The 72,089-nt window shown below is 44.6% G+C and overlaps 2 protein-coding genes across 2 annotated transcripts; one reads left to right on the top strand and one right to left on the bottom strand.

The window, feature by feature from the left end:
- Window positions 1–27,778: 27,778 nt before the first annotated feature.
- NEURL3 (neuralized E3 ubiquitin protein ligase 3) lies at window positions 27,779–38,773 on the top strand (the record flags this gene model as incomplete). Its single annotated transcript, XM_083368355.1, has 3 exons — window positions 27,779–27,827; window positions 37,214–37,711; window positions 38,502–38,773. 3 exons carry the CDS (start codon window positions 27,779–27,781, stop codon window positions 38,771–38,773), a joined length of 819 nt encoding a protein of 272 aa, XP_083224481.1.
- Window positions 38,774–44,238: 5,465 nt separating this feature from the next.
- NCAPH (non-SMC condensin I complex subunit H) lies at window positions 44,239–68,060 on the bottom strand (the record flags this gene model as incomplete). The annotated part of the gene is made up of 17 exons (XM_083368806.1): window positions 44,239–44,745; window positions 45,326–45,401; window positions 49,563–49,648; window positions 50,930–51,046; window positions 52,661–52,840; window positions 55,056–55,175; window positions 55,348–55,470; window positions 57,286–57,392; window positions 58,397–58,545; window positions 59,106–59,311; window positions 59,843–59,934; window positions 62,277–62,463; window positions 64,438–64,559; window positions 65,683–65,821; window positions 66,400–66,492; window positions 67,521–67,614; window positions 67,828–68,060. 17 exons carry the CDS (start codon window positions 68,058–68,060, stop codon window positions 44,686–44,688), a joined length of 2,184 nt encoding a protein of 727 aa, XP_083224932.1. The 3' UTR covers window positions 44,239–44,685.
- Window positions 68,061–72,089: the final 4,029 nt, after the last annotated feature.

Raw genomic sequence — 72,089 nt, 5'->3', positions numbered from 1 at the left:
ACCATAATTGGTTGTGCTGATGCAACATGCTTGGCTGTTGTTTATAAATCACAGGGGCTGGATTGCTCAACAGGCTTAAAGTACAAACTCTCAGAGCTGATGATGGTTTAGCGCCCGTGTTTTCCCTTAAATCACAGCCACTTCGCATCAAACTGCTGTTTGAAACACCAGCGGGAGAAGCTGTCAAAAAAGACGAAACACCGCAGCAACGGGCAGCTGTATAAAATCTGTTGTCTTGGGTGCCTGCCGTTGGCAAATCCTCTTCTGGATTGTTTTTCTGCCTTTTTGCCACTGTGTGATTTATAGAAATGAGCTGATGAAGCTTTCTCAAGTTTTGGAAGCATAATATCACCTGCTTTGATTCATTGCGGGAAATAATTCGCTAGTCTTGGGTTAGTCATGGGAGAATAAAGCTGACAGCATGTTTACATTTGTGTTCTGATCGATATTGGCAGCAGGGCGGGTGGGGGGGGAGAGAGATCCTCCTTTGCCTAATTTTTATGCCTGCTGGACAACCATGAGAAACCAAATAGCCCTACCAAAAAAGAAAAAAAAACATCTCAGCAGTCCTAGCACCCCTCCTGTCAATATTTTGCTTTCGCTTCTCAAATTTCAAATAGCGGTTGTAATCAATTAGTGAATATCTGCAAAGAAAATTTCTCTTTCACTTTGACTCGGCATCCGAATTTGACTCAAAAGTTCTGGTAGGTGAAGAAAGCACGTTTGTGGGTATGGCGGCGGGGGGGGGGAGAAGGGGGGGCGCTTGCAGAGAGATAGGGTAAGTTCCTCGTGAAAACCAGGGTGACTCATATGGGTCCCTTCAATTTCAGTAAGGGGCCCAGAACAAAAGAGAGAAAAAGCGGAGAGAAGGTACCTATTTGCTCAGCTCGAAGTTTGACTTTGCTTTACCAGTTTGCTAGCAACGCATCTGGGAAGAGGAATTGGGCAGATCATTTAATGGCATGAAAAAAGAAAGTTGGCACCTGCTGTTTCTCGGAGTAGCAGGAAGAGCTGAAAGCAGAAAGATAAGCGATTTAGATGGGAGGATGGGGTACAAGTTGGCAATTTTATTTTTCTTTTTTTTTAAAAAAAAAGGTTCTTGATACTGTTCCTTAAGCAGGAGTTCAAAGCTCCTGTCCCTTAATCCAGGGGTCTCCAACCTTTGCAACTTTACCACTGGTGGACTTCAACTCCCAGAATTCCTCAGCCAGCCCTGCTGGCTGAGGAATTCTGGGAATTGAAGTCCACCAGTGGTAAAGTTGCAAAGGTTGGAGACTCCTGCCTTAATCCACCTAATCGCACAGCACTGAAAAAAAAAGAGGCCAGTGTTGATTCTGCAAATCAACCTACTGATTAAAGATCAGGGGTAGCTCGTCTTTTGTTTTTCAGCTGAAAAATCCATTCGGCAATTTCCCAGCATTTTGAGACTAGAAATTCAAACTCAGTCAACTTGTCTTTTCAATCCAGGACAGGGGATAAACGTCTCTCAGAAGTTCTGATCCCATGCACCAAAGTCTTGGGTTTCTCCTGAAAGGTTAAACGCGGCCCTCTTTTAGTACTTTTAGCAACCCTCCTGAGATTTCGACAAAGAGAGAAATAATGAATGGACAGAGGTTTTTTGCATAGGCGAACATCCTGGAAAGTTGGTTATAGTTCAATCAGACAATGTGGTTAATAAATGTTGAGGTTGCCCACTAATGCTGCTTGTTAGATAGCTACCCCACTTGTGGTCTAGACTGGGGATGGCTGGCACGCAGGAGCTCTAATTACCAGCATTATTGGAAAAAATGCAAAGTTTCCAACACAAGAATTGCAGCAAGTGCTCAGAAGCATGGGGCTGGAAGGGACCTTGGAGGTCTTCTAGACCAACCCCTGCTCAAGGCAAAAGACCCTATACTATCCTTGTCAAACGGTTGTCCAGTCTATTTTTGAAAACCTCCAGTGATGGAGCACCCACGACTTGAGAAGGCAAGCTATTCCATCCATTAATTGCTCTCAGATGATTTGTGCACTTTCAAAGGAGACACTTGTATACAGACAAGGAGGTCAAAGCAGCAACACACTCCTTTGGCTACATGCCCCCCCATAGGGTGGGGTTTTGACCAGGATGCCTCACCCACCATTTTTTCAATTTTGGACTCCCCTCCAGCCCAGCCAATGTTCATAGACAAACTGTTGTTCATTTCCTCCAGTTTTTTCAATGTACAGGTGGCCCTTGTTTAATGACCAGTCATTCAGCGACTGTTCAGTCGTATGATGGGGCTGAGCAAGAGGTGCTTGCAGACATTTCATTACCAAACTATATAATATCATCAGTGCTAGAAGGGAGTGGGGTTAACAGAGAGGAGGAGGAGGAGGAGGAGGAGGAGGATTGGTGGAGTCCTTGGTCTCTCTGAGCTTGGTTGGTTTCTTGCAGATGTTTCATTACCCAACTATGTAACAGCATCAGTGCTAGAAGGGAGTGGGGGTTTCCTGTTTATATACTAGTGGCTTGCCCTGTCAGTGTTGGTGGGACTGTTCTTGATGGTTCCTTGGTTAAGCTGTTGTTTGCCTATAATGAAAAATATTTCTTCTAAATAGGTAGTTCTTGTTCTGTGTTCTCACATTTGTACATATAACATACCATGCTGCATCTTACAGCTTTTGTTAGTGATGGCCATCTTGCCACTAGAGCTTCACACAAAAGTCACCAAAAATGATTCTGGTCACTTCTTTTCCTGAGATATGCTGTATTCAAATTAATATCCGTGACTCCTAAATTGCTAAGACCTTCAACCCTATCTCTGCATGGAAAGTGACGGCCTACTGCACAAGAGAAATACAAAATGGCGTGTTAGCGTGAGATAACTTCCACCTGCTCTATCATCTCAATTGTAGAGCTTAATCTCATTTTTTTGTGTGTGCGTTATTCGCTCATTTCTTGCCCATTTTATGCTGCTTTTCATGTAACGGCTTTTTTTAAAATAAATCTTGTTTTGCGTTTTTGTAACTGGGGTTTTTTGAGTCATGAAGGGGATTTTTTCAACAGTGTCAAGGGAATCTTAGATGTTCTTAAAAACAATTTGATAGAACACACTTATCAAAAATAACTTTATTTTTAATAACTTAAGCCCAGACAAGTTTCCTTATTACAGTAATAAGGCAAGAATTTGTAGTCACCGCAGTGAAGTATAATGCTGTTTTCTCCACCTTGTTGAAGCAAAAGCAAACAAAAAAATGTGACTGGAATTTGGAGTATATTGGAGAGATAGACACCCTGGCCATTTTGCACAACCTCCTGTGGACAAGGGGCCATTGAAACTGCAACTCACATCCTGCTTTACCGTATCTTCTATAAGGGCTCACAGACTCATCACATAAGAAAATACCCAGGAAATACTGATCTCTTTTATCAGATTGGCATGACGTAGTTTCTTTGAATGTGGCCATATTTTATTATACTGTATGCAAAATTCGGCAGACTCTCACTGCCAACAGTGAGGACCATTAACCAGTGGCATGGCTTGCCTTCAGAAGTTGTGGGTGCTCCATCACTCTAGATTTTTAAGAAAAACCTGAACAGTCACTTCTGAATGGCATAGGCCACAGGAGTAGGCAACCTTGGCTCTTTTATGACTCGTGGACTTCAGCTCCCAGAATTCCTGAGCCAGCCATGCTGAGGGGAAAGGGAGAGGTTTCCAAGCTGACCCAGGCTGGCTCAGGAATTCTGGGAGTTGAAGTCCACCAGTCATAAAAGAGCCAAGGTTGCCTACCCTGGCCTAGGCCTAGGCCGCTTTATGACTCGTGGACTTCAATTCCCAGAATTCCTGAGCCAGCCATGCTGAGGGGAAAGGGAGAGGTTTCCAAGCTGAGCCAATGTGGCTCAGGAATTCTGGGAGTTGAAGTTCACGAGTCATAAAAGAGCCAAGATTGCCTACCCCTGGCATAGGGTCTCCTGCTTGAGCAAGGGGTTCGACTAGAAGGCCTCCAAGGTCCCTCCAACTCTGTTATTTTATCTTCTATCTTCAGATATTATCTTATCTGCTTTTTTAAAATCATTATCATTATGTAATGCTGGTCTGTGACTGTAGTAAAAATTGATTCATTGATAGATGTTGCACCATTACCCACAGTCTCTCACAAGGGCGGTGGCATTCTACAATGATCATTTGAGAGCCACGCAACGTCGCTGCTGGCAATTAAGCATTATGGTCATCAAATCTCAGCAAGAATGAATGGGAAACTAAAAGAAGTCCAGATGGCAGTCAGAACCACATGTTCGGTGTTGCCACTTCGACTTTTTGACATACACACCCCATGATGCCCCTGCTGAAAGAGGCAATGCTTCCCGATTAAGCATCTCTGGTTATTGCTTTGTGAACCTTTGCAATATTTATCTATGAATGTTGCATTTGTCATTTATGAAATCCTGGACAGCGTCATCGAAGAGCTCAACTTCTAAATAACCCAGATTTGCACAATGCCTTGAATATCTTCCTCAATTTTGGTCCACCAGGGAGAAATTCCTGCAAACCATATCTAAAGTAAAATGCAAAGTTTTGTTTTATTTAATGTTCGGGAAAGGACTAGGGAAATTCTTATTCCAGGGAAAGTGGCTTATTTATGTCAAATGTAGTGAAGTGGTTAAGACACTGGGTAGAGATAAGGAGACCATCACCACAGGTGTCTGATGGGGCCCTGTCACCATTGCACAAACAAGGTAAATTTTATAATTTGCACAGCATGATGTCCCTAAGTTTGCATTTCTTCAGGATGAATAATCTTATTAGGTGAATTTGAGGTTGACACATTTGTTTTCCATCCAACCTCTTCCTCAGGGGCAACCATGGAAGCCACCTTGGAGTATCAAACAGAATATAAATGTTAGATTATGAGAAGACTAAGCAATCAGTAATCCCCTCATCCTAGTGGACAATGTCTCTCAACATCTAATGGTGTTTCTCAACCTTGGTCATTCTGGGAGTTGAAGTCCACATTTCTTCAAGTGGCCAAGGTTGAGAAATACTAACCTAGCAAATACAGAGCTCTACTTCCTTCTGCATGGTTTGCTAGCTCTTGACTCGGACCGGGGGGGGAGGGTGTATATAAAAGGTAAAGGTAAAGTTTCCCCCACACATGCGTGCTAGTCGTTTCCGACTCTAGGGGTCGGTGCTCATCTCCGTTTCAAAGCCGAAGAGATGTCCGAGGACGTCTCCGTGGTCATGTGGCCGGCATGACTAGACGCCAGAGGCGCACAGAACGCTGTTACCTTCCCACCGCAGTGGTCCCTATTTTTCTACTTGCATTTTTACGTGCTTTCGGACTGCTAGGTTGGCAGAAGCTGGGACGAGTAACAGGCGCTCACTTTGTTACGCGGCACTCGGGATTCGACCTGCCAAACTGCCGACCTTCTGGTCGACAAGCTCAGCGTCCTAACCCAGAGAGCCACCGCGTCACACAGACACACATACATACATACACACAGAGAGAGGGAGAATAAACAAACTTGCATTTTACATGCTTTCTAACTGCTAGGTTGGCAGAAGCTGGGACGAGTAACAGGCGCTCACTCTGTTACGTGGCACTCAGGATTCGACCCGCCAAACTGCCGACCATCTGATCAACAAGCTCAGTGTCCTAACCCACTGAGCCACCGCATCCCTAGGGTGTATATATACCTGCTTAATTTCTGCACACTCCCTGGTATTGAAGTTTAGAAGATAGACCCTATTAAAGAAACAACAACTCTCATTATCCCAAGAAAATGCTGAAGTGTAAATGGCTTTTGGACATTTTTTTTGTTTTACAGTGTACAACAAGCTCACAAGATCTGGCCTGGCAATATCACAAGCCGGGGCTTCTCTCCTTGCAAAACTAGAGCTTTCATTTTGATATTGGAAAGTACCGCACACTCATCTGGTTAGACACTTAAAAACCACAATTAAAATAGCTCCGGAAAGCCTGAGCACTTCTGGAAATGAACAAGTAAAAAAAAAAAAAGCCAACAACGAATGACTCACATCCTGACCTCTTTGACCCTGGTAGAGAGGCAGCAGCTGAACCAACGTTTGTTCTGCTAAGTTTGGTAATTGGGTTTAACCGAGATATCTCGGTTCCAGTCTGGATCTCTTTCGTTTGCACTGATTCCGGCAACAGCAATGAAAAAAGAAAAAAAAGTCAAGATGGCAAACGCAACCTCGTGTTCAAAGGCCGGCCCCTTTTTCATTTGCACGTCTCAAATGAGCCCTCGTGGGAGGCATCAAAATCTGAGAAGGTGAGGGCACATGTTTTCTATGTGTGCAATGACAATGCTTATAGAAAAGGGTCGGAGCTTAGAACATAGAATCATAGGGCTGAAAGGGACCTTGGAGGTCTTCTAGACCGACCCTCCCGCTTGAGCAGGAGACCCTATACCAGGGATTTTATTTATTATTTATTTTAATTCCATTTATATCCCGCCCTTCTCCGAAGACTCAGGGCGGCTTTACAAACTTAGCAGTATGTCAAACTGCCAGCCCGCGGGCCGGATGCATCATCACGAAACTGCGCCTATCCCATTGCCAGCAATGGCAAAAAAGTTGTGATACGTTGCGACACGTCACATGACGTTGCGAGTTTGACACCCCTGTCCAATCGCTTCTTTAAAACTTCCAGTGTTGGAGCATTCACAACTTCTGGAGGCAGGTTGTTCCAACTGATTAATTGTTCTCACTGTCAGAAAGTTTTTCCTTAGTTCTAGGTTGCTTCACTCCTTGGTTAGTTTCCATCTGTTACTTCTTGTCCTGCCTTCAGGTGCTTTGGAGAACAGCTTGACTCTCTCTTCTTTGTGGCAGCCCCTCAGATATTGGAAGAATGCTATCATGTCACTCTTAGTCCTTCTTTTCTTCAAACTAGACATCCCCAATTCCAGCAGTCGTTCTTTATATGTTTTAGCCTCCAGTCCCCTGATCATCTTGGTTGCTGTTTTCTGTACTGCTTCTCAAGTCTCAACATATTTTTTGCATCATGGTGACCAGAACTCCATCAGGCTGGGTATTCAAAGACCTTGCTACCCACAACTGCTGGTTGTGCACCAATTGTGCCCTTATCTGGATTGTGAGCCACTGCACACAGTCAGTCACCCCCTTGTCATTTCTCAGTTGGATTACTGAAATTAACTCTACATGGAGCTACCCTTGAAGAGTATTTGGAAGCTACATCTGATGCAGAATGCAGTGGCACGCACGGTTCTGGGAGCCCCTAATATAACATTAGCATTTAGACTTATATACCACTTCATAATACTTTATGGCACTCTAAGCAGTTTACAAAGTCAGCATATTGCCCCAACAATCTGGGTTCTCATTTTACCAACCCCGGAAGCAGTGGTGGGATTCAGCTGGTTCACACCACTTTGGCAGAACCGATAGCTAATTTTTTGTTGCCCAGGCCCAGAATGGACTTCCAGAAGCGGCATCCAAACACAGAACCAGTTGTTCACATGTTTGAATCCCACCACTGCCCGGAAGGATGGATGAATCAACCTTGAGCCGGTTAGTATTGAACTCCTGGCAATGGGCAGAGTCCACATGCAATACTGCATTCTAACCACTGCACAACCACAGCTCTTAACACTACGTATGTCACCACTGTTGCACAAGCTGCTTTGGTTACTAGTTTTCTACCAGGTCTAATTCAAGGCGTTGGTCATTATTTTTAAAGACCTTCATGGCATGGGTCCAGAATAATATTGTTGGATACCAATCTCTTGAAATGATTTGATAGGTTTGGACAGGACACTTCCTGAAAAGTTTTTGGTGGAAAAAAGAAGGATATAGATTTAGGTCATAAAGAAAGGGTGACTCACCAGATCATCAGGTCATTGGATTGTGCAGCTGGAAAGCATCACAAGAGTCAACTTGTGTCATCCATTGATCCAGAGTTCACTGGGGCAAGCAGTGATGGGCACAATTTAGTATGTCCACATAACATGGCAAAAATGGGCAGCAAAAAATATAACAAATATAATAAATAAATAAATCACTGCTGCTTCGTGAATTGCAGTGTGGCCAGTTTGGTTTTTAAAGAAAGGTTCAAGGTGCCAGTCCCTAGCTATAATGCCCTATCTGACATAAGCCTGGTTTTCTTATGATCATCTGTTCCCATAGCACCTCCCCATCCAATTCAATTCAGCAAGGTTGCTATGCACCGGATTCCTTCAATTAAACATTGGGTCCCTGGAAACATGCCTTCTCTGTAGCAGTGCTTGCCCTCTGGAATGAGGTTCCCCCTGAGTTCTGGAATAGCCCCCATCCTCTTGGTATTTCAAAGGGGTTTGAAGACCTTGACTCAGCCCTTTGGTGAGGGAGACAGAGACCCCTTGTTTCATATTATTCACCATCATTTATCTTGTACTGATTTTATTATGATTTCTTTGTTTGCTGTGAGATGCCGAATTGTTGGAAAGTTGAGTGGCGTGCAAGTTTAATAAATTATCACCCTCATTGTTATCATCATTAGCATCTAACCAGTTCTGTGCAACAGGCATGAAAATCAATTAAACCATCCATAAGAAATGGCGGTCTACCTTTTTCAAAACCTTCAGAGATGGAGAACCAACATCTCCATAAAGGGAGGCTCTTCCATTGCTGGATGAATTTTACCATCTGGAATTTTTCCACGTAATTTCAAGGAAATCTAGCATTTGCAATTTATGCTCCTTCTTTCCGGTCTTCATTTCTGTAAACAGAGCGTCCAACGTTCTTGGACATCTTTCCTGCTACTTCCCTTTGAGCACGGTTGTCACTTTGCCCTTCCATCTTCCCTTTTCCAGACTGAACTTTGGGGAAAAAAATATCTGCCATGTTGCTTCCTCCTGTTTATGCAGAAGAAGACTTTGAGGCAAAGTTCCTGGGATGTGCGTAACGTGTCATCCTGAGTCAATCCATCGGTCGCTCTGGCTTAGTCCTATCTCCTTGCTTTTGGAGAGGGAGACTCCTTAGCCTTCTCAGTATGAGGATTATTTGGAAATCTTTGATTGTCAGAACTTGCTCTTAAACCTGCTAGACAGATGGATCTGCCTCAGAGAAGCGTAGCTTGCCTGTGGGACAGCTGATCACTGGTTCCAAAATTAAGTTTGGGAGATTATTTGGACTGATATAAGATTGTAATAAACATTTATCTATTTATGTATCAAAGCTTGGGAAATGGCCATCACTCCAGCAGTGGGGAAATTACACATAAGACAAAAATGTGCTTCTCAGGACAGATGGACAGTTTCTGCTGAGAGGGAAAACAGGATTAAAATAATCAAATTCTGAACACGTGCCAAGAGACAAACAAAGAAGAAGCTCTACATAAGCTTGATGTTTCATGATGACTAAGTAGGGCTGCTCGACTCATAATACAAGAGAATATTACGAGCAGCAAAACTTCATATTAAGGGAATGCAATTTACAAACTTTCTCAGTGTTGGAAACTGGCCATATAATGCAGTCTGAAGGCTGAAAGAGTGTAACCAGTGAATGTGTGGCTTAAGAATTCTTAGGGCAATCTGGAAAAAGCCACAGTGATGTCACTTGCCATTGGACAAATGATATTGTGATGCCAATGATATCAACTTGTCACTCTAAGGATGTAAAAACTGCCCTAGAGAAACACCTCCCTCCATATCACTTTAGTTGGGGAAATGAAGTAGAGAGCGATCATGTCAAGTGATGTGAAAGTTGGGGTGTCCGTAGGGTGGAATCAAGAAACTCAAATTGGCAGCCACAGAAATGCAGCACATTTTAAAATGGTCGGAGTTTCAATTGTTCCAATGTGGCTGCCATCTTGATTCATTTACCATACTCTTCTGGTGGGAAGTTAAAAGAAAGTCTTCTAGGAACTGGAATAGTTGGGCAGGATGTATGCCCCCAAAACTATCCTAACAGTAGTGACATAGAACAGGGCTTTTCAACCTTTTCACCCATTGTACCACTTTTAGGATATGGCAACATTCGAGTACCACCAATTGCCTATCAAGGTGTCAAAAACTTGTTGACACCCAACCCCCCAAAAAAGGAAAAAAAGTGATGAAGTGCAGGTAGTCCTCAACTTACATCAGTTTCCTTAATGACTGTTCGAAGTTACAATGGCACTGAAAAAAGTGCCCCCCAAGCCACAGCTGAGCAAGACACCTGCCTGCCCGCCTAGCGGTGCTCTTCCTCCTGTCCGAGGTTTTCATTGTTGTGAGCATTTCTGTTGAGGATTGGCAGCAGGGGTGGGGTGAGTGGGGTGCTTGGTTTTTATTTCCCCTGTCTGCTGGGTGGTTGCAGCAGGTTTTGGTCACTTCACATGACCCTGGGACACTGTGACCATCATAAATATGAATCAGTTGCCTGATTCATATTTATGATGACCATCATAAATATGAATCAGTTGCCAAGCATCTGAATGTAAATCATAAGACCCTGGAGATGCTGCAACATTCCAGCTGATCGGTGCTTCTTCTGTGCTCAGAAGTGCCAGGATCAGCGCCGAGCTCCAGCTGGAGCCTGGCGCTGATCCTGGGACTTCCACTGAGCCCCGACAGCCCCGAAGAAGCACTGATCCTGGCACTTCCGCTGAGCCCTGACAGCCCTGCAGCTCCAGCCATCCCTCACTCAGGCTTGTGCAGTGCTGCCACCGGTTCAGCTCATTCCCCTCCCCCACTACCACTTTTCTAGGATGGTTGTGTACCACCTTCCAGGTGCCAATATACCACAGGTGGTACCCATACCACTAGTTGAAAAGCCCTGACACAGAACATCTTTAATAGCATCCTCTGCCAGTAGAGGCCTGTTCTCATTTTGGCCTATCAATCGTCTAAAGCAGTGCTTTTCAACTTTCACAACTTGTGTGAACATCAACTACTAAAATACTCCAGCCAGCATGCTGTCTGGGGAATTCTGGGAGTTGAAGTCCACATGTCTTAAAGCATGGGGAATGTCAGTTCTGAAGTAAAGCAGGGCGGGGGTCTTCATTATGACCTTGCAACTGACATTTTCTCTCTCTTGAGTTTTTGGATGCTGATACACAATCTGAGTGTGCAGCAAAAAAACACTGCTTCCTATGGATTGGTCCAAACCTAGGGACCCCAGTAAAATATGCTCTTTTTATAAGATGAGGAAATGCACAGAGTTGCACCATGGTTTTCCTTCCATTTCTGTTAAGGCAGAGTGCAACTAAACAGATTTGAAGATACAGTTGTTCTGAGTCAGAGAAGACTTTGATGCCTTCTATTGTGTAGCAGGCTTTGAAGGCAATGACCAGACCGGCATTATACAAAAGTGTTTATTCAACCAAGATCAGAACTGTCAAACACTGGCAACATGCCTGCTATTTATACGTTTGGCCTCTAGGGTGTCAACCAAGCACAACGCTAGCTTGCTCCCGCTTAAACTTGAATCCTTTGAAGTTTCCCTCCAAAACTGTTGGAGGTACCCTAGTTTTACAGCACCATAATATCAGTATTAATACATAACACCTTCTAACCAATTTGGGAAAATAGAAATATTGACTTCATACCTCTCTAACCATCACCACACCTCCAGAACATCCTAGCCACTCATTCCCTCTACAAAGCCCATGGGATCAGGAAATGTGCTAAGTGTGTCCTATCGTTTAATTATGGTCTATTGAATGGACCAACTGTGGGCTCACCCAACTCGCAGAACCACAAACCGGTTTGCAAGTAACCATGTTTGGCTTCATGTAACACAAACAATGGGAACCAAGCAAAACACATTATGACTTATAGTTGGTACAATAGCATGAACTCAGGATCAATGCAATGCAAAAAATATTTAAGATGCAATGGCAATGCAAAAAATATTTAAGATACAAATATTAATGAAACCTGAAGCTTTTCTTTTAGGTAGGATGATGAGATCAATTGAAAAACAATTTGGGGTACTATTCCTACACACACACACACACACACACACACACACACGTAAAAGAGGAGGAGAATTTATTGCTTTTTTCTTTTCTTTCAGCACCCAGCCAGGGCGGATTCTACATGTTAAATTTAATTGATCACTTTTTCCTCCTTTTTTGTATACTATTTTTTTTTCTTTTTTTGTCGTGTATGTTTTTGCTTTGCTTCATTTTGTTTCTTTGTTTTACTGTTCTGTATTGTATTCTTCATGGTAAAACAATAAACATAATGAGAGATCAGCCTGGATCCTGATGACAGGGGTCAGAAGTGCAGAGAAGAACAACAAAGATGATCAGGGCTCTGCAGGCTAAATCTTACCATGAGGGCTTAAGGGAACTGGGTATGTCTAGCCTATTGAAGAGGAGGACTTGGAGTGATATGAGAGCTGTCTTTCAGTAGTTGAAAAGAGGGGGGGGTCAACTTATTCCCCCCAAAAGAGAGCTCTAATCTAGAACTAAGAAGAACTTTCTGACAGCCGAGAACAATTAATCAGTGGAACTGCTTGCCTTCAGAAGTTGTGGAGGCTCCATTGTGTGGCTTTCAAGAAGAGACTGGACAGTCACCTGTCTGAAATGTTATAGGTTTGCTGTTTGAGCAGGGGGTTGGACTAGAAGACCTCCAAGATCCCCAGCAATACTGGAAAAAGATTCGCTGGAGAATGCAACACATTCTGAAAGTTGTAATTCTATTGCAAGTTGAGATATTTTACCATTTATCTCTTAATTTTAAATACCCTTAATCCAACCTAGAACTAAACAGAAATTTCCTGTCAGTAAGAGCAATTAACCCAGACATGTCAAACTTGCAACGTCACGTGATGTCGCACAACATATTGGAGCCATTTTGCCATTGCCGGCAATGGGGTGGGTGCGGCTTCCAGATGACGTGTCCGGCCTGTGGGCCGGCAGTTTCACACCCCTGATAAATGGCTTGCCTTCAGAAGTTGTGGCTGCTCCATCACTGGAGGCTTTTAAGAAGAGACAGGACAGCACCTGTCTGAAATGGTATTGAGTCTCCTGCTTCAGTAGGGTTGGACTAGAATAGGGGTGTCAAACTGCCGGCCCACGGGCCAGACGCGTCACATGGAACCTGTGCCCACTCCATTGCTGGCAATGGCAAAACAGTCCCGCTACGTCGTGCAATGTCACATGACGTCACAATATTGACACATCTGGACTAGAAGATTTTCAATGACTCTTCCAACTCCGTAATTCTGTTGTTCAGGGACTGCAACTCCTCTCCATTTGCAGGGAGTGCCCCATTTGAATTTCTAGATAATATCTCGGACTGTATTCTTCTTCTTTAAACACCCTTTATTAAAATGTACTTCTTTTCCTCTGACAGTAATTGTTTCCCTCTAAGGAAGTGGTGACCAAAAGTGTACTCTGAATCTGAAAGTGTTGAGAAGAACACTGTAGTGACCATGACCACAGGGCAGGAAACTCACACTAGTAATCAACTAATAATATGCATTCTCTTGCCTTTTTTTTTTTCTTTTCTATTTTCCAACGTGATGTTTCTATAAAGAGGAACGTCTTTGGGCTAAACTAAGGCTGCGATTGAGGAACAATAGCGCTGAGTTTTGAAACTGCCTGTGTTACACCTTTTCCTTCCTCTGTGATCATGCTTTCCCACACATTTGATCCTAGAAATCTGGAAAGGAGCCACTCAGCACCTCTGTTATGGTGGTCTCTGCTACCCTCTGCTGGAGACAAACAAAAAGTACAATAGAAGACATATTGGACCACGATGGCCGTAGGGAAGTAGCATTCCTAGAATCATAGAATCAGAGGGCTGGAAAAGACCTTGGAGGTCATCCAGTCCAGCCCCTGCTCAAGGCAGGAGACCTTATTCCAGCTCAGACAAATGGCTGTCCAATTGCTCCTTAAAAACGTCCAGTGATGGAGCACCCACAACCTTTGGAGGAAAGCCGTTCCACTGGTTAATTGTTCTGTCAGAAAATTGTCGGGTTCTCTCATTTTTTTTATTTATTATTTTATTTATTTATAAAATATGCCTCCTCTGCCAGCACGATGGACAAGCGCAATCCCAGTGGGATGAGACGGTCTTTCAAGTAGCCTGGCCCTTGCCATGAACAGCTTTCAAGATGATTGCCAACACCTTGAATTGCACCTAGAGGCCTTCCAGAGCGCTGGAATGGATCCCTTCTCTATACGGCACAATTCCTGAAGCAGCCACCATTTTGTACCATACACAAAATGGCGGCTGCATTCAGGTTGCTGCCACACAAAGTGCTCCATTTTGCTGCCTTAACAAGGTCTGCAGAACACTACAGCAATTTTTGCAGCACACAGAAGCTCCTTCAGCACTGGGCAGACCTCTCTAAGACAGTAAAACAAAGCATTAGTCTTGCAGCTGCTACTGTGTCCCAACTAGGAGCAGGGGGGGACAAAATGGCTGCCATGCAGCCCAGGAATGGGTAGCCTGTCCTCTTTTCCCAACATGAGGTTGGACACAATTGTGGCTGGTGTAGGTGATGGGCATGTGGCAAGCAGGCCCAACTGTTGAAGGGAGCTGGGGGGGGGGGGGTGGGATGGGGGAGAGATGGGGGGCTGCAGTGTCCCTGTGGTCCGTTGTAAGGGCAAATGACTGCAAAGATGCTGCAGCCATTGTAACTTTGAAACAGTCATATGTAATTTGGGAGTATCTGTTTAAAATTATCTCTCTCATCTTCTGCCTTTCGCTAAAATTCCCATCTTTTTTTCCTGCTAAACTGGAAAAGGTTTAAATGCCAAGTTCACAAAATATTACTAAATAGTGAAGAGTTCGCTGGAAAAAGAAACTACAGAAGGAAGTTCCACATACTGACTAAAAGCATGGACTGTTCCATGTTTATTTAACAATAGTTTTATGCAATGCTTTTTTTGTAAAAGAAAAAGGTGCCGGAACTCACATATGTCATACAACCCGCCTTGCCTAACCTACAAGGTTCCATCCAAAAAAGGTGCCGGAACTCCGTTCTGAGCGTTCTATGAGAAAAAAAGCCCTGGTTTTATGTTTTTTTATTACAGATTGAACCTGCATCTGCCTGTAAATCTCAATTTGAATGGGGGGGGGGGAAGAGCTGGGTCTTCAATCCTGCCATTGCAGTCAACAATTTGACTTTTTTGACCCCCCCCCCTCTCCTGGATGTCACTGCCTTGAGTCCCATGAGTATATTCAGGGCTTTTTTTCTCATAGAACGCTCAGAACGGAGTTCCGGCACCTTTTTTGGATGGAACCTTGTAGGGTAGGCAAGGCGGTTTGTATAACATGTGTGAGCACCTTTTTCTTTTACAAAAAAAGCACTGAGTATATTTAAGTATATTTGGAAGAAAGCCACCTTGGGAGGAGGCTTTACAAATATTAGGAAAATTGTGGGAGCTGTTGCAGTGACTGACCAGAAGAGGGAGCCCGGAAACCATCTCTCTTCCTGCCTTCTCTTGCCAGTGAGTGTCGGATAGGGACGTTTCACAGGAAATAATTTTAAATTGCTTCTCCAAAATCAATCCATTTTCTTCTAAAGGCTTGGGCGAGGGCTGAGGATTTCATTCCTTGAGTAAAATAGGGATTCTATAACTCAGAACTGTAAAAAAAAATATCCCACCGAGAGACAAAAATGAAAAAGTGAACAGAAGAATTTAAAGTAAGTTGACTTTCAGAGTTATGCAGAAGTTCAGGTGAGATACAAGATTCTCTTCTCACTAAAGGTCTGAATAACAACAACAACAGCAATTGCTAATACCACATTTTAATCCTCAATCCGGATGCCTCAGACAACTTGCAAAGCAACACTGAGTAGAAAGCTCTATCACTGGAATACAACACAAGAAATGTAATACTGTGTTAAAAGTCAGAAACAAAGAGGTGGTCATGTATCTTCTACCTAGAGGGGCTACTCCTGTAAAGGCCCTGTTACCCACTAGCTGAAGATTTTGCAGCAGATTGACAAAAGAGTAGAACTTACAAGGCTTTGCACATGGGAGATTGACCTTCAGGCCTTTTGAGACCACTTAGAGAAGGGGTGTCAAACTTGCAACGTCACTGTCAACACTGCTAACATTGGATGTTTTTGCTTTGACAACATATGGAGATGCAACCATTTTCCTTCTTATGTTTTACTCTTAGAATTAGAGTTAGAATTAGATGATATGGGGGGGGGAGGAAGAATGTGCGTGGGAGTTTAGTTAGACATAATGTTGTGTAGTGAGTTCTTTGGAGGCAGTAAGCGAGACGAGAGGTTGCAACAGGAACATTGCTTTATTGAGGCAAACAGGAACAGAACAGAGGCTTCTGCGCGCTACTTATACGGTTGGCCACTAGGTGGCAGCCAATAGGTTTAAAGCAGGGGTGTCAAACTCAATTTCATTGAGGGCCGCATCAGCATTGCGGTTGCCCTCAGGGGGCCGGGTGGGTATGGCCAGGGTGGGCATGGCCTACTGGGTGGGCGTGGCTAGAGTGCGTATGGCCTACTGGGTGGGCGTGGCCAGCTCTACATCGTTGGCATCAAGGGTGCCTATGGGGGCCCGGGCAGGAGTGGGACAGATCTGAGGGTCTCTGGCAGGAGGAGGGTCTCTGGGCCAGGGCCAAGGCAGTGGGGCCCGTTCCCTCACTGTTTCCAGGATGGCTTCGCGGGCCACATGAAACCACTTCACAGGCCAGATCTGGCCCCCGGGCCTTGTGTTTGACATGTCTGGTTTAAAGGAACCCATTCCCACCCCAAATCATCCAATGATCTTCTTGGGGACAGCAAGTCTGGCTAGTCAGTGACCGTTACACAGACACACCAATTGAGCAAACTTAAGCAGCATTCAAACAGACAGGAGAAAACAGTTGAAGTAAAATCCCAATACATTACACATAACAATACTGTAACTAGTGTGAGAATCAAGGTTTTTGAAATAAGAGATGATAAGAATTGGCGGGCTGGAGAACTGGAGGGAGAGCCTGCATTTCAAACTAATTGAGGAATGTGATTTATGACTGTGAATTGAAGGAGGGAATTGTGCTTTGATACTATGTGCTCAGGGGAGGGGAATTCAGATTTTGGCTTTGGCTATGTACGTGCCGATGCTATGCTTCTCAAATAAAGATTCTTTAAGGTAAACAATGCCTCGAGGTTCTTTGAAGAGTTTCATCCGTCGGAACCATGACAGTCAGGTGACTTTTTTTCCATTGCCAGCAATGGGTTGGGCGCTGTTTTGCCATGACGTATCTGCCCCATGGGCCAGCATTTTGACACCCCTGACTTAGAGCCTGAGAGCTAATAAGCAAAGCTTAATGTGAAAGTTGGAAGAATGTAAAGGAATGTAGAAGCAGTGTTATATATTCAAAAGAAGGGGCTTTTCCAAATCTCCTAGGGTTGCACTTCTGTATATTTTGAAGAACAAGCTCAGATAAGACATGCTGTAAGGACCTGCCTCAATCAGTCCTCCCAAGAAAGCAGAACTCTTGAAACGGACATCATTTCAAAATCAACTTTTATTGGGAGATGTTGACAGCAGGAATAGAAGGCAGAATCCGAGGGTTTCCCTCGCAAATCAATAGGTCAAAAGTAACCCCACTCCAGCTTCCATCCAGACGGTTCAAACAGGCCAATCTGCAGGTTTGAAAATACTGTGGGAACGGGGCTATAAGGCGCCGCTTCCAAGGCTGTTTGGTCTCTCTGTTCTGCGTCTTCCGGACTCAGACATAAGGCAGATGGCCGGAGGCACTTTCCATTCTCACCCCAATGGAGAAACATCAAAGAGGAATAGAGCAAGGAACAAAGCAAAAGGAAATACACATCAGTGACCCCAAGCTTCCCCCTCCAACCCCAGGAGAATGGCAAAACCCGAAAAGAACAAGAAACCCCATGCCCATAAAAAGACTGGGTTCTGACACATGCATTACAGTGTGGGAAGAATCCAGAGAAAGTAATATTTTGGGGAATATTACAAAGGGAGAATACATTTCCCCAAATGAATAATGGAGAAGATCCTTTCAGCGTGACCTTAATACCTGGGAAGATTCTGGAAAAGATGATCAACCAATGAATCAGCGAGCACCTAAAGGCAAACAAGGTCATTACTAAAAGCCAACATGGGTTTGTCAAAAACAGATCATGCCAGACAAATCTTCTTGCATTCTTTGACCAAAATTAGTGGACCAGAGGAATGCTGTGGATATAATTTACTTGGACTTCACTAAGGCATTTGATAAAGTAGACCGCAATCTACTACTTGATAAGATAGAAAAATGTGGGTTAGATAGCATCACCACCAGATGGATTCGTAGCTGGCTGACAGGCCGTACTCAGCGTGTGGTCCTCAATGGAATCGCATCTACATGGAGGGAAGTGGGTAGTGGGGTGCCCCAGGGCTCTATTCTGGGCCCAGTGCTCTTCAACATCTTCATCAATGATTTGGACGAGGGGATAAATGGGGAACTCATCAAATTTGCAGACGACACCAAGCTGGCAGGAATATCCAACACTCCAGAAGACAGGCTTAAGATACAGGAGGATCTGGACAGACTTGAACACTGGGCGCTATCTAACAAAATGAAATTCAGTGGTGAAAAAAGTAAGGTTCTACATTTAGGCAAGAAAAACCAAATGTACAGGTATAGTATAGGGGGTACTTTGCTCAATAGTAGTAACTGTGAGAGTCCTAGTGGACAATCACTTAAATATGAGCCAGCAGTGTGCTGCAGCTGCCAAAAAGGCCAACACAGTGCTAGGCTGCCATTAACAGAGGGATAGAATCAAGATCATGTGAAGTATTAATACCACTTTACAATGCCTTGGTAAGGCCACACTTGGAATACTGCATCCAGTTTTGGTCACCACAATGTAAAAAAGATGTTGAAACTTTAGAAAGAGTACAGAGAAGAGCAACAAAGATGATTAGGGGACTGGAGACCAAAACATATAAGGAACAGCTGCTGGAATTGGGTATGTCTAGTTTAATGAAGAGAAGGATGAGGGGGGACATGATAGCAGTGTTCTAATATCTCAGGGGCTGCCACAAAGAAGAAGGAGTCAGGCTATTCTCCAAAACGCCCGAAGGCAGGACAAGAAGCAACAGATGGAAACTGATCAAGGAGAGAAGCAACCTGGAACTAAGGAAAAACTTCCTGACAGTTAGAACAATTAACCAGTGGAACAACCTGCCTCCAGAAGCTGTGAATGCTCCAACACTGGAAGTTTTTAAGAAAAGACTGGACAGCCATTTGTCTGAAATGGTGTAGGGTTTTCTGCCTGAGTAGGGGGTTGGACTAGATGACCTCCAAGGTCCCTTCCAACTTTATTATTATTATTACTATTACTAGTATTAGTATTAGTATTATTAGTATTATTATTATCCCTCCCCCCAGCCAGAAAACTCAGCAGAAACCAGCTTTTAGAAATGCAGATGTAATAAGCCATTCTGGAAAGTTGGAGCCAGGAAGTTAGAAGCTGATGAGATTAGGAAGACAAAGACCCCTAAAATCTACATACCCCACTCAAACTCTAAGGACAGGAAACATAATAGGATTAACCCACCAATACCAAAAGGGCACATTCAGACTCAGGTCAAAGTACATGACACAGGAAATACAAAGCCTCAAACAGGCTCAAACAACCTCAGAAGCCCAAAAAGGTATAAAAACCCACCTCTCCCAGCTACAGGTGGTCACTTTTCACAGAGCCATGCTTCTGTTTGGCTCTGCCCTTCAATAAACTACAACCTTCTTTCTAAAGCAGTCTCCATTTTGTTTATTCCCTGCTTGGACTGGACCCTGATGAAGACTTTGCTTTCAACCACAGGTTAGGGTGCTACGCATGTCAAGGAGGTCACAACTGATTTCCAAACTCTGCACTCTGCCCTCAAAGTGCCTCTCTGTGGCTTCCTTCCACCATCCACATTTTGTGCAGACCATGTCAAACAAGTTAAGCAGTTCAAATGAATGCAGGTTTATTGCATGCTAATGCTGGCTACAGGAACCTGACTTATTAGTGGTCAAAGAGATAGATAAGAGCCAATGGAATTCAAGGTGGGCTGGACTTAGATCTCTTGTGTGCACCAGGGGACTGATCACGTGCTTGACTCTTCCCTCGGGCTCAGCCTGGTCATCTCCTATAGCCCACTTTGAAATTCCTCTGGGGTCGCTGGAAGCAAAAGTTGGACTTTACAGAAGTGGGGGAAAAGGCCATAATTTATGAACCATAATTAACATGTTTACTGGAACAGATATAATGATAAAACAATGTTTAGTCATCTGTATGCTATCCTATGACAATACCCAGCAGAGCAGTTGAGTTTTATATTAAATTTCATCCTTCAGATACAAAATGTGCCTCTTCCTACAAATATTATATCCAATTGTATGATATTGTATGTTTTATAATATTGTATATTATTTTTGCATCAGGTGCGGTGGTCATATGGAGAACTTTTATTCATTTCCCTTATAATATCAGAGAGAAAAGAAAAATAAGTAGTGCTGAGAGAAATACAAATTTAAAAGAATATAGAAAATATATCCTGATAGAAAAATAGATATAGAAAGAAGGGGAAGGGTTAAAACAATATTTTGTATTATTAATATCTTCTGGAAGGGACATGATGGAATTCTAACTAAGCAGACAATCTGCAATTAAATCAAGAATTAAAATGTAGGAGTTATACTGTAAGTAAAATGGAGTGCTGTTTCATATTTTTCTGACCCTGAACTAACTTCTCTGTGGTTTCCTAATCAGAGAATATTTGACACTAAAATTCAGGGGAAAACAAAATTAGGAACAAAAGAAAAAAACCCAGGACCATGGGGGGAATCAATGATGATCAAAATTTTACAATCCCATTTTTCTACAACTCAGGGGACTTTCACCCTGGTGCCATGTTCTAAGGTGGCATTTCTCAACCTCAGCAAATTGAAAACATGCAGAATTCTCCATCCACCCAGTGAGAAATTATTGCTTTAAGGATGAGTGAGTCTGGATCCCAATGAACCTCTCTCACAGGTGATTTAAGCCGGGGATCCCTAACAATTGCCCCTGCAAAATTAGGGATGCTGATGCTTATGCAGCAGCCCCAAAACCATCCCTATTCAGCAGCAAATTTGGGTGGTTTTTTTTAAAAGTAGCTGCTATAAACCTACAAAAAGCATCCGATTCAAAATAAATGTGAAACCAAAATGGGAGTTGTTGCTTTAAAAATAAAACACGGTTATGCTTTTTTTTCTGAGCTGTAGAAGAAAATGTAAATAGAAAAGTTCTATCTTGCCAAACAAAATAATTTTGCTCACAGGGAAGTCACACAAATCTATTTATTTCTCAGGGGTGATAGGTTACAACACCACAACATATTTTTTTTAAAAAAAAACAACCCTGTTTTAAGCTGTATTCCTGTAAGCGGCAGGTCTTTGGAAACCTCTAGTTCACTTTCACTTTCTAAGATAAGAGAGTATACAATATTTGCATAGTTGCCTTTTTGGCGGTCAAAGACTTTCCACTCCTGGAAGGTAAACTAAGTTTAACTTCTCAGAAAAAATTGAAGTTCACTCAGAAAGTTTGGCAGCCCTGCCCATCTGTATTTCCCCACCTCTTCCTGTTTCAAAGGGATCGGAGCCAAACTTTCCAGATTACCTGGTGACCCTCACTTTCTTCTTAGAAGAATCCACTCCATATTCCTACAGTATAAGCGCAGGTAGTCCTCAATTTACGTCCATAACTGAGCCCCAAATTTCCAGTTGCTAAGCCAGACAGTGGTTAAGTGAGTTTTGCCCCATTTTACAATCTTTCCTGCCAGAGTTGTTAAGTGAATCACTGCACCTGTTAAGTTAGTAACACGGTTGTTAAGTGGATCTGGTTTCCTCTATTGAGCTTGTCCGAAGGTCGCAAAAGGGGATCACGTGACCCCGGGACACTGCAATGGTCATAAATATTAAACCAAGGGTGCCTTGGTGGAGCAGTGGGCTAATGCCTCCTTAAGTAACACCAGCTGCCTGCAATTAGTGCAGGTTCGAGTCCCACCAGGCTCAAGGTTGACTCAGCCTTCCATCCTTCCGAGGTAGGTAAAATGAGGACCCAGATTGTTGGGGGCAATTAAGCTGACTTTGTAATAATGCCGCTTGGGGTGTGTGTGAAAGCCCTAACAAGCAGGCATATACATAGAATGAAGGCTACTGCTAAGCTTGTAAGCCGCCCTGAGTCTTCGGAGAAGGACGGGATACAAATGGAATTTTTTTTAAAAAACGGGTTCCGATCCAGTGAACATGGAAATGCTGCAACAGTCCTGCCGTAAGTGTGAAAAATGGTCATAAGTCATTTTGCTCAGTGCCACTGTAACTTCGCATTGTCATAAACGAATGGTTGTTAAGGTCGGGAACTACCTGTAGGCCATTGGCCTTCAAGGCTGACGGTAATGTTCACGTTTGAAGTAAATTTCCAGCATGGCAGGGCCAGTGCCTTTGCAAATAAGGTTAAAAAAAAAAGTCCACAAACCTGGTGACTAATTTCCGTCAAGGTTAAGTACATGTTCACTTTTTCAATGAAAAACAGTCCGTGTCCTTTTCAAACAGCAGGATGAAGCTAGCTCAAATGCCTACATGGATTAGTGGTTTCCGAGCTTAAACATAGCACAATGAAGTCATGGCCATTGCGTTGTTCTGCTGGATGCCCAGATGATGCCTTCATCTCACCCCCAGCCCAGGAGCGAAGCAGCCTTAAACTGTACTAGCGAAGCCACACTTGGAAAATAGTGTGTCCAATTCTGTTTGCCACAATACTGAACAAAAAAAACACACAGAGACCCTAGAAAGAGTGCAGAGAAGAGCAACAAAGATGATTAGGGGTCTGGAAGCTAAACCATAGAATGAACGGTTAAGGGAGCTAAGGATTAGGGCACAGGATGACTGTCTCTCAGTACTTGAGGGACCGCCACTGAGAAGAGAGGCTTGACTTATTCTCCTGAATAGCACCTGGGGACAAGACAAGAAGTAATGGGTAAAGGTAAAGGTAAAGGTTCCCCCGCACATGCATGCTAGTTGTTTCCAACTCTAGGGGCCGTTTCAAAGCCGAAGAGCCAGCGCTTGTTCGAGGACGTCTCCGTGGTCATGTGGCCAGCATGACTGGACGCCAAAGACGCACGGAACACTGTTACCTTCCCACCGGAGTGGTCCCTATTTTTCTACTTGTATTTTTACGTGTTTTCGAACTGCTAGGTTGGCAGAAGCTGGGACGAGTAACAGGCGCTCACTCTGTTACGCGGCACTCGGGATTTGACCCGCCAATCTGCCGACCTTCTGATCGACAAGCTCAGCGTCCTAACCCACTGAGCCACCGCGTCCCTATAAGTAATGGGTGGAAGCTCATTAAAGAGAGATTCTAAGGAGAAATTCCTGACAATTAATAATGGACCAGTTTGCTTCCCGGAGTTCTGGAGCTCTATTGCTGGAGGTTTCCAAGAATAGACTGGACAATCATTTGTCCAGGGTGGCATAAGGCCTCCTACCATGGGCAGGGAGTTGGACTAGAAGACCTTCAGAGTCCCTTCCAGCCCTATATCCTGTAATGCTGAGATTAAGGTAGAATTCTCCACCTTATTTTGATCCATCTCAAAGCCAATGAGAGCATCATGTGCCTAGCCATAACTTGAGGACTTGGGCTGACTAGTCCATCTCTAGGAAGGAAGTTAAGGCAAATCACTTCTAAAATCTTGCCAAGAAGATTACAGGGACTTGCCCAGTTGTCCGGAGTCAATATTGACTTGAAAGAACAACATACAAAAAAATAACTTGGGGAAATTTAATGTGCAGAAATACCTTGCAGATAAACTTATCTTTTACTGTTTTGCTTTTGATTTGAACAAAACTTTGGTCTGTTGTTCAATAGCCCTCAACCTTTAAAGGATTGTTCCTTTTAGTCAAAAATAGATAATAGAGGTCCTTCTTTCTCATTGGGAAAAATAGGTAAAAGTCAATTAAAAGCTTTCAAAAGAAGAAAAAAAATCTTACTAAGACAAACTAAGCAACTACTAAATGTCTAATTGGCTTAAAGACTGAATCGAAAGAGGAAAGAGAGATTTGATTAGAAAGCTAATCCATTCAGAAGAAGAAACTTTTGGCCATGTGGCTAGACCTCAGCAACATTAAGTTGTGTGGTCTTCAACTCCCAGAATTCCATGGGGGTTGACATCCACACATCTTAAAGCTGCTGAGGTTGAGGAACACTGGTTTAAAGTATTAAGAGTCAATTTATTTAGAATTATTTGTTTGATGCGATTGGCATCCAGACTTCTGAGATTAACTTCCGAAGCTTGTTCTTTTATCTGCAACATGACATCTTTTCTATTTGATGGATTGGTAACACCGTTTCTCCCACTTATCACCATTGCAACATCCCCACAGGCATGCGATCAGAATTTAGGTGTGTGGCAACTGGCAATTACCTAGAGTAGAATACTGCTGGAAGGGACCTTAGAGGTCTTTTAGTCCAGCTCCCTGCTCAAGCAGGAGAACCTATACCATCTCAGACAAGTGATTGTCCAGTCTCTTCTTAAAAACCTCCAGTGATGGAGCGCCCACGATTTCTGGAGGTAAGCTGTTCCACCAGTTCATTGTCCTCACTGTCAGGAAGTTTCTCCTTAGTTCCAGGTTGCTTCTCTCTTTGATCAGCTTCCAACCATTGTTTCTTGTCTTGCCTTCTGGTGCTTTGGAGAATAACGTGACCCCCTCTACTTTGTGGCAGCCCCTCAAATACTGGAATACTGCTATCATGTCTCCCCTATTTCTTCTTTTCTTTAGACTAAACCCAAGTCCTGCAGCCGTTCTTTGTATGTTTTAGTCTCCAGGCCTTTAATCACCTTAGTTGCTCTTCTCTGCATTTTTTTCCAAACTCTCAACATCTTTTTTGTGATATGGTGACCAAAATTGGCTGCAGTATTCCAGGTGTGGCCTTACTAGGGTTTTATAAAGCGGTAATAATACTTTGCGTAATCTTGATTCTATGCCTCCGTTTATACAACCCAGGATTATTCCCAGGGGGAGGGCGTTCTCTGTGGGTGCGCCCGTCCTTTGGAACGAACTGCCAATGGAACTTCGGACTGCCCCCGACCTTCGCTCGTTTCGCCGGGACTTAAAAATCTGGTTGTTTGAATTGTCTGGCCTGGACTGAGGGAAATTAAATTAAATTAAATTAAATTAAATTAAATTAAATTAAATTAAATTAAATTAAATTAAATTAAATTAAATAATTAAATTAAATTAAATTAAATTATTAAATTAAATTAAATTAAATTATTAAATTAAATTAAATTAAATTATTAAATTAATTTTAAATTTCAATTTTAATGTTATCTTAATTTTGTGGGCTTGTATTAATTTAATTTTATTTTATTCTCTCTTTTTGTATTGTTTTTAACTTGCCCTGTGAAACGCCCTGAGTCCTTTGGGAATAGGGCGGTATATAAATTCAATAAATAAATAAATAAATAAATAAATAAATAAATAAATAAATAAATAAATAAATAAACTGAACACTCAAATTGACTGGCACTAATGGTTGACACGGGTTGCTGCCAGCATCCTAGGTATAAACCAGGTATTATTATTATTATTATTATTATTATTATTATTATTATTATTATTATTATTATTATTATTACTATTATCATCATCATCATCATTATTCATTAAACATGAACGTCAGTTAACTGAACATTAAAATTGACTGGTGCTGATGGTTGACACGGGTTGCCGCCAGCATCCTAGGTATCAACCGGGTATCTCCTTAAAATGGAAGATGTTCCGAATAGCGCAGTTTTTTTGTAGCTTTGCTGGAGTTATTGCAGGAAGCTGCAGTTTCTTGATGTATTTTGTAAAGTTTTGGGACATAGTTCCCAGTGCCCCGATGACTATGGGTATCACCGTTACACGTTTCATCCATAATCGCACAGTTTCGATGGCCAGGTCGCGATATTTCATAATTTTCCCCAGTTCTTTTTCTTCGACTCTGGCATCTCCTGGTACAGCGATACCAATCAGCTGTGTGCTTCGGTTCTCTACAACTGCGATATCTGGCGTGTTGTGTTCCAAATGGCGATCTGTCTGTATTCGAAAGTCCCACAAGATCTTCACCCTCTCATTCTCAACAACTTTTTCCACCCTATGTTCCCACGACTTTTCGGACACAGGCAAGTCATATTTTTTACACAATGCCCAGTGGATTAGTTTAGCAACTCGGTCATGTCTACCTTTGTAATCAGTTTGCGTGATTTTGCTGCATTCACATATTAGATGTGAAGCAGTTTCAACTTTGTTGTTGCAAAGTCGGCAATTTGGATTGTCAGTAGATTTTTGTATCTTCGCTTTCATGGCATTAGTTTGTAGTGCTTGTTCTTGAGCAGCCAGTATTAAGCCTTCCGTTTCTTTCTTGATGGTTCCCATCTTAAGCCATGCCCATGTCAAGTTGTTATCACATTTTCCTTCAATGTTTTTCAAATGGTTTGGTTTGGTTTTCCATCTATTTAATCTGTCATCCAGCCATTTTTCCTTATATTCTGCCTTTGTTTCTGTTATTTTGATAATGCTCTCTGTTTTCACAGCCTGCAGCAATTTTTCTGTACTTTGATTCACATTCAAACTTCGTTTTTCTTCTTCTACAGTTTGGTGGATTTGCAGTAGCCCTCTGCCCCCTATTCTTCTTGGCAGGTACAATCTGTCAATGTCACTTCGTGGATGTAGAGCATGGTGCATGTTCAAAAGTTTACGCATTTTCCGGTCTAGGTGTTCCAATTCGGCCAATCTCCAGTTGATAATTCCAGCTGGGTAGCGTATCACTGGGACTGCCCATGTATTAATGGCTTTAATTATATTTCCAGCATTCAGCTTTAATTTTAGTATTTTGCGGACTCTTCTGATGTATTCCTTTTGTGTTGACTCTTTGACTTTTCCATTCAAGATGTTATCTGCTTCCAATATGCCCAGGTATTTGTAACCGTCATCCTTTGCTAGTGCTTTCATAATACTTCCGTTTCCCAGTTCTATTCCTTCTATTTTTCCCATTTTTCCTCGTTGCATGGATAATATAGCACATTTTCCAAGTCCAAAGTCCATTCTGATGTCGCTGCTAAACAGTTGAACTGCGTTGAGTATTGATTCAAGTTCAGTGTGGCTTTTCGCATAGAGGACCACACCTGATAGCTGTCCAGACCCAGCCACGGGTTGTTGTTTTTGTTGTTGTTGTTGTTATCCATACTGTAGCAAGGCTGAAACTGAGCTGCAAATCCTGGACAACCCACTAGATGGCAGCAATGTGTTGGTCATGCCATCTAGTGGCCCTTTAGTTTTGGGCTAGAAGATATTGTAACTTCCTTGTGAGGAATGTGCCTAACTACCTAGGGGGCGGGGAAAAGGTAGCAAGCATTTGGTAGCAATACTAGAGGGAGCAGCAGAGCACCCACAACTTCCACAACTTCTGAAAGTTTCCATCAGTCAGACTGCTGAGATGAGCAAAGGCAGGGAGCAGTTCGTTCATTTGGGCAAGAAGCCAGAGGTAACAATGCAAACCGGAGATTTCAGATTTCAGAGCTAGAGAGAGAAAGAGAAAGAGAAGCTGGAAATTCCCTACTACAACAACAAAAGCTGTGTCTTGTGACACTCAAACACACATCCCCAGAAACCTCGGAGATGATTAATGTTTAACTCACAAGGGTGCTGCATAAAACAGCTTCCTTCCTTTCGGTTTGAAGCCGAGTTTTTGCTGTTGCTCGGAGAACCTGGAACGTTGCTTCTTCAGCCTGGTTTAAGGGAAGGGAGAAGCAGCTGTCCAGCAACCAGCTCCCCCAGCCCAGCCCAGCACCGCACAACACAGCACAACCTAGCCCAGACCCACCAATCATGGGAGCCTGCCTTAGTCCCTCTGATGACGGTAAGGAGAACCTTCCAGGTAGCTTTCTGGACACAAGGTTGGCTTGCAAGGTTTGTTTCAGCCAGCTTGGAAGGGAAGTACTCAAAATTATTTCTGAGCATACACTGAGCATCTTGGCTCTGAGCACCGAAGCTCCGCCGCCAGCCTTCTTGCAACTAAGCGCTATAAATATTTTAACGCTAGAGATAGGCAGCAACTTGCTTTCAAAGTCATTTTAAAGCATGAAGCGGCAAATGTCATAGAGGAAAAGCAGTTGGGTGATGGATGCTTCCCTTGAACTCTGTGGATATTCTCCATCAGCCAGATCATGGATGCCTTCCAAAAAGGAAACAGATTTTTCTTGATTTTATGGCATGAAAACGTTCTGCTTCTCATCCAAGAAGCTTCTTCTTCAGTTCTTCTTTACTTCTTCAGAAGAATGTCTTCAGAATGGAAGAAGTTTCTTGGATGGAGAGGGGAAAGTTTTTCAAAGAAAAAAACAACCAGTCGACAAAGTTGTCTTTTGGAAAAAGCACCCTTGGGTGCTATCCTGGAAGGCTGATGTAGGACCTCTACATTGGGGATAGCCTGCCTGAATCCTAGGGGGCTGGTGATTGGGAGAGCAGAGTAGGCTTGAATGTGGATCTTTTAAGAAGCAATTTGACAGATCTGGTGATCTTCACCCAACTCAATAAAGTAAGAATCCTGTTTTTGATGAAGCTAAACTGAAGAAGCTGGACATCTCCAGGTGTTGGTGAAAGACTGCCTCTCTTGTTCTTGGTAGTTGGTCATACTGGTGTGGGGCGTCCAACAACATCTGGAGCACTGCAGCTCTTCTACCCTGTCTGAAGGATCTGATAAGTTCATTTGTGAGGGATAAGCTCCCATCACCAGGGCGAGAGAGAAAATCCAGAGGGCCTTGGCTTCCGGCCTCCTAGATGTGTCTCCCTGGCTGTGGTCATGATCCAGCATCATTTGGGGGCTTTGTCCTAACCTAACCCAAGACTTTTATCCAAGGTTGCAGTCTGGGAATGAACAGAAATGATGATATGGAGGACTTTTTCTCAGCAAGGACCGTCTAAATCAGGGGTGTCAAACTCAATTTCATTGAGGGCCGCATCAGCATTGTGGTTGCCCTCAGGGGGCCGGGTGGGTGTGGCCATGATGGGCGTGGCCTACTGGGTGGGCGTGGCTAGAGTGCGTATGGCCTACTGGGTGGGCGTGGCCAGCTATACATCGTTGGCATCAAGGGTGCCTATGGGGACCTGGGCAGGAGTGGGACAGATCTGAGGGTCTCTGGCAGAAGGAGGGTCTCTGGGCCAGGGCCAAGGCAGTGGGGGCCGTTCCCTCACTGTTTCCAGGATGGCTTCACGGGCCACATGGAACCACTTCGCGGGCCGGATCCGGCCCCTGGGCCTTGTGTTTGACATGTCTGGTCTAAATGAGTAAGAATGCAGTTCCCACAATTCCTTGCTTGGATGATGGAAACTGCATTCCAAATCATCTAGGAGGGATGGTGGCAATCAAGCAATGCTTTTGGTGCTTATAACTTCCCACAGAGTGTTCTTCATTCAGGAATGAAAACAGGATCCCTCGTTTACACTTTTTTCCCCTTGCATTTTGGGTATGAATTGCGTCAAGGGTTTGACATAAAAACCAGAATTAAAAGTTTAGGTCAGTGTCCCTGAGGTCTGATGCAGAGGCTAAGAAGGGCCACTGTTGTGCTGGGAAACCTCTGGTTTAGTGCATGATCATCAGGGTTCCTCTCTGAGTTTGGTTGTTTTCTACGGAAACCAGGTAACGTCATCAGCGCTATAGTGTATAAAATATCACTGCTCTAGCACTGAAGATGTTACCTAGTAGTTGGGTCATGAAACATCTGCAACAAAACAACCAAGCTCAGAGAACACCAAGGACCACTCCTTTCAACCTTGAGCTACAAATATTCTTCCTTATTGGCATGATCATCATTTAGATTATTTTGTGCCTTTTCATTTAGATTACGTTGGGCTGGAGTATTCACCCATCCTGGGACCTGGGCGCTAGAAGATAAAAGACACGCGTGCAATGAAGTTAGATTGGAATCAGAATGCCCACCAACTTCTCAAATTATATCTGGAGGGCAGGTGGCAGAAAGGATAAAGGTGGCTTCTTATCTAATCAGCAGATACATAATGTTGCTTTAGGCCAGAGTCCAGTTTGGTGGACTGGCGGGTGGGGCAAGGGACGGTTCTGTTGCGAGTGGTGGGGAAACACCTGCATAGAAGCGCAGCTCCATTTGCACAAGTGGCAGGCATGCGCCCCTGCTCTTCATGCAAACGGAGCATGCCAGCACATGCTTGCCCACTGTTTGCATGAGTGGGGATGGTTCTGCGGCCAGGTTCTAAGTGGCTCAAGGCCTGGGGCGTTGGGGACCCCTGCTTTAGGCTGAGCAGTAGGAGCCTAGCCTCGAACAGTGTTTTTCAGTACTTGGCTGGGGAATTCTGGGAGTTCAAATTGCCCAGATTGAAAACCACAGCTAGGGAAAATGGGAGGTAGAGACCCATACACGTGGGGAGAACAAAAGAGGAAATTGTAGTTCCTCCCTCAAAAATTCTACAAAGCGTCATGGGTGAGGAGAGAATGACCACTCATAAGTGACCCTGTGACAAGAATCAGATGATGGATCTGGCTTCTATGGAGAAACAGTCAAGGGGATGTAATTCCCCATCGGGAATTTGAGGCGATGACAACTAAGGAGAAACTTCCTGACAGTGAGAACACTTAACCAGTGGAACAACCTGCCTCCAGAAGCTGTGAATGCTCCAACACTGGAAGTTTTTAAGAAGAGACTGGACAGCCATTTGTCTGAAATGGTATAGGGTTTCCTGCCTGAGCAGGGGGTTGGACTAGATGACCTCTAAGGTCCCTTCCAACTTTACTATTATGATTGTGCAATACTCTGAACCACAAACTACCTTATAGTTAGCCTCCTTTTGCAAGCAGACTTGGAATGTTAGCAGCTGAGTGTGCGTGCTTCATTCTGAGTTAGGACTGGTGTTCTGTACCAGCCTGCTACTGGCCCTGCAGAAAAGGCAGGGACAACCCCTTTTACAAGAAGGCAAGAGGCTGGAATTAAGCCTGCCAAATTTATTGATACAAAAACAAACGGAACAAGACACGAACCAAGAAACAGGAGCTTTTCAAGCGGTTGCCTTCAACAAACCAGCCCTCCTACGCATTCCCCTTTTATACAGTTCAGGGCGTGGCTTCTCTCTGCCTCCTTCTGAGGTGCCCCATTGCCTTCCTCTGTTTACTCCTGATTGACTGCCTCCTGCGTCGGGCGTCCTTGAACAGGGCCAGCTGTGGGTCATCTTCATCCACGCTGTCAGGCTCACACAGCTGGGTCTCCGTCGTGACCAGGTGGGAGGGGCCTGGCTGAGGGCTCTCATCAGCAAGATCTTCAACCCCCTCAGCAAGCTCTTCAACACCCCCCTCCTCCTCTGAGTCGTCCGACCCAACTGCCGAACCCACAGGCTGACCCTGAATCACAACAACTGGGCACTAGTTAAAGTAAGGATCTAGAGCCCAGTGATCTATTTCAGAATTTCTCTGGTCCTAGACTAGTTAAAGAACTAACTAGTTAACATGCTCTGAGCAGAACAACTGTGTGGGATTCTAAATGTCCTTTTCAGGGAATGTCAATGGGGAAAGCAAGCTTTGATTTCTCAACAGACAGGAGTTGCGGACTTCACAGAAATGGTCTGCTGGTTGAATGGGCTCACTGCTAGAATCTCCTGTCTGAGCAGGGGGTTGAACTAGAAGACCTGCAAAATCCCGTCCAACCCTATTATTCCATATTCTGTGCTGTTTGTAGATACCAGGACTGTTGGGTCCTGACCTGTCCATTGGTTATTGTTTAGCTTTAAGACTCTGGAGAAGGCAGACATTCAAAGCTCAAAATGAGGACCCAGATTGTTGGGGGCAATAAGCTGACTTTGTAAAAATGTCGCTTGGGGCCCCCCGAAAGCCCTAATAAGCAGGCATATACATAGAATGAAGGCTATTGCTAAGCACATTGGTTTGTGCTTTAAATTGTAAGCTGCCCTGAGTCTTCGGAGAAGGGCGGGATATAAATGGGATTTTAAAAAAATCACAATGGCTCTTTGCATGTTTTTCTGACCCCCTACTGTAAAACCTATGTTAGCTTTTAGGGAAAGACAAAGCAACGCATTCCTGAAATGAATGCACAACATTCATTCCTCCACTGAAATAAAGGTCTGTCCCAAAGAAAAGGAGAGTCAACCTATTTTCCAGAGCACCAGAAGGCAAGACAAGAAATAATGGATGGGAACTAATCAAGGAGAGAAGCAACCTGGAACTAAGGAGAAACTTCCTAACAGTGAGAACAATTAACCAGTGGAACAGCTTGCCCTCGGAACTTGTGGCTGCTCCATCACTGGAGGTTTTTAAGAGGAGACTGGAAAACCGCTTTTCTGAAATGTTTGAGCAGGAGGTTGGACTAGCACAGGGCTTTTCAACCAGTGGTACGGGTACCACCTGTGGCACATTGGCACCTGGCAGGTGGTACGCGACCATCCTAGAGAAGTGGTAGCGCGGGAGGGGAATGAGCTGAACCAGTGGCAGCACCGCACAAGCCTGAGCGAGAGACGGCTGGAGCGGCAGGGCTATCAGGGCTCAGCGGAAGCGCCAGGATCAGCACCAGGCTCCAGCTGGAGCTCAGCGCTGATCCTGGCGCTTGTGAGCCCAGAAGAAGCACCGATCAGCTGGAACGTTGCAGCATCTCCAGGGCCTTGTGATTTACATTCAGATGCTTGGCAACTGATTCATATTTATGATGGTCACAGTGTCCCAGGGTCATGTGAAGTGACCAAGACCTGCTGCAACCACCCAGCAGATTGGGGGAGGAATAAAAAACCAAACACCCCTCCATCCCACCCCCACTGCCAATCCTCAACAGAAATGCTCACAGCAATGAAAACCTCGGACAGGAGGAAGAGCACAACCTGGCGGGCAGGCAGGTGTCTTGCTCGGCTGTGGCTTGGCGGGCACTTTTTTCAGTGCCATTGTAACTTTGAGCAATCACTAAGCGAACTGTTGTAAGTCGAGGACTACCTGCACTTCATCACTTTTTTTTCCTTTTTTGGGGTCATTAAGTTTTTGACACCTTGCTAGGCGACTGGTGGTACTCGGATGTTGCCATATCCTAAAAGTGGTACAATGGGTGAAAAGGGTGAAAAGCCCTGGTCTAGCAGAGCTGCAAGGTCCCTTCCAACTCTGTTATTCTGTTGTTCTGAATAAGTTTATCTATGGCCTGGATTTCTGGCACCAAGAAAGGGTTCAAATATGTAACCCCCTAACCTTGGCTTGAAAATAACTCCTTTAGCAAATGCCTATTTATTGGGAAACTAGCTCTCCTTGCACTTTCAGTGAAATGTCTCTGAGAGAATGAAAGTGAAAGTAACTCAGTGACTTATTGCCTCTAAACACACTCCAGGTTTTTTATTCCTTTCTAGACCCAGGCGGTTTCTAAAATTAATGCTGAATTTTGCAAACCCACCAAAAGGCACATTTTGTGTTTTGAGGTTGGATAGTTTTTTATTCCCACACAAGGCTTAATCTTGTTTTATCTCCATATGTATAAACTTTAATCCTTTATCGATGTTTCCCTTATCTGCAACAATAAACTCATGCAAGGCTGGCAGAAGATCTGAAAATGAGAGCCTTGTACAGTTAGAAACCTTTTGCCAACTGTAGGGCAGCTTCCGGTCTCCACCCACCAAACCTGTTTTGCTCTCCCAGGGAGCTGAGCGCCTTGAGAAGGTGCTGAGTGCTCCAAGGTCAACATGTTCAAAGTTCTTCCTTAGTGTCCCAGAAAATCAAGTATGTGAGGATTTGCAAGCTCTGCACTCATGCTGTTCATGTGGGCATCTCTCTGATGTCCCCCAATGTAGTTAAACAGAACCTGCACTGCCACGATTCCTCCATCATTAGGGTAATAAAACCTTGAGCGTAGAACATAAATTCAAATAACTTTATTGCGGTCATTAACCAGAAGCAAATAACACAGAATCAAAGGGCCAGAGCAGACCTCAGAGGTCTTCTAGTCCAACCCACTGCACAAGGCAGGAGGGCCTTATGCCATCCTGGTAAAATGGTGTCCAATCTCTTCTTGAAAACTTCCAGTCATGGAGCACCCTTAACTTCTGGAGGCAAGCTCTGCTGTCAAAAAATTTCTGCTTACTCCCATGTTGGATCTCTCCTTAGTCAAGCCCCTCTTTTCTGTGGCAGCCCCTTAACTACTGGAAGACAGTTATCACGTTCCTCTTAGTCCTCCTTTTCAATAAGCTAGACATATATATATACCCTTCTGAGATTCGAACCAGGGCTGATTGCATATGAGGCAGTGTTATTTGCCTCTAAGCCACAAGGTCTCTCTCGCTCTGTTAGCTTTTTTTCTGCAAGGGAAGATATGTTTCAAATGTTAACTATTTAGATTACCTTGCTAGGCCCCAAACATGGAGCAAATCTTTATTTCCTGTTTTCAGCCTATCTTGAAGGCTATCGAACAGGCAGTAGTCACACCGGACAATTCATATATTTGTGTAAATTACTAACAAAGAATTAAAGGGAAACTGAGATGCATTTCTGACTCTTTAGTCGTCCTCAGCCAGCCATACCCTTCTGAGATTCGAACCAGGGCTGATTGCATATGAGGCAGTGTTATTTGCCTCTAAGCCACAAGGTCTCTCTCGCTCTGTTAGCTTTTTTTCTGCAAGGGAAGATATGTTTCAAATGTTAACTATTTAGATTACCTTGCTAGGCCCCAAACATGGAGCAAATCTTTATTTCCTGTTTTCAGCCTATCTTGAAGGCTATCGAACAGGCAGTAGTCACACCGGACAATTCATATATTTGTGTAAATTACTAACAAAGAATTAAAGGGAAACTGAGATGCATTTCTGACTCTTTAGTCGTCCTCAGCCAGCCATACCCTTCTGAGATTCGAACCAGGGCTGATTGCATATGAGGCAGTGTTATTTGCCTCTAAGCAAATAAGCAAATATATAAAGTTGGCCCATAAGAAAGGCAGAGCGCCAAAGAATTGAGGCATTTGAACTATGGTGCTGGAGAAGACTCCTGCGCGTCCCTTGGATTGCAAGGCGATTAAACCAGTCACTCCTAGAGGAGATCCACCCTGACTGCTCTTTAGAAGGCCAGATCCTGAAGCTAAAACTCAAATACTTTGGCCACCTAATGAGAAGGAAGGACTCACTGGAGAAGAGCCTCATGCTGGGAAAGGTGGAGGGCAAGAGAAGAAGGGGATGACAGAGAATGAGGTGGCTGGATGGAGTTACTGAAGCGATAGGTGTGAGCTTAAATGGACTCCAGAAGATGGTAGAGGACAGGAAGGCCTGGAGGAACGTGGTCCATGGGGTCGCGAGGGGTTGGACACAACTTCGCAACTAACAACAAGACATATATAGCTCCTTTTAGCTTCCATATCCTTTATCATCTTTGCTGCTCTTCTCTGTACACTTTCTAGGGTCTCAGCATCTTATTTGTGCTTGTGGTGACCAGAACTTTATTCAGTATTCTTCACTAGTATGGCATAAAATATATCTCCTAGCATTTGGTAATGGTTTTCAAGGCCCTACATGGCATGGGTCCGGAGTACCTCGGGGATCACCTGCTGCCGGCGTCAACTTCCCTCCACCCTGTGCGTTCCCACAGAGAGGGCCTCCTCAGGGTGCCACCGGTCAGAGAATGTCGGCTGGTGGCCCCCAGGGGGAGGGCCTTCTCTGTGGGCGCCCTGGCCTTATGGAATCAGCTGCCGGTTGAGCTCCGGATGGCACCTGACCTTCGCTCCTTCCGACGCGGTCTGAAGACCTATCTATTTGAACAAGCCGGCCTGGCCTGATGGGGGATGTGCTGGGGTTTTTATTGGGGATTTTTATATTATTCTACTGTTTTTAGCTCGGGCTCTTATTTAATTCTTTTTTTTAATTTTTGTATTCTGTATTTTTATATGTGCCCTGTTCACCGCCCTGAGTCCTTTGGGAGAAGGGCAGTATACAAATATAATAATAAATAAAATAAATAAAATTAGGTAGCAGCTTCAGCATCCTGAGCACCACAGCTTTGCATTATGGATCATTCTTGGATGATTTGGGGCCGGTCATTATCTATTTAATCCCAATATACCTCACAGTAGGGGATGTCCACAGGATATGGTCAAAAAAGCCAAGGTAGCAACTGCAATGATGTGATGAAAGCTTCAACTGGGTTTGTGTGTGTAAGAGAGAGACACACATAAAAAGAAGTGAGGCTTTGATGGTGTGGTTTGCACATCCCCCTTGGCTTTTCTGACATACCTGTGATGGAATGTAATCAGGAGGTGGTTTCCCAAGAGGAAGGGATACATTCCAGAGCAGTAGGAGGCAACTCAGTTGAGATGTGACGGGTGAGATAAAGGTGAAACCAGCTCCTCCATAATAGTTCCATGAGTATATTCTAGATACAGATAGCAGAGACTACAAGTTATTTCTCTTATATAGTTATGCAGGCTATTTCAACAAAGACGATTAGGAACTGGAGGCTAAAACATGTAAAGAACGGTTGCTGTAATTGGGTATATCTAGTTTAATGAAGTGAAGGACTACAGATGACAGCAATGTTGGATTTTGCTTGTCTGAAGGTTACAGAGCCTTGGTGGAGCAGTGGGCTAATGCCTCCTTAAGTAACACCAGCTGCCTGCAATTAGAGCAGGTTCGAGTCCCAACAGGCTCAAGGTTGACTCAGCCTTCCATCCTTCCGAGGTAGGTAAAATGAGGACCCAGATTGTTGGGGGCAATTAAGCTGACTTTGTAATAATGCCGCTTGGGGTGTGTGTGTGAAAGCCCTAATAAGCAGGCATATACATAGAATGAAGGCTACTGCTAAGCTTGTAAGCCGCCCTGAGTCTTCGGAGAAGGGCGGGATATAAATGGAATTAAAAATAAAATAAATGTTCCAATATCTCAGGGGTTGCCATAAAGAAGGGGACGGGGAGGTCAAATTATTCTCCAAAGCGCCTGAAGGCAGGACAAGAAACAATGGATGGAAGCTAATCAAGGAGAGAAGCAATCTAGAACTAAGAAGAAAACTTCCTGACAATGAGAACTATTACGGTAATCAGTGGAACAACCTGCCTCCAGAAGTTGTGAATGCTCCAACACTGGAGGTTTTTAAGAAGAGATTGGAGAACCATGTGTCTGAAATGGTATAGGGTTTCCTGCCTGAGCAGGGAGTTGGACTAGATGACCTCCAAGGTCCCTTCCAACTCTATTATTCTGCATTCTTTATTGATGTAAACAGGTTCCTTTGAGGCCTTCTACTCTCCCTTCTTTCTACGATTATATTAACGATGATTCGTGTCTCCACAGAATCGGATGGTTGTCTGGAAGCGTCCTACAGTCCACTCTTCTTCCATCCTCACGTCAAGGGATCCCAGATTTTTATGGATGAATGTTGCTCTACAGTGAGCAGACTAGACACCTTCCATGATGGTATTGTCTTCTCCAACCGACCCGTGGAGCTTTATGAGAAAGTGACTTTGAAAATCTTACAAGAAGACCAGCAGTGGCAGGGTGGCCTACGGGTGGGCTTCACCTGGAAAGACCCTTGCCTTCAGCCTGGTGGCTTGCCTCCATTTGTGTGCCCAAACTTGGTCATCCAAGGGAAGACTTGTGCGTGTGTTTTACCAGATGAATATATAGCAGAAGGCTCCATTATCAGCTTCTGGGTGGACCACCAGGGCTGTGTTTTCTGCAGCATCAACCTTGAGGCTGAAGGCTCCTTCCTCTTCAAGGGTGTCTCAGTTGAATCTCCTCTTTGGGCTGTTGTGGATGTCTATGGAAGAACCAAAGCAGTCCAACTTCTCGGTAAGCAACTGCAGGCTGGACAATGTGCGGCAGGTGTGACTTTTTTTCTTTAAGGGCAGAGGAATTCCTGTGGCTGAGACATTTCTTAACTGTGTGTTGTCCCATTCGACAACTGTTGGATTTTGCTTGTCTGAAGGTCACAGAAGGTGATCACATGACCCCAGGAGGCTGCAACCATCATAAATATGAGAGAAAGTGAGTTAAGATGGTTTTTCATATTTATAATTATAGCAGCATCCCCGTAGTTACGTGATCAAAATTCAGATGGTTGTCAACTGCCTCATACTGGTATTTATGATGATTGCAGTCTCCCCGAGTCATATGATCCCATTTTGTGACCGTCAGACAAGCAAAGTCAACGGGGAAGCCAGATTCACTTAACAACCGTGTTAGTAAACTTAACAACTGCAGCGATTCACTTATCAACTGTGGCAAGAAGGGTCGTAAAATGGAGCAAAACTCACTTAAGAACCATCTCGCTTAGCAACAAAAATTTCGGGTTCAATTGTGGCCGTAAATCAAGGACTGCCTGCAGGATATTTATCTTCCCCTCTTTCCTTAAACTGGGGGACAGAATTTCCATTTTATACTAAAGTGATTGCGCAGTAACAATGCATACACAATCTGTAAGGCTTGTGGGCTTCAAGCATGGGTGTGGAAGCACACAAGGAAACAAAAAGTGGACCGGACCACGATGGCTCTGGGAGTTGAAGTCCACGAGTCTTAAAGTTGCCACGTTCGGTTGGCCACCTGTTTTAAACTCCCCCGTGAAATATTTATGCCTCTGCAGATTCCCCCTGCCTGGGGTTCCAAGAAGTAGCGGAAGAAAGCCCTGCGGAAGATTGTGTGGTCTGTTGTGCGTCTCAGGCCAGCACCATGATGTTCCCTTGCTGCCACACCGGCTTCTGCTCCAGCTGCTCCTTGAAGATTTTCAGCACCAGCAGCCGCTGCCCTCTCTGTCGGGAGAAGGTGAAGAAAATCCTCCGGATCTCCATTTTGGCAGAGAACGAGGGCCTGCCAAGCGGGGTGGGGAAATCAGAGAGTATCAGTTCCCTGCGGTGACAAAACGTGCGCCGCTGCGGTGCACCTGAAATATGTCAGTCCTAGTAGGAAAGGGCAAGGATTGGAAAGTCGAAGAAAGCAATCGGGAAGATCAAAAAAAAGGGGGGGAAGGGGGGGAAAGCAGTGTTCGGTTAGAAGGGATAGAAGCAATGAATAAGGATGCTAGATGGATGAACGATCTGATTGCTGAAAGGACTAGAGACGCACAAAAGCCGAACGTTAGGATGTGCGAGAAAGCAGCATCCCAAAACTTTTCGCTTTTAAAAAAAGGTTGCGGTCCTCACACTCGCAAGCTGGCACGAAGTTGACAGCTTTGCAACTTACTTCCAGGACTTTCACCACCCCTGTCTGCTCTCAGAACAACAAGAATTAGGGGAAGGGCTTGTCGAAAATTTCTAAGGCTATGCCAGCCATCCAGAAATGTTATTAGCCAGGGAACTCTTCCTGGGCAAAAGACAGTTCACAGGTTAACCAAAACCTTTGGAAATCTGCTTAAATCTGCTACCTGTCTTGGCTTCCTTGTGATAGTGATGTTGCCTGAGAATGAGAGAATTTTATCTTTCAGAGAACACAATCTTATTCAACAAAACAGCTGCGGCCTTCGGGAAGAGGGGGGGGGAAGTATGACCAGGCTTGTAAATAAACAGCATTGCAAGAACAAACAGTCGAATTCCAAACTTAAGGAGTCACCAGAGGGAGCAAAGAGACATTAAGAGAGGAATTCTTGAAAGCCAAAAAACTCTTATTGTTTCTGCTGCTCAGTGAGATGGGAACTCCTTTTGCAGGAAACATCTGGAGATTTAGGCCTTCAAGACCAAAGACAAAGGGATAATTTCCTGTTAGTTCTTGTTACAAGATCAAAATCAAACCGTCTCGAAGTTGGCAGGGCCTATACCAGGGGTAGGCAACCTTGGCTCTTTTATGACTCGTGGACTTCAACTCCCAGAATTCCTGAGCCAGCATGGGGGAACTATGGCCCCCTCATGACTCGTGGACTTCAACTCCCAGAATTCCTGAGCCAGCATGGGGGAACTATGGCCCCCTCATGACTCGTGGACTTCAACTCCCAGAATTCCTGAGCCAGCATGGGGGAACTATGGCCGCCTCATGACTCGTGGACTTCAACTCCCAGAATTCCTGAGCCAGCATGGCTCAGCTTGGAAACATCTCCCTTTCCCCTCAGCATGGTTGGCTCAGGAATTCTGGGAGTTGAAGTCCACGAGTCCTAAAAGAGCCAAGGTTGCCTACCCCCGGCCTATACGTTGAGTATGTTGAAAGCTAAGAGGAAGACGACAAACAAACAAAACACCTCTTGCAATCTTAGATGATTAAGTTTTGGCAGAGGTTTCTTCACCAGAGGCGCTGTGTTAAGTGTGTACCTTTCGGTCTATGAAGGTTGCAAAACTGGTGCAAGCTTTCTGATTTTTCCAGGACCCTTTCGGCACAATCCAACCATCCATCATAGCTGCGTCATATCATGTCATAGGCTAAAACAAATTGGGTCCTGGCCTTATGTGAAAATCAAAGTTTGCTCAGAAGGACAAATGAGGAAATCCCTCATCCTCTCATTTTGAGAATTTTTTTTAAAAAAATCATTTATTAAACTTGAAACAGTTCCATCTTCTGAATGACACAAATTTCTTAATAGAGTGGGGTAGGTACACGGTGGGTACTGATAACTTTCTGCCTTGGAAGAAAAATGAATCACAATTGCAATTGAATTGTTTTCAATCTGCTCTTAAAGACACAAGTCAGAACCAATTTTAAAAAAATCAGTAACATAATGCTCTAAGGCAGGGGTGTCAAACTGCCGGCCCGCGGGCCGGAGTGTCACGGAGAAACTGCGCCCATCCCATTTTCGGCAATGGGAAAAAGTTCCGATACGTCACGCGACGTCACGTGACGTCGTGAGTTTGACATGCCTGCTCTAAGGAATTCAGAATAGAAACCATTGGAAATGTAAAGTATTTTAGAGTAGATTTGTCTAAATGGCAAGAAATCAACCTATATCATCGGTTTCTGTTAATGATTTTTTTTGTACTTGCTTCTCTGTAAAAATCTGTAAATTCTAGAAAGAATTTGTAATAAACCATGGAGATACCACCCTCATTGTTTCCCTTAAAAATGATATTTATGAGTATAAAGAGGTGATGTTCAAAGATGTGTAACAGGAAATGTGGAAAGAAAGAAATCAGAGAACCAGTTTCTTTAGCAGCCCATTTCTAACAATGGTGATCCAGTTATTTTTGAGGAAATTGCTAGACAGGAGGTGAAGGCAACGCTTTGACAGCTAATATTGCATTGTTGAAAGAATGTGCTTGAAAAGCTCTGGTGCCCATTTTTCTGGGTGATCCAGAATAAAAGGTGGAGAAGAGGAAACCTGTCTCCTTTTTCCTGTCCTAATCATCCTGGAGATGCCTGACACATTCTTTTGCCTTCCCTACCAACCAGTAAAAAGGATCCCAAAGGATCTCAAAGGTCTGTGTGTGTGTGTGTGTGTGTGTGTGTGTGTGTGTGTATCAGAAACCACTTCGGTGTGGAGAATGGAAGGGATTTCCCCACAAAACGACTGAAAGAAGTAAAAAAAAAACTTTTATCAGACTTAATAGAAAAGTCAAGCGTAAAACTGGATGAAACGCTTGTACTAAACTAGGCAGAGCAAAACCTTGGTCGCTCCTAAAAAGCTGAGCGGTTGAGCCTCATCGAAGGAACAAGAAGGTGCTCAAAAAACGGTGCCGTAAGCCAGAGGTGGTAACCAAACCTTATCTAACTCGCAAAAAACTTTCTAGAGAACCAGGTTGTGTGCCAACTAGTTAAGCTACCGTGCCATTTTTTAAAAGATATTAGGTCTTAAAATGTAGTGGCCGAAAAATAAGAAAGCGTCTGTAAAAATAGAAAAAATAAAATAAAATAAACCCCAATATCTAATACCCTTGAGTAATCAAGTCGTACTGGCTGGGTTAGCTTTCTGCTCTCCGGGTGACAGTTTAACTGTGGATGTCTTGGACTTTTAAGTCAACTAACCTGAAAACTCCCAGACCTGAAGTCCAATGCAAAAGCACAGAGCCCCACCCTAGAAAAGGGGGCCTCACTTTAGCCTTTCTTTACAACGTAGGCCAGGGGTCTTCAAACTTGGCCCTTTTATGACTTGTGGACTTCAACTCCCAGAATTCTGTGAGTTGAAGTCCACAAGTCATAAAAGGGCCAAGTTTGAAGACCCCTGATGTAGGCCATAAAAACCCTTCCTCGGTAACCCACAACTTACAGCTGCCGTAATAATTAGATCCGGAAGCCTCAGAAAAGAAGCCGAGCCTGCCTCCAGCAATTAAGCCGTGTGAATCATCCAAGGGCTTAGGAACTTTCTAAGAAGAAGAGCCAAGTTAAACAAGAGAAAATGGTGAGTTAGTCATTAAAAAAATGAGATCAGGGAGGCCTGTGGAAAATTTCCTTTGGGGAACGAAAGACAAGCACGTGAAAGGGTATCAAGTTCACACACTCCGTCGGCTGCCAAGGGGAATGGAAAATTCCCCCAATTCCGTTTTTCCCACCGGTCATGTGGCCACATTTCTCTCCTCTCCCTTCCGTCCTCAGAAGGCTCATTGGCAAAACAGTCAAGGCTGATGGACAGGACGCATTTTTTTCTCCTTTTCCTTTTTGCAGTGCTGATTGCACAGGCTGTGAAATAATACACAAACAGTCGTGACTTGTTGATGGAGGAATGCTTGCTCCCTGGGAATCCTTAAGCATAAATATCATAATGAAAGTTCAGACTGGGAGCATGGCTATCCCCATCTCTGAAAGGGGCTTTCCAAGAAGAAGGAAGGGAGGGGTGGATTAAAACAGGGCTGGGCAATCATTTGGCCCACAGAGGATGACACTGGGAGGGGCTGAGCTCACCAAGCTGACGGAGAGGGGCATTAAATGTGTGTGTGTGTGTGTGTGTGTGTGTGTGTGTGTGTGTATAGATATATATACACATACATGCATACACATGTATATAAATACATACATACTATATATTCACTGTTGCAACTCTGAACAGTCACTAAAATGTTCTGAGTACTCTCTCTCTATATATATATATGTGGATGTCTTGGACATATATATATATATGTGTGTGTGTGTGTGTGTGTGTCTGTGTGTAAATTTTTAGATTGCTAACAAAGAATTAAAGGGAGACTGATATGCATTTCAAACTTATTTGTTTTCATCAGTCAGCCATACCCTTCTGAGATTCGAACCTGGGCTGATTGCACTTTAGGCAGTTGTTTTAACCTCTAGGCCACAAGCTCTATCTCACTTGGTTAGCTGAGAGGCAAGGGAGATATATATATATATGTAGGTCTTGGTGTATTCGGGTCTTTTCCCGTGTAAGATTGGGGGTGTCTTGGCGACATTTCGACGAGGTCCCACTCGTCATCTTCAGGCTGGTGTCTTTAGTTTCATGCTTGTGGGACCTCGTCGAAACGTCACCAAGACACCCTCAATCTTACACGGGAAATATATATATATATATCGTTTTTCACACAACCACTGTAGCATCCCCATGGTCACATGATCAAAATTCGAACACTTTGGCAACTGATTCATATTGACGATTGGTCCTGGGGCCACACAATCCCATTCTGCAACTTCTGTGAAGCAAAAACAATGGGGAAGTCAGATTCACTTAACAGCCTTGTGACTAACTTAACAATTGCCGTGATTCACTTAACAATTGTAGCAAGAAAGGTGGTAAAATGGGACAAGACTCACTTAACAAATGTTTCACACAGCAACAGAAATGTTGGGCTCAACTGTGGTCGTAAGTCAAGGACTACGTGTGTGTGTGTGTGTGTACACGGAGTGAATTTTTCCAAGACAGGAAGTCACATTTTCTTAGTCCTTTCTCAGTGGGGAGGGGAAACAGCTTTCCCTTATTTACATGAAGACCAGCTTATGTCTGCATCAGTGTAATTTCTCAAGAGTCTTTCGGCACAGAAATGTCCCAGCTGAAGGCTCCATAAATTGCAAACCACAAAGGAAACCTTAGGCTCTGCGTTGACAGCCTGACCAATTTTAACAGAAATAAGGAGATCGTATCTTGCATCAACCTAGCAGTTAGGTAACAGATTGTGCATTAGAATGTGATGAGATAATGTGGTTGTGCAACAGGACTTCCAAACTCTGTTTTCATTTAAGTCACCTGTCTGGCGCAACTTCCTTATTACTTGATGAAATCTCCCTACGAGGGAAGGTTTTTCTGGATAGGCTGCAAATTAAAATCTTGGGCTCTCACTGGTTGCATTTCCTGACATGCAGCAAAACTCTTCTCCGCTACGTCCCCCACCCACACGAAACTGCAGCGCAAGATGCAATAATCCAAACAAGACATGTGCATAAATTCAAGTCACTGGCTCTTCTGTCAAGAGGTTCAAAGCAAATTACAGTCATAGGCAGAACCGAACTAGTATAAGGTTGGGTTTATTTCTAAAAAAAAAAGATTTGTACAAATATATAAAATGACTTAAGACAATTATAAAACGACAGGAGAGAGGAACTGTAGAAAGAAAGATGGGAACATTTTCAGCGTGGGGAAAACTGAAGCGTGTTTTAAAAAGCAGATGCAATGCAGGTACCTTGATTGTGCCAAGAACACACACACACACACACACACACACGTGTGTTAAAAGGCTCCCCGCACTCAGGGTCAAAGAGGACAAATTCATGGGGAGTTAAAAGCACCCTGGCTCATTAAAAGACAAACAGATCTGATTGCCGAAATCATTTGCAAATCATACCCTGTTTGTCCCAGAAAGAACTGGTAGAATTAGGCAGAAGTTCCTGCCCTTCGCTTTATGAGCTGGAGAAAAGTCTCAAAGAACAGATAAATTCCCTCTTTGTGGAGGCCGGAGAACGTCAGATAGCACGGGTCAATCTTCTTGTAGCACTAAGACTTCAGACAAGTCTTGCACCCCTTGGAGTTTCAGGTTCTGGGGACAAGTAGGAAGGGGGGGGGGAAGAATAAAATGTCAAACATTAAAACTACCCACTCAAATGCAAGTTCCTTCTCAGCATTGTCAAAGGTTTCACCAACTGGTTAGCCAAGCCAGGAGAGATAGGCTGAATGGATCCTGTTCATCCCACATGACAGTCCTATTACAGGCAGTCCTCGACTTACAACAGTTCATTGAGTGACTGTTCAAAGTTACAACGGTGCTTACAAAGGGACTTATTCCCGTTTCTCACACTTACGACCGTTGCATCATCCACGTGGTCACGGGATCAACATTCAGATGCTTGGCAACGGGTTCATATTTATGACCACTGCGGCATCCCAGGATCACGTGATCCCCTTTTGCCACCTTCTGACGAGCAAAGACAATGGGGAAACGACCACCTTACTAAATGAACAACTGCAGTGATTCGCTTAACAACTGTGGCAAGAAAAGTCATAAAAGGGAGCAAAGCTCACTTAACAAATGTTTCACTTAGCGACATAAATTTTGGTCTCAGCTGTGGCTGTCAGGCGAGCCCCAGCTGCATTTGAATTACTGGGGGTATTGCACTCACCTTTTCATTAGCCAAGTGCAAGAGGCAGGCAAACGCCAACGGTACAGAGAGGTTTTTTGCCATCGTGGAAGGCAGGCTGCAAGACAGAACAAGGTGGGACGGGAAGCAAGGAAGAAATAAAAACACTTTCTCCGCCTGGGTTTTCTTATTGCCACTGCCCCCCCTCCCAAAAAAAAACCCCATCAGACTTTTTAAAGTAGACACATCAAACAAATTGGTGTATTGACAGAGGAGAATATTTGTAGCTCAGAGCTGAACGGAGCGGTCCTTGGTGAACTCTGAGCCTGGTAGTTTTCTTGCAGACGTTTCATGACCCAACCAGGTAACATCGTCAGTGCTAGAAGGGAGAGGCGGTTTGTGGAGAGGAGGAAAAGAACTGTGAGGTCCTCGGTGCTTTCTGAGCTTGGCTGTTATTTAGCAGACATTTCACTACCCAACTAGGTAGCGTCGTCAGTGCTACAGCGCTGATATTTACATACTGTAGCACTGATGATGTCATGAAACATTTGTAAGAAAACCAAGTTCAGAGAGCACAACATTGTTGTTAGTTGCAAAGTCGTGTCCAACCCATCGCGACCCCATGGACAACGTTCCTCCAGGCCTTCCTGTCCTCTACCATCTTCTGGAGTCCATTTAAGCTCACGCCTCCTGCTTCAGGGACTCCATCCAGCCACCTCATTCTCTGTCGTCCCATTCTTCTCTTGCCCTCCACCTTTCCCAGCATGAGGCTCTGCTCCAGTGAGTCCATTAGGTGGCCTTTGAGTTTCAACTTCAGGATCTGGCCTTCTAAAGAGCAGCAGAGAGCACAAAGGACCTCTCAAATTGGTGTATTGTGTAATTCAAAGCATCTTGACAAGAAACAAGCTTCACGGTGGCAAATGATGTTTCCTTTGCAATATAAGTAGGAAGTACATTATTGAATTTAATTTTTTCATCTCCAGGGGGGGGAAAAAAGGAAAAGCATGAATCTAAAAAGATTTCAAGTTCTATCCCTGAAGAGAGCCCAGAACTTGCAATTAGCACAACACTTTTGAGGGACTACCTGTTTAGGGATGCTTGTCCCTTTACCTTGGGAAGAAGAGCGATGTTGTGCATCCCATCTGCTAGAGTTACACCTGGCAGATCCAAGAGAAGGGCCTTCTCTGCTGTGGACCCCACCCTGTGGAACATCATCCTTGAGAGGCCCCCTCCTCGATTTGTTCCAGGGCTGTGTCAACAGGCTTGGGGGGGGGGGGGTCGCAGGGAAATTTAATAAGGTGGTTACATTAAGATCTAATGGTCCTACCTTTTAATTTATTTATATAAGAAAACTTATATGGCTGCCCAACTCACTTTTGGAGACTCTGGGCACCTTACAAGGATAAAACCCTAAAAGAAAAAGCTACTACACTCCCTGAGGTGTATACACCGTGTGTGTGTGTAGGCGTGTGATAACAATCACATGAGCCATTTGATTAAATAATATTGATTTTTAATTATGGAATGGCTTTAATACTGTTATTTTATAGCTTGCTACCCAAAGCGAACAAAACTGTGTATAGTCAAGGCCATGGTCTTCCCAGTTGCAATGTATGGCAGTGAAAGCTGGACCATAAGAAAGGCTGAGCGCCTAAGAATTCAGGCCTTTGAGCTATGGTGCTGGAGAAGACTCCTGCGAGTCCCTTGGACTGCAAGGCGATCAGACTGGTCAGTCCTAGAGGAGATCAACCCTGACTGCTCTTTAGAAGGCCAATCATGAAGTGAAAACTCGAATCCTTTGGCCACCTAATGACAAGGAAGGACTCACTGGAGAAGAGCCTAATGCTGGGAAAGATTGAGGGCAAGAGAAGAAAGGGACGACAGAGAAGGAGGTGGCTGGATGGAGTCACTGAAGCAGTAGGTGTGAGCCTAAATGGACTCCAGAAGATGGTATGGGACAGGAAGGCCTGGAGGAATGTTGTCCATGGGGTCGCGAAGGGTCGGACATGTCTTCACAACTAACAACAACAACCCAAAGCCACGTTTTGTGAGATGGGCAGCCATTCACATACGATAAATACATGTGTCAGGTCCTATGGGAACACTGCCATTCTGGGGGCGAGGGGGGAGCGCTCCTGGTGAATTTAAGATTGTTTCTATCTTGTTTCCACTTCTGCTTTGATGTGTTTGCCTGGGAATCAGGGAGCGGGGAAGTAGCCCTGGTTTGACTCCTCTCCGGAAACTCCTGCCTGCTATCAGGGTCGTGGTGCCAGGGAACTTGTTATCACCATTTCAGCTCGGAGTTCTCACAACAACTTCACACCCCCGGACTGGCTCCTCATGGACCAGGACACTGGGGAGGGGTTTGAGCAATGGGGAATGAATTTGCCTAATAATGTTTTCGCACAGGAACTTCAGATTCCGCCTGTCTTCTTTGCAATCGCTTTCTCTCAGTAAAAAAAATTCCTTTTGAAATAATGCTTGCTTCGAGAGTTGAGCTGTCTTGAGGGATTAGCTGAGGCAGGACCTTACGACGTGAATAGAAGGCAGCACCCAGCACCAAGGTTTGCACTCTCAACAAGTGTGGCTACCGTACTTTTAAACTTTGGCGATGACCTCGAGCGTCACAAAAACTTTTTTCAGGCCAAGGAGATCGCCTCTCCCACAATGAGCCTGCCCAGTTATCTGATCAGCCAGAGAATGAACTGGAAGATTCCCCTGCTACCTAAAGCTCACTTTGTTGAAAAATGGAGAAGACGTCTCTGGTTCGACTCCCAGAGCATGGCGCGATTTCCACAGAGAAGTGCGTTTGGTCCAGAGTTTCCCATAGTGTAGGAAAACAACAAAAACAGCCCTTTTCTCCGGGTTTTTCTCCCTGCTTTGAGCGGGAGGTTTGGGATAGAACAGGGGTCCTCAACTCCCGGTCCATGGACTGGCAGCGGTCCGCAGGATGCCAGCAACCGGGCCATGCAAACAAGCGAAGCCCCATCTGCAGCACATGAAACCAGGCCCCCTCCGCTCCGTGGGAAAAACGTTCCCCGTGGAACTGGTCCCTGGTGCCCAAAAGCTTGGGGGCCGCTGGACTAGAAGACCTCCAAGCTTGTCCTTTCCAATCCTGTTTTTCTGTTCTTCTGCTTGCTCAATCTGAATTCTTTTAATTTTGATGTAGATTCTACTGAATTTACTACTGTGCGGTCGCATTTTATGCAGGTAGTCCTCGACTTACAATAGTTCATTTAGAGACCGAAGTTACAGCGGAACTGAAAAGAAGTGACTTATGACCATTTTTCACACTTAACGGCTGTCGCAACATCCCCATGGTCACATGATCAAAATCCAAAGGCTCGGCCATGGACGGCTGCAGCGCCCTGGAGTCGTGTGATCCCATTTTGCAACCTTCCGACAGGCAAAGTCAACGGGGGAAGACAGATTCACTTACTCACTGTACTGCTAGCTTAACAACCGCGGCGATTCATTTAACCCAAAGACTGCAAACTGGGACAAAACTCAGTGAACTGTCTCAGTTAACAGCATGAATTTTGGGCTCAATTGTGGTCGTAAGTCAAGGGCTCCCTGTAATTTGCTTTCTTGTTATCAGCTGCCTTGAGCTGGGGCATAAATTATTAAAGAAGCAAATGTGCAAAGAGTCCTTCTGTAATGGCCAGACATATTAATTCTCTAAAAGGCAAGGCTGGCTGATAAAAGGACAAATTATTCCCCAACCTGGGTGCAGACAGAGAAATTGTCAATCCGTTCACATCAGGTAAATGGTCCTCTGTAGTACTCTGACCTCCTGTGGCTTGCCCTAAGCTCCACGGGGTGGACTTGTTTCAAAAGCCGTGGTCTACCCTAGAGAGGAGTGTATCTCCATCTCACTTCCTGGTATTTGACAAGAGTTTTGATACCCTGGGACAGACATGTCAAACACAAGGCCCGGGGGCCGGATCCGGCCCGCGAAGTGGTTTCATGCGGCCCGCGAAGCCATCCTGGAAACAGTGAGGGAACGGCCCCCACTGCCTTGGCCCTGGCCCAGAGACCCTCCTCCTGCCAGAGACCCTCAGATCTGTCCCACTCCTGCCCAGGCCCCCATGGGCACCCTTGATGCGAATGATGTAGAGCTGGCCACGCCCACCCAGTAGGCCATACGCACTCTAGCCACGCCCACACAGTAGGCCACGCCTACCCAGGCCACACCCACCCGGCCCCCTGAGGGCAACCGCAATGCTGATGCGGCCCTCAATGAAATTGAGTTTGACACCCTTCCTGCCCTGGGAAATACCTGTGAAGTAGGTCCGTGGTGATGCTGCTGAAGGCCTTTGAGCCTCTGACCGATAAAGAGTTGACTTTTTTCTCTGGCCCTTCAGTCTGCAGAGGGAACATTCAAACAAAAGCAGTCAAGTCATAAACCTTCCAGGCAGGACTTGTTGTGTTCTGATTTCTGTACAGGTTGTCCTCGACTTACAACGGTTGGCTCAGTGACCGTTCAAAGTTACAACGGCATTGGGTGACCATGTTTCACACATGGAATGGTTTCCTACCTGGGCAGACTTAAGATGTGTAGACTACAAATGCTGGAATTCCTCAGCCATCGTGTTGAAAGGTTCACACATCTTAAAAGTTGCCAGGGTTGCCATGGTGCGTAGGCGAATAACCTCCCAATGACGTAAAGCAGTAGTGGAAAAGAAACTTTGAACGAGCAGCAGAATGGCAGGCTGCAACTGGACCTAGCACCTGAAGGCAGGACAAGAAGCAACAGGTGGAAGCTTAACAGAGAGAGATGCAACCAGGAACTAAGCAGAAATTTCCTGACAGTGAGAACAATTAATCAATGCAATAGTTGTCTCCTGGCACTGTAGGTGCTCCACTGCCGGAGGTTTTGAAGAAAAGATAGGATAGGCATTTGTTTGGGATGGAATGAGGTCTCCTTATGGGCCAGAAGATCTCTAAAGCCCCTCCAGCCCTATGATTCTATGTAATTTTATAGAATTAGCCAGGAAAATGAAAATAATAATGATAATAATAAAGTTGGAAGGGACCTTGGAGGTCTAGTCCTGTTCAGGCAGGAAACTCTATACCATTTCAGACAAATGGCTGTCCAGTCTCTTCTTAAAACGTCCAGTGTTGGAGCATTCAGAGCTTCTGGAGGCAGGTTGTTCCACTGATTGATTGTTCTCACTGTCAGGAAATTTCTCCTTAGTTCTAGGTTGCTTCTCTCCTTGATGAGTTTCCATCCGTTGCTTCTTGTCCTGCCTTCAGGCGCTTTGGAGAATAGCTTGACTCCCTCTTCTTTGGGGCAGCCCCTGAGATATTGGAAGGCTGCTATCACGTCCCCCCTCGTCCTTCTCTTCATTAAACTAGACAGACCCAATTCCAGGAGCCGTTCTTTATATGTTTTACCTCTGCTCCCTTATCATCTTTGTGGATTACTCTCTTCTGGAGATAATCGCTAATCTTGTAATACTGTCTATTGAAGCGAGGAGGAGCAACGTTCCAAGAAAATAAAATTTTGCAGTTCTTCTTTTTGCAAAGTGGTGATTAAAAGTGTGCGGTTACTGCCTTAAGAAGCAGAGTTCAGAGAAAGTCAACTAAGATACCGAAGGAGAAAACAAGAACAACAACAACAAAACCAGATCTCCTCTTGTGTACCTCTCCCTCGGCCTCATTCTTTGGGACTTCTGTCAAGAGGTGCCACATGCTCTGTTTGAGCTTCTTCATGTCCATCCTTTTGGCGGTTTTTGCATATTGAATGTCTATTTTGTTCACCTGGAATCCAAAATTAGGCAGAGTTAAAAGAGTCGTAATAACCAGAGACAAATCTGCCACCCTAACCTTTCAAAGTACTGCTGTTCCATATAGCCTGCGGGAGGGCCTTATTTAAAATGAATAAATCTGCTTTCTAGAGGAATAAGCATACAGAATGAGAAAACTAATGTAGAAGTAGGTTTTGAGCTAGTTTCTTATCACAAAAAAGCAAGTCTCTCTCAGCCTGGCCCAGATGAGAAGAGCATGGAATTCCCAGAAGACATCCTATCCTGTCCAGCTACGAAGAAAGGGAAAGATGAGCCATACCTTCCACTAACTTAAACACAAGTAAAGATACAGGATTTCCCTCTGCAAAGATTGTAAAGGATTGGAAGGAGCTGTTGACATGAAACCAGGTCAAGCTTGTCCATATACAATAAACTCAACAGGAATGCAAGATAAAGCTCGGATTCGTAGGCGAAAACTGCTTCTCTATGTGTTCTCTCACTTCGGATTCGAGAGCTTGGATCTGGTTAAATAACATCTATTACGCTACAGCTAGTCCTCGATGTATAACTTTAGGTAAAGGTAGTTTCCCCCACACACGCGTGCTAGTCGTTTCTGACTCTAGGGGCCGGTGCTCATCTCCGTTTCAAAGCCGAAGAGCCAGCGCTTGTCCGAGGACGTCTCCGTGGTCACGTGGCCGGCATGACTAGATGCCAAAGGCGCACGGAACGCTGTTACCTTCCCACCGGAGTGGTCCCTATTTTTCTACTTGCATTTTTACGTGCTTTCGAACTGCTAGGTTGGCAGAAGCTGGGACGAGTAACAGGCGCTCACTCTGTTACGCGGCACTCGGGATTCGACCCGCCAAACTGCCGATCTTCTGATCGACAAGCTCAGCGTCCTAACCCACTGAGCCACCGTGTCCTTTTTTTGACGTATAACTACAACTACAATTGAGCCCCAAATTACTGTCGCTAAGCGATACCGTTGTTAAATGAGTTCCCCCCCCCATTTTACAATCTTTCTTGATACCCTTTTGTCGAATGACTCACTGCAGCTCTTAAGTTAGTAACATGGCTGTTAAGTGAAGCTGGCTCTCCCGTTGACTTTGCTTGTCAAGAAGGCCACAAAAAGGAATCACATGACCCCGGGACACTGCAGCTGTCATAAATACATGCCAGTTGCCAAGCATGCAAGCTTTGATCATATGGCTGTGGGGATGCTGTGAAAAACAGCCAGAGGTCACTTTTTTCAGTGCTGTCGAGGACTAGCAGTAGCACTTATATACCGCTTCACAGGGCTTTACAGCCCTCTCTGAGTGGTTTTATAGAGTCATCATATTGCTCCCCCAACCATCTGGGTCCTCATTTTATTGACCGCAGAGGGATAGAAGGCTGAGCCCCCATCAGTACTGATTTCCCGGCTGTGGGCAGAGTTGGTCTGCAATACTGCATTCTAACCACTGTGCAGCTTCCCCATAGCTAGACTATGGGTAAGTCACAGGAAGATCTTCAACCCATCATCAAGTCAGGTTGTGTATAACCTTTTCCCAACCCGGCTGTTCCAGATACTAATGGGGAATTTGGGGAGACACAGTTTTGGGACTGTGCATTCCAAACTAATACTTGCCTTTTGAGGCTCAGCTACCATATTGGCTTCACCGTAGGTGGAGATTTGAAGCCCTTTGACCTTTCCATCAAGTTCTCCATCTTGGTCCTCTCCACCTGTAGGATTGGCTGTCATTTCAAACATCCCTCCTTGACCTATAAAGTTCACAGTGCCGTTTTCATCATCACTGTCATCATCACCCTGGACAGAAAGAAGAGGTGGGGGTGGGGGTGGAATTAACAGGAGTGCAGGCGAGTTTTAGAGTTCCACAGTGTCTCTTTCTAAGTCAGAGAGATCTAGAAAAGAAATACGGGTAGTCCTCCACTTAGGACCACAACTGAGCCTAAAATTTCTGCTGTTAAGTGAGACGTTTATTAAGGGAGTTTTGCCCCATTCTACGATCTTTCTTGCCACGGCTGTTAAGTGAATCGCCGCAGTTGTTAGCAAAACGGTTGTGAAGTGAATCTGGCATCCCCCTTGGCTTTGCTTGTTGGAGGGTTGCAAAAGGTGATCACATGACATCTCCCCTCTCCCCCCCCCGGACACTGCAACCGTCGTAAGTAGATGCCAGTTTCCAAGCACCCAAATTTTGATCACATGACCACAGGAATGCTGCAATGGTCATAAGCGTGGAACGCAGCCATGTCGCTTTCTTCAGTTTCATTGTAACTCTGAGTGGTCAGTAAATGAATGGTTAAAAGTCGAGGACTACCTGTACGGCAGATGTATCTCTACTAATTAGTATGTCTCAAAGGAGGAAGATTTGGCAGGATTACAATTGTTGGAAGAGAGCTTTTAAAAAAAAGAGTTTTGCCAAAAAATATTTTGAGCATCCACAACTCTTTGTTTGTTACTGTGCTCCCATGTGCCTCTTGGTAGACATTATCTTATGAGCATCCAAAAGGAACCCGTGGTATAAAAAATGTCGGGTATCATGTTAACAAGATTTGAAAAGTTCTGACTTTCAAAAGCCTTTCAGACCTCTAAGTTAAACACTCAGTTTTCTGTGGAAAAATTGTTCCAAGATTCTGGGAATCCTCGCCTCCCTTTTCAAGCCGTTTATTATTGGTTCAGACTCGGAACAGTCAGGCTGACTGGACATAAAAAAGAGGTAAACTCCCACAAAAGCTGGAAATTCTCTGCTTCCCAGCTCTGCCCTAAAACCACTTCCATCGCAAAAATCACAACAAGCAGCCCCGAAAAGAGAGACTTCTGCTTGCCTTGAACGAGGAAGGAGTCATGCCGAGGCTCTTGGCCACTAAAGACGTCTGGATTTTTTTCCCCATTTTTTTCTCGAAATACAGATTTCAATGTGTAAAGAAATTAAAATAAGAAGCTAGCTCGATACAAAGAAAGGTGCCGCCACTTAGCACAACCTTTTTTCCCCAGATGTATAGCAATACAGGTAGTCCTCGACTTATAACCATTCATTTAATGACCGTTCAAAAGTTACAACAGCAGTGAAAGAAGTGACTGCTGGCTGCTTCCCACTGCTCACTCTCATCGCAGCGTCCTCAGGGATCGAAATTCGGGCCCTTGGCAATCGGCATGCACCTCTTTGTGTGTGTGTGTGTTGTATTGTGTTGTGATATGATTGTCATTTGTGAATCTCCCACCCAGCAAACCTCTGACCAGCAAAGTCAATGTGGGAAACAGAATTCATTTAACGATTGCACGATTCACTTAAGTGTAGTGATTCACTTAACAAGCGTGGTAAAAAAAAGGTAGTAAAATCACTTAACAACTCACTTAACAACCACCCTGCTAAGCAACAGACATTCTGGTCCCAGTTGTGGTCATAAGTCAAGGACTACCTGCACTGCACAGCAACTCTTAAGCTTCTCTTCTGAAATGCAAACCAAGTGGGATTATTCGTCCTCCTGTTAGCCCAGTTCAGATTCCAAGTCCAGCGGTCCCCAACCTTGGTGGCTCGGCTGGGGGGGGGGGAGGGCAACTGGACCCCGCAAGCTGCGGGCCAGCATGCGTGTGCATGCAGCCCTTGTGCGAGTGGTGGGGAGGGCATGCGCGCAGCTCGACTTGCACAAGTGGCGGGCTGGCACACATGCACGTGTCTGCCGGCCCACCGTTCTCGCTTGTTGCGTTGTCCACGTGCACTCCAGGCAGCCACCTGCGTGGCCTAATCCCGAATAGGCCAGGGCTGGGTAGTTGGGCTGTGGCCCAAGGTTGGGAGCCCCTGGCCAGGTGGTGATGCCTTTTTAAGGTTTTCCAGCTGACGCTGTAACAAGTGAGACCTCTGTCCTTATTATCAACATTAAAATCCTCCATTATTTCATTACCAATCCTATCTAAATCTTGCCACTTTCAGCCACCAATTTTTATAGCTTCCAGCCACCAATTTCCGGTAAGAAAGTATGGTGGTCAAACACAGAGCAGACTTCTTATTTTTACAACTCACCTGTGCCGCGGGACAGAAGTTAGAGGTATCGTTGGGATTGTTGTAATCGTATTCTCCAACTTCATCATCATCATCATCGCCGTGACTGGGTGAACAGCCCCGAAGTGACATCTTCGATAGCTGTAGAAGCAAAATAACTTGAAAGAATAACGGCAGCTGCTAACTAACGAAAAGAATGGATCCACCAAGGCATGCTGGCTCGGGCAGAAAACCTCTTAGCCAATCTTCGGCCCAAAGGAGCAGGCTGTAAGCATCACTGCCAAGATTCTTACATTGAACGAGCGGATCTTACCCTGATTTGTGGTTTGAGGAACAGCCGAGTGAGGTTGTCTGGATCGTAATGGAAGTCTGCTGGGAGGGTGTTGCTTTTCTTGTTTTGGCTTTCCAGGGTGGACTTGGACAGAACCGTAGCTGCCTGTTTTAGAAAACCAGAAACGTCAGAAACCTCCTCTATGGGGAAGGCTGTACAAGCTTTATCTTAAATCACACTTTGCACTGACTTGGTCCCTGCAGATTTGACTCTGCTAGTTGTTGCTGATTATAGGGAGTGGTGCTCTTCCCCATTTCAAGGGCCGCTGAGCCAGTGTTGTCCGAAGACATTTCCGTGGTCATGTGGCCAGCATGACATCACAGAGCACGGCTACACACACCCCACCACCAAAGTAGCACCTATTTATCTACTCGCAATTGCTTTCGAACTGCTAGGTTGGCAGGAGCTGGGGCGAGAACGGGAGCACATTCCGTCGCATGGCGCTCAGATCTCAAATCTGGGCCGCTGGCTCTTAACCAGTGAGCCACCACATCGCCCTGATTTAGATTTGACACGTGCAAAATTTCATTCATTCCCAGTGCAAACATCAGCTATAAATGGATTTCAATTCGCAGGCTAGCCAATATCCAAAAAAAAAGAAAAAAGAAAAAATAGATGAGGCATATTTTGACTAAAGCATTGCAACAGAGATTATTCTGTGCTCAGAGTCTGTTAAGCCATGGATTCGAGACTGAAGCTCAGGTGCTGAAGGAGCAGAAAACGTAAACTCCAAGGGCAACGTAATTTGCCTATCGGGCAGTTTTTGTCGTGGCATCCAACGGGCTTAAATAAAAACTAAAGAAAGGTATGGGGAGGTGTTTGCAATATTGGCAACGTAGATGGCCTGCCACAAGTCAGAAATAAATTGAGTTTTAAAATGTGTTATTGTTTCTTGATTAGGTGTGGAGCTGCTTTGCTTGCAAATCATAGCAAAATGAACGCAGGCAAAAAGTTCAGGAGTAGAAACAATTCTTCTTCTGAGCTGTGACACCTACGGGATAGTGATAAGTCTTTTACTGGGAGTCAGATTGGGAATCGAAGCCATGATGACTCCACCTGAGGGCATTCTCCGTAGCTCAGTGCACTGACGGCGATTTAACAGGCAAGCCATGATCCTGAGCAGAACTGCCAGGTAGCAAGAAGGCTGTGCTGGCACCTCTCCTTTCCAACAACTGATTTCCCACTCTAGGAAATCAGAACGTTAACCATCTCCAAGCAGGTTGCCAGAACACAGCCCAGAGGAAACTTTTCTTTCCTTCAGGCAGGAGGGGCAGACAAAACAAACAGAGGATGTGGTAGGGGTCTGTCCACAGGAGGGCAGTATATACACTTACAATATTGATCTCTGACAACTCAGGTATTGAAGACACCGGATACATTAGTGTTGCTTGCAAACTGTACTCCAAAAAAGGGCTGCTAATTTAGATCCTTATTTAAAACTACCAGTTAAAAAATATTGGGGCACCCTGGAGAGTAAGAGTTGGAAGGAACCTTGGAGGTCTGCTAGTCCAACCCCTCTTTTCAAGCAGGAGGCCCTATACCAGGGGTAGGCAACCTTGGCTCTTTTATGACCCGTGGACTTCAACTCCCAGAATTCCTGAGTCAGCCACGCTGAGGGGAAAGGGAGAGGTTTCCAAGCTGAGCCATGCTGGCTCAGGAATTCTGGGAGTTGAAGTCCACGGGTCATCAAAGAGCCAAGGTTGCCTACCCCTGCCCTATATCATTCCACGCAAAGGACTGTCCAGCCTCTTCTTGACAACCTCCAGTGATGGAACACCCACAACTTCTGGAGGCAGGCCGTTCCACTGATGAATCGTTGTCACAGTCAGAAAATTTCTCCTTAAGTTCTAGGTTGCTTCTCCCTGTAATGATTTCCCACCCCTTGCTTCTTGTCCTGCCTTCAGGGAAAAAAAAACCTACCCGGGTTTTGCAGAAGTAAACTTCAAAATCAATCTCCTCGTCAAAATTGATCTCAAAGGCTTTCTTAGTCATTTTCCTTTTACTGACTCTTTGAGAGCTGGCATCACCTGTGCAGATGACAGAAGACACAATGCAAACACGATGGAAGGAGGTTTCTTGCTCTGCCTTAAAATATTAAATCTTCTGGGGTTTTTTTTTAATGTGGCTGCATGTAGGCATGAACAGTATTGTTTCGTAAAAGTGAACTCCAATTGTCTTTGAGCAGGCAACACAAAAATGGCACTTTCAAAATAATTAAAACATGAGGTATAGCTCTACTCTGACCTCCCAATCCTGATTGTGATGTGAGAAAATAAACAATTACAGCGGATCGGAAATGCAACCACCACACATTTATCTATATGCTCTTAAGCTAAAATGAGATATACCGTGATACCATTTCTATTACAGAGTAAGAGATCAACATAAACTCTACTGCAGGGGTGTCAAACTCAATTTCATTGAGGGCCGCGTCAGCATTGCGGTTGCCCTCAGGGGGCCAGGTGGGTGTGGCCAGGGTGGGCGTGGCCTACTGGGTGGGCGTGGCTAGAGTGCGTATGGCCTACTGGGTGGGCGTGGCCAGCTCTACATCGTTCGCATCAAGGGTGCCTATGGGGGCCTGGGCAGGAGTGGGACAGATCTGAGGGTCTCTGGCAGAAGGAGGGTCTCTGGGCCAGGGCCAAGGCAGTGGGGGCCGTTCCCACACTTTCCAGGATGGCTTCGCGGGCCGCATGAAACCACTTCGCGGGCCTTATCTGGCCCCCGGGCCTTGTGTTTGACATGTCTGCTCTACTGTCTATTACAGAATATGCTTTGATAAACTTCAGGCAGCAGCATCCAGAGCACAGAGCGTTATTTTGAAAAGGGGAGTGTGCATGTGTGAACTCACAGGCACTCACACGCAGTACAGATGAAACAGAAGAAGAAAATAGTAAAAGAGGTCCGACAGACTCAAACCACAGGAAACAGTAACAGATAAAAGATTGCGATTCTTCATAAATTTAGGAGAGGCTACAATTAACTTTGACTGCTGGACGCTTGACAATCCCTCCCCAACCTCTGTCCACCGTACCTTTATGGCGTGGTTTAAAACGCCAGTGCTCTGGGCCTGCCCACATGGACATAATTCGGGGGCTGAAGTAAGAATACTCGCTGGGGTTCATGGACAGCTGCAGACACATGGACCCAATATCCCCTTCCCTTACTGAAGCCAGTTTTTCTCTGTAAGAAACAGATTTAACACTAGTTTAAAAGAGTGGCCGTTGCGTCTTCAAGTGTGCTGTGCAGGTAGCCCGTGACTTAAAACAGTTTGCTTACTGACTGTCTGAAGTTACAACGGCGCTGGAAAAAATGACATGGCTGTGTTTCATACTTACAATCACCACAATATCCCTGTGGTCACATGGTCAGAATTCAGATGGCCGGCAACTGGCATGTATTCCTGACAGTTGCTGTGTCCTGGGGTCACGTCATCCCCTTTTGTGACCCTCTGACAAGCAAAGTCCATGGGGAGGCCATGTTATTAACCTAACGATCAATTCACTGCGGCAAGAAAGGTCGTAAAGCGGGGGCAAAACCCACTTAACCAATGTCTCGCTTAGCGACAGAAATTTGGGGCTAAGTTATGGTCGTATGTCAAAGACCACATGAATAACATGCATGTTTTGTTTTTTTTACAAATGTTGTTCCTGATCATTTTTCAGGGAAGACAACAAGCAGCTCTCTTTAACAACCTGTCAAGAGCACCGCCCCCACCCCCAAATAGCCCAAGAAGGACATGCCTTGAGTGCTTCGGTGTTATTCGGTGTGCCTCCATCTTCTCGGAGAATTCACCGAGATCTCTCGCCATCGTCTTGTCCAGAACGTCAGCATCAAAATCATCTTCCATTCCGTCCTCAACAAATTCCTGGGGGTCGTTGTCAGCCTCTGTGTTGATATCAAACGCCTGGTCACTCTTCTTGAATTTATCCAGTAGGGCAGAGACTGACTGAACACAAAACAACATTTTAAGGGTTGTTTTTTTCTTTCAAAATGACAGTCAAAAGCTAACTGTACAACGCTAGACTCTAAATAGTTATAGAATAGTAGCACTTAGCAATAGCACTTAGACTTTAGAGCCCTCTCAAAGCGATGTACAGAGTCAGCAACTCTGGGTCCTCATTTTACCGGCCTCGGAAGGATGGAAGGCCGAGTCAACCTGGAGACGGTGAAGATCGAACTGCCAAACTGCTGGCAGCCGGCAGTCAGCAGAAGTAGCCTGTAGTACTGCATTCTAAGCACTGCGCCACCATCGTAAGTAATGATAAAGCTGAGAAAAGCCAAATTTCACTGCAAGGTTCAAGCTGTCTTAACTTAAACATTTCGGAATAGAATCTCTAGAAACAAGATTTGATAAGAAACCCAGTAGCCCACGAGATGGTGGCATCTCCTGGACATAAATGAAAAAAAAATGTTGAACTAAATATAAGATTACTATGACAACTTCTTCTGATATAAAGCAGCAACCAAATTTGTGTACCTCGTTGTGGGTTTCACTGTTCCACTGAGTAAACAGGAAGCCAGACAATGAAGGGCAAATGGCAGACTTTTCAAGACATCGCAGAAGAATGGCTAGATACGATAGCAAAAAGAAGGGAGTTCAGAAAGAAATCTGAGATTAAAAGCTGTTAAAATCTTATATGTCAGCGAGCTTTCCAGTATACCAGCGGTGTCAAACTTGCAACGTCATGTAACGTGTCACGACGTATAGTGACTTTTTTTGCCGTTGCTGGCAATGGGGTAGGCGCGGTTTCGCTATGATGCATCCAGCCCGTGGGCCGGCACTTTGACACTCCTGCAATATACAAAGGTCCTTTCCTATACAGGTAGACCTTGACTTACGACCACAATTGAGCCCAAAATTTCTATTGTTAAGCGAAACATTTGTTAAGTGAATTTTCCCCCATTTTTAATACCTTTCTTACCACAATGGTTAAGTCAGTCACAGCAGTCGTTACATTAGTGACACGGGTGTTAACCGAACCTGGCTTCCCTACTGACTTTGCTTGTCAGGTCGCAAAAGAGGATCACGTGACCCCGGGACACTGCGACCGTCATAAATGCGAGTCAGTTGCCGAGCGTCTGAATTTTGCTCACATAACCTTGGGGATGCAGCAATGGTTGTAAGTGTGAAAAATGATCATGTCACTTTTTTTTTAGTGGCGTTGTAACTTTGAACGATCGCTAAATGAACTGTTGTTAAGTCGAGGACTACTTGATGTTGAAATAGGGGGTCAGAATGTATTTCTTTCCTGCTTTTATCTAAGCAGAATTTCCAGAGATCGACTTGTTGCCTTTGCCAGTTTTGACCATTTTTTCATACTTAAGACCATTGCAGCATTCCCACGGTTACGTGATCAAAATTCGGGCATTGGCAACTGGCAGGTTATTTACGATGTATATAGAGTCCCGGGATCATGTGATTGCATTTTGAACCTTTCCAGCTGGCTTCCAACAAGCAAAGTCAATGGGGGAAGCCAGATCTGCTTAACAACCGCATATTTACTGCCCAGCTGTGGTGATTCGCTTAACAACTGTGGCAAACAGATTGTAAAATGGGGCAAAACTCACTTAAGAACTGCCTTGCTTAGTAGCGGCTAGCTTAGCACGGCTGGCTGGGGATAGCTGGAAGCTGTCGTCCACAAGTTGCCAGGTTGGACCCGAGTGAGATCTTCAAACTCTGCTGAGCACTAGTTACAACCGTTCCTCCCAGTTTGGACCTTAAAGTCAGGGTCACACAGCGTGCTGTGATTTGTTGGCTAGGTCTATACAACATGCTCAGACACAAACCATGCAACCACGTTCTGGCTTACCACAATGTGTCCGAACTGGGCAATAATGTGGTTTAATTTTGCCTAAGAGATTGCCGGCGGACGACACCCAGGGATAGGGCCTTCTCAGTGGGGGCGCCTGCCCTTTGGAACCAGCTGCCAGTGGAGCTGAGGACTGCCCCCGACCTCCGTTCATTCCGCCGGGACCTGAAGACCTGGCTCTTTGAGCTCTCTGGCCCAGGCTGAGGATTAATCTTATTTTAACTGGGGTTTTATTTATGCAGGGACAAACATAATTCTTTTTAAATTTGTTTTTAACTTTTGTATCTTGGTTTTTAATTACCCTGTAAACCGCCCTGAGTCCTTCGGGAAAGGGCGGTATATAAATGTAATAAAATAAAATAAAATAAATAAATAAGAAAATGTTCAAACTTTGTGGACACGACGTTATATAAATCCAGCCACTTGTGATTTGTAAATCATTACTAAAGCAACCATGGCTTAATATAATGTGTGAACTCTGAGAAAGCCAGAGAGATTCTTACAGGCAGTGTAACACAATCAAGTTGGGTTTACAAATAATCCTTGACCACAATTGAGCCCAAAAGTTCTCTTGTCAAGCAAGATAAAGTTGCTAAGCGACTTTTGCTCCATTTTACAATCTTTGTTTGCACAGTGGTTAAGTGAATCACTGCAATTGCGATGTTAGTAACGGTGGTTAAGTGACTCTGTCTTCCCCCATTGATTTTGCTTGTCGGAAGGCCACCCAAAATGATCACATGACACTGGCCACTGCAACCGTCATAAATACATGCCAGTTGCCAAGCGTCCAAATGTTAATCATGTGACCACAGGGATGCTGCAAAGTTTGTAAGCATGGAAAACAGCCCTTTTCTCACTGCCGTTACAACTTCAAACGATGACGGAATGAATGGTTATACGATCAAGGACTGCCTGTATGACCTTGAAATAAAAGTTTGAACATTAGTAACTTGGAATGACAGCAGGGGAGGAAAAAGAGAGGTGAACACCAGTTATTTCCATTGAACGACATTTAGGGTTTGTCCTTCTTGCTCCGTATCAAACAAACTCAAAACAAACATTGTAAGTACAATCGTTTGCTCCCAATTTTTCATGCCTTACATTTTAAATCAGTCACATTCACAGGAGAAGAACTTGGCATCTCAGAAGTCACAGAAGACAGAGGAACAACCATGGAATCGAACAGGACTTCGCTGAGGTAGCTGTGCGTGTGAAGTGTGGTAAGGAACACTCCAGCTGTACTGCATTCATCAAAGGACGAGGTGGTTTTTTGGAACATGGGATCACTCTGCAGAAAAAACCAGGAAAAACTGGAAGTGGTAGCTGAATTAAGAGACAATCCTACCTCCCAACCTCTGAATCCTCTCTCCCTCCCCATCTTTTCACTACAATTTTATTTTGATTGTAATTTCCATTTTATTGTTTTAGAAATATTCATCTGTTAGGATTTTAATGTTTTAATGCTGTCAGATGCCCAGTCATTTTGATATGAGATGGGTGGCAAAACAAATTTAATAAACAAACACCCACATTTAAATGTCAGTTGCCAGGTTGAAAAGCTGGCTGAACTACCCCTGACCATTCATTTGCTTGGGCCCGTACAATTAGCTCAATATCAATCAACCCAGATTGTCCTCTTAACTCTCTTCTCCGCTCCATTGCCGCAACAATGGGGCTGCCCTTGAGGACCACCCGGAGGCTTCAGCTGGTGCAGAATGCGGCCGCGCGGGTTGTGATGGGGGTTTCCCGATACTCCCACATAACACCTCTACTCCGCGAGCTGCAATGGCTCCCAGTTGCCCTCCGGGTGAGATTCAAGGTGCTGGTGATGACCTACAAAGCCCTAAATGGCTTGGGTCCGGGATATTTGAGGGATCACCTGCTGCCGGCATCAAGCTCCCTTCGTCCTGTGCGCTCCCACAGGGAGGGTCTTCTCAGGGTACCGCCGGTAAGAGATTGCCGGCGGACAATACCCAGGGGGAGGGCCTTCTCTGTGGGTGCGCCGGCCCTTTGGAACCAGCTGCCTGTAGAGCTTAGGACTGTCCCTGACCTCCGTTCATTCCGCCGGGACCTGAAGACCTGGCTCTTCGAGCTTTCTGGCCTGGACTGAGGGTATTAATTGGGGTTTTAACTGGTTTTAACTAGGTTTTTTATATTCAAGGTTTAATATAATCATTTTCATTGTTTTAACTTTTGTAATTGTAGTATTGTTTCTTTTAAAAAACCTTGTGAACCGCCCTGAGTCCTACGGGAGAAGGGCGGTATATAAGTCTAATAAACTAAACTAAACTAAACATAGCGTAGGCCAAGCCAGGGCAAAGATGAATATGTGACTTCTTTTCCAATTCTGAAGCTTCTCTGGACAGGGACACTTGCTGGCTGAAAGGCAGTTCGGCATTCACTATAATGGGCCTGCCTTAAGTCCAAGCTATGCCCTGGACTGACTCTGCAGACAAGGAGCGGATCCTGAAAACATGTGGTTTTCCATTTTCCCTGGGCCAGGGCAAAGATGAATAGGTCTGCATATTCTGTTGTGTTTGCAACTGTTCTTGCATCAACATTCTCAACAACATATAAAATAGACCTGAACGTAGTTTTAAAAGTATAAATATGTATGCCCTTTGGAAAACAATGGTACCATGAATATTGATGATACTTGTGTGTCGACTCCCATTTGGCCAATAAAGAATATCCCTATTCCTTGGGGAAAAAATCATATATTCCTATAGTTGTATATAATCAACCCAGTGATGTCCCGTTGTCTGCGATATCAGGAGGGAGGGCTGACTTGTGTAAACGTTACCTTGCTCTCCTGCATTTACTTTTAATGATATTAAGGGGTAAAGAGGGCTTAAATTGTTGTTTGCCCTGCCCATAAGTGGGAAAACATCCTTCTCTGTATCAAACACAGAGCCCATCAGACTTAAAAGAAGCAGAAGTATCTCCTTTTCGCTACCAGAAAATCATAAAATTGAGCGCCAACTTTTTATTTTTTTCATCCCATTTTTATCCCGCCCTTCTCCGAAGACTCAGGGCGGCTTACAATCTAAGCACAAATCAACTTGGCTGATAGGGACGCAGGCTGCTTCTTCAATGGTCAGAAGGGCAGTTCTAACATGATGGCCCCAGAAGAGCACAGCCTTTCTGCCTCTCCATGGCCCGTCCTTCACACCTTCTGTTTCTGCAACCAATCTTGTACATACTGTCCCTGTGTAAGGCATCAATGCAGGGACAAGGAAAGTCATTTTCACAGACCTCTCACCTCACACTTGCGATCCGTCTCGGAGACATTGATGTTATTCAAATTTTGTTCAATGGTTTTGTACAGGGGCTTCCTCTTAATTGAAGGCTTCTTAGAATGCTCCAAATCCTCCTTTCCGCCACCTAGAAAAAGGGAAGTCCAGGGGCCCCGAGTGGAAATTTTCTGCAGCACTTTAGCCAAAGCTTGCTGAAACTATTGTCAAATACGATGTAGTGCGAAAATCCAACATCCCAGCTATTGGTGTGTTTTTTTTAATTCACTTAATAGGAGAAAAAAATATGCTTTCAAGCAAAACTCATTATCCAAATTCTGCTTTGGGGGCCCTAATACAATACTACTGTGAAAAATAATATGGTGCCCGTTAACAACGCTGCTCCAGTGCTGAGTTGGGTCTGGATCTTGCATGTGTTATTTGCAAGAAAAAGTTAAAACTTTTCTATTACTTTTGCTTTTCTGCTCCAGAGGTGACACAAAGCAAAGCCTCTCTCCTATATCTGAAGTCAGCAATTGACAGCTCCGGGGTTGCAAACAGCCCAAACCCTAGTCAAAAATGGATGACACAATTTCCTTTCGTTTTGAAATGGGAATCTACATTGTTGTGCCATTTTAAAGATCTGACTTAACGTAGTTAAGGAAAACAGAAAAAGCAAATCCCCCTTAAAGCAATAAAAATTTTTCAAGAATCCTGTGTCCTTTATATTCATGACACAGACCACCCATTTTGCTTTCTGCCTCTCTCAGTCTGAAGATAGGTGTCCCAAAGGTGCCCAAAGGTTTCCCAATATGATTTAAATATCATACTTGTTACCAAAATAGTTGGTTGAAGACATTGGACTGTGCTGAAATGGACAGACTTACATTGAGGATCAAAGAGAAAGAAGATACAGAATATTTTCAAACAGCCATTTTATCAATGGTTGGGAAAAATGTAATTTGTATTATTAAGCAAACAAATTAACCCAGACAACACAATGTTTATTAAGCACTAATCAAATGTAATAATGGAAAATTAATTTTAAAAAAATTGGGGAAAAAAATAGATGGGTTGATCCAATTTGCTCGGTAAAGTGAATGTGACCTGCTGCAATGCTCCAGGTTTTTTGTTCTGATGTTCAAATAAGCAAAGGAAATGACAAAAAAAAATTCCTACAAATAGGAGAGAAGAATCTTAGGGAGCGAGGAGAGGCTTCCAAGAGCTAAGCTATTCCAAATTATAGGCTCTGTTAATGGCAACAAAAGGCCCACCTGTATCCTGGTTATTCTCATTCTCGGCCGCTGCAGAATCTCTGCTCAGCCCTCCAAGGACGCGATAAACATCTGCATGGACAGCATCCACTCTCACTGCATAGATCTTTGTGCTGGCATCTAGGGTACCAGCTGCTACCTGTAAAAGCAAATTTAGAGAAATGAGATAGACCCCAACCTGGGGCTAGAGTTTATAAATGTCTTTGAGTTAATAGCCAAAAGAATACAAACAGAGCTTCTATTCTCTGCCTTTTCTTTTCTCCTCTGCCTGTTCATTTGGAACTAGGGCTTTCAAAACCAACATGGAAGATCAGCTTCATTTAGAAATAGGGCCAGGAATATTAGCCATTGTTTTCATATTTCAACAATATTGCAGTCTTTCCTTGAACATACAATAGGCCCCAGGAGTCTCAGAAGCAAACAGAATGTAGACAAATCCCCCTGCTTGTAGGGTGGGGGAGATGGCTGATCTTTATTTCCTACAGCAGACTTCCAGATATATTTGTTCCATAAATGGCACAATCTCTAGCATACTGCCCAGGTATTGGAAGGGGCGGGCTCTTCCGAAAGGAATGTAACCAGCAGGAAAGGGTAGTTTTGTGTTCATCACAGTTTTTCAAGCCAGTCATGCACAACAAGCAGTATGAAAGATAACCCAGCATTTGCTGTTCGTATTCTATGTACATCAAAGTAAGCCGAATTAGGGAAAAAACCAACCTTGAAGTTGGTGACTTCAGAATCTTTCTGCTTGAGTATTTCAGTCATATAGTCAATGAGGTGTAAGCCAAATGCATTCTTTGTGGTGATTTTCTGGAAAGAAAGACACAATTAAAGGTGGTGAACAATATGTTTTAACAATGCCTACAACGGTGTGCATCACCAAGCTCAAAAAAGTTCGGCACTCTCACCTCTGAAATACCAAGCCATAATCTTAAGATGTTGGATTTCTTGCCTAAAATTGAGTAGCACCCCTCAATATGAAATGCCACCAATAGTTAGGACTATAAGTGAACCACAACAAAACTATCACAAGCCCTGCCTTAAAGAGAGGGAGGGTAGGGACTTAAGCTGGATATAGGCCTGGGTTTCTGAAGATCCTGCTGGGGCAATTAATTTTCCCAATGGGCCACGTCAGAAACTGTTGTTGAGGGCCAAACCAAAAGGGTGTGAAGGTGTGTTGGTATGAGTGCACAAACATACATAAATTGAAAAAAAAAAAAGCAATCGCCTTTATAAAAAAAAGAAATCCATACAGGTGGCTCAGGTCTGTGTTAGGCCCTTCCTTATTTTGAGATTTCATTATATATACCCTGTGTTTTTCAGGCACAACATTTTTTAAAACTTGTTTTGATTTATTGTTTTACAATAAAGAAACCTAAGAAAGTTTGATGCAGCAATTAAGTTGCTAGAGCAGAACCGAAGAGACTGGGAATTCTGGTCCTTCCTTGGGCATGAAAGCTGCACGGGTATTTATTTAGCGTGTGGCATATCATACATGGACCACCAGTATATTTTAACACGGAAGCAATATATATATTAACAGAGCTGCACATGTGTCCTTGTACCGGATACTCTGTCTCAGACCACTCACCCCACAGAGATGCTGCTCTGGAGGAAAAAAAAATAAATAAGAGGGAGCATTATGTGAACAGACTTGAATTCTACAAAACAAAAGTGGATATCATACACACATATATCAATAAAAAAAGTCACAATTCCTGCAGTCAAGTGAAATGCCAAAAATGTTGCGAGCTTTCATGGAATACACAGTCCTAATGGTAGCAAGTCTGAACAGTTCTTTTGTACAGTTATGAGTAGCGAGCAGAAGTTTAACTCACATTTTCTGCTGAAAGCTTGACACACGTGGAGTAATGATCTGCAATCTGAGTATTGGACAGTTGTGGGATTGCTGGCAGCGATGTCTCTGCTTGCCTACAAGACAAATGCAGACATATGGACTTTGACAAGGCTCTCTCTCTCTCTCCATCCATCCATCCTTGAAGTGGCCCATTTCTGTAAACTAATCATGCTTACAGCTCCTTAAAAGCTTCAAATCAAATCCTAATCTCCATTGCGTATTCTAGTGCAATGGCACAGTCACTTTTTTTGGGCAGGTGTGTTTATGTGTGTAAAAATTGCTCTTACTTGTTAACTGGAGACTGTATGGACAGAGGCGATTCAGTGCTAAACTGTAGATCCAACACTCTGGAGCGTCTCCGCTGTTTCCTCTCCCGTTCATCATCGTTCTGTGGGCAGTTCTGCAGCACTGGGGTGCCAGAGGCACTGAGCGGCTGTCGCCTGGTGCCAGGGGATACAAACTGACTGTCGGAAGAGGCATCACCCTTGGAGCCAGCAGACTGTGGTGTTGAAAAGCTCATGATCACTAGCAAAAAAATAAACATATTCAGACTGAGGTTCTAAGCTGATAGGCCAGGAATCCAGACCATTTACAATTAGACTGGAAATTTGTAGGCCTAGGGCACAGGTCTCCAACCCGCGGCTCCGGAGCCGCATGCGGCTCTTTCAGCCGTCTCCTGCGGCTCCCAGTCCTCTGCCATGTGCAGTCCAAAAAAAAGTGGGACTAAAAAAGTTCAAACAATCAATTCAAATATGCAGGGTAGGTGCATATCTCGCACATGCGCACACATTTTTTGCAGCTCCCAGTTTTTCCTTTTGTGAGGGAAACGGTTCCGAGTGGCTCTTTTACTGTTTCAGGTTGCTGACCCCTGGCCTAGGGAAAACATTCAGCAATCCTCACTTCTGACAATGGTGGATAGGGTGCTGGAACTGAGCAGCTGTCAGCTGCCACCTTGTGTTGGTTTGTGTGCTTTGCTAACATGCAGTCCTAACTGCCATGAACTCTGGGGAGGGTGGAAGGGAGGGGGAAAGCGAAAGTAACTTCTGTATCTCCCTGAGATGCTGCTTCAAGGACAACCTGCTGGGAGAAGAAGGCAGCTGTAAACCAACATACATTTGAAATGTCCCTTCTGAAAACATCTTACTTGAACATGATTGGCCATGGGGAGGTCAGCGATGCAAGGCAATTAAGGGAGGAAAAAGTTGAACAGGGATTTTGGTGCACAATTCTCAGTTCTGGCTGTGCATTATGGCAATACACTTGACTTCTAATAAAATTATACCTTTTTCAACAAATGGAGCCAACGATCGCTGCATTTAGGAGAAAGAGGCTAAAAGTAACTAAGCTGCAGATCCATTAAGTTGTTGTTGTTAGCTGCAAAGTCGTGTCCGACCCATCGCGACCCTATGGACAACGTTCCTCCAGGCCTTCCTGTCCTCTACCATCTTCTGGAGTCCATTTAAGCTCTTGGGGAGATCCATTAAGTAGCAATAGCACTTAGACTTATATACTGCTTTGTAATGTTTTACAGCACTCTGACAGATTTACAAACCTCTAAACAGAGAGGTTTAAGTGCTGGCAGGCCTGACAGCAGCACCGAGAATGTGACAAGGGACCATCCCTGACATAGACACTGTTCGATAGGCTTCCCAGAAAACCGAGTTCGTCGGAACTGCAATTCTCGGAAGTCATCCCGTGGCTAAGCATTCTGGGAGTCGTAGTTCCCACTCGTGGACGGATGAGGCAGGGCGGGGAAAGTCGCTGTCGGTTTATTGTACGTGCATTTTGGGCAACTGCAAGATCTCCGGTTGTTACAAGTCAGAATTCAAGAACCCCGACGTTCACAAGTTAACACGGGTTGAAATACCAGAACTAAGCGAGGCATCTAGCGCGTGCGCACTTCTTCCTGTTCAAACGGCTAGAATACCCAACCTGGCTCTTTTAGCCAATCAGACGGCGAGTTTAGTGTGCCGCGCTCAGCTGAGCCGAATGAATCGTCGAATAGCCCATCAGTTCACATTCCCGCCCCGCCTCACGTCAAACCAATCAGCGCGCAGTTCCCTAGACAACATTTCTCCCGCCCCTTTTTTCTGCGCGCTTCCTATCTTCCTGCCGAAGCCGCGGCTGCAGAATTTACCTCAGCAGGAGTTTTTTAATTTCTTCATTCCCTTCTAGCCCACAAGGCGTTTCGCTCACCGGACTTCGGAGGACTAGTCGCGGCCGCTGGTAGTCTTCAGGCGACGATCCCCTCCCGGGCGTCGTCGGCCATGAATTCTCCTCGCTCTGGAGACGCCGCTAATTTGAATCGCCCCGCGGCCGCATCACGCAGGCGCTGGAGATGCGTGACGTCATCACGCAGGGAGCGGATTTGAAAAGGCGCGTGATTGGGTGGGCGGAGTTAACATGGAATGGACGGGGTGCATAGAGCTAGAAAGGGTAAAGAGAACCACCTTACAGGTAGTCCTCGACTTACAATAGTTCCTTTAGTGACCGTTCAAAGTTGCAAGGGTACTGAAAAAATGTGACTCTTGACCGTTTTTCGTAGTTACCACCTTTGCAGCAACCCCCATGTTCACCTTGATCAAAATTCAGACGCTTGGCAACTGACTCGCATTTACGACGGTTGCGGCGTCCCCGGGTCACATGACCCCTTTTGACGACCTTCTGACAAGCAAAATCAAGGGGGAAGCCGGGTTCCCTCAACAGCTGCGTTGCTAACTTAACAACTGGGTTTTTATTTTTTTCCCTCAGGGTTTCACTTAATCTTTTTTTCATTTGTTTTCACTTTTGTATTGATTTTCTTGTAAATATCCTGTAAACCGCCCTGAGTCCTTCGGGAAAAAAGGGCGGTATATAAATCTAAATAAATTAAATAAATAAACTGCAGTCATTCCCTTAACACAGGGGTCAGCAACCTCAGCTCTTTTATGACTCGTGGACTTCAACTCCCAGAATTCCTGAGCCAGCTATGCTGGCTCAGGAATTCTGGGAGTTGAAGTCCACGAGTCATAAAAGAGCCGAGGTTGCCGACCCCTGCCTTAACAACTGTGGCAAGAAAAATCACAAAATGGGACAAAATTCTCTTTTAACAACTGTCTCACTTAGCACTGTATATTTTGGGCGCGATTCGCTTAGCAGCCCTGTTGCTAACTTAACAACTGTGGCAGGAACAGTGACAAAATGGGGGCAAAACTCAACTGTCTTGCTTAGCAACAGGAAGTTTGGGCTTGTGGGATGTAAGTCGAGGACTACCTGTATTTGAAAAAGAGCGACTGCTTTATTTGCCAGGAGCAGCCTATAACTTGCATACTCAGAAGGGTGTTGTTTTTTTTAAGGGCTTTAGGAAAAACTGCACATGGTTTTGTAGGGGGGAAAAAGGATCATTTCATTTGTTCTTTTTTTCCTTTGTAATCTAGCTTGTCATGCTTCAAAAGCTAAGTACAAATAGGATTCTTGGCTATATCCATTGCATTATGGCTTTCAAATAATGGGAAGTTAACAATCAAAGATTTCTTTCCAAGAAAAGGGAATTCTGACCGCCATTAATCTATAATATAATATATAACTAGGAGGAAGTGCAGTGTCTTGAAGAATATAATAGAATGTGGATTAATTTGGAGATCTAGTCCAATCCCCGCCTCAAGCAGGAGACCATTTCAGACAAATGGCTGTCCAATCTCTTCTTAAAAACCTGCAGTGACGGAGCCCCCACAACTTCTGGAGAGAAGCCATTCCACTGGTTAATTGTTCCAACTGTCAGGAAATTTTTGTTTAGTTCTAGGTTGCATTAAGGATATTTAAGATTAAGAGATATATGGTAAAATATCTCATTTGGAATAGAATTAACGACTTTTAGAATGTCTTGCATTCCGCACTGAATCTTTTTCCAGTACTGTCTATGGAGGTTCTCGGTCATCCAGGTCATGGTTGTCCCAAAGGTGCTTTTTCAAGAGGCAACTGGACTTTCTTTGTTTTTGTTTGAAGACGTTTCGCTTCTCATCCAAGAAGCTTCTTCCGTCCAGTTCCTCTTAGAAAAGCACCTTTGGGATTTCCCAGTACTGTTGGGCTTTACGGTCAGGTATTGCCATAAAAAAAAATACAACCTGCTTGTTACATAGAACCCTGTACGTCCCTATCCCAGAATGTATGATACAAGCAACTGCCGTTCATTCACTGGCAGTTTGAAGATACAATGGTGTTAAACGAGGAGATTTCTAACCGGTCCTCAAAGTTGCAGCTGTCACACAGCAGCCCCATGGTCACATGATTGGGCGTCCTCCTGGATTCACGACTCAGTTTAGAAGATCATATAGGAGCCGTGACCAGGGGGGGCTTTTGCCCAGGTTCGCCTGGTGCGCCAGTTGCGACCCTATCTGGACCGAGACGCCCTACGCACAGTCACTCATGCGCTCGTGACCTCCCGTTTAGACTACTGCAACGCTCTCTACATGGGGCTGCCCTTGAGGACCACTCGGAGGCTTCAACTGGTGCAGAATGTGGCCGCGCAAGTTGTGATGGAGGCTTCCCGATACTCCCATGTAACACCTCT

The sequence above is a fragment of the Vipera ursinii genome, assembly GCF_947247035.1.
Source record: "Vipera ursinii genome assembly, chromosome: 8".
NCBI classification, from domain to species: domain Eukaryota; kingdom Metazoa; phylum Chordata; class Lepidosauria; order Squamata; family Viperidae; genus Vipera; species Vipera ursinii.
Note: the sequence above shows the minus strand (reverse complement) of the source record. Positions and strands in the feature narration are given on the sequence as shown.